General features: G+C 43.6%; 1 protein-coding gene across 1 annotated transcript; it reads left to right on the top strand.

Moving 5' to 3' along the window:
- Positions 1–16,522: 16,522 nt before the first annotated feature.
- Positions 16,523–64,878, top strand: LOC138352407 (carbohydrate sulfotransferase 11-like). The gene is made up of 4 exons (XM_069304893.1): positions 16,523–16,533; positions 17,276–17,494; positions 25,833–25,941; positions 64,543–64,878. Exons 1-4 carry the CDS (start codon positions 16,523–16,525, stop codon positions 64,798–64,800), a joined length of 597 nt encoding a protein of 198 aa, XP_069160994.1. The 3' UTR covers positions 64,801–64,878.
- Positions 64,879–72,089: the final 7,211 nt, after the last annotated feature.

The following is a 72,089-nucleotide window of genomic DNA, read 5'->3' as shown; positions in this document are numbered from 1 at the left end:
TGCCAGGGTGCTTAAAGAATGCAAAGAGGAGCTTTGCGATCCATTGTCTATCATATTTAATAAATCATTAGAGTCAGGCAGAGTGCTAGAGTCATGGGAGGTTGTTAATGTGGTTCCAATTTTTAGGAAAGGCGATAGATCACTTGCGTTAAACTATTTGCATATTAGCATGACGTCTATTGTGGGAAAGTTACTTGAATCGATAATTGCAAATACCATTCATCTTGAAAAACATAAATTAATAAATGATTCATAACATGGTTTTACAAATGGCCATTCATGTTTAATGAATGAATTAAATGAATTTGTTATAATTTTATTCCAGCATAGTTGAGGCAGTTGACAGTGGTAAGGTATGTGATGTTGTGTACCTTGACTTTAGCAAAGCTTTTGATACAGTGCCACATGAAAGACTGATTAAAAAGATAGAGACTCATGGTATTGTGGGTGCTATATTAAGTTAGATTAGGGCATGGCTATACCAAAGGAAACAGAGAGTTAGTCTAAATGGGGTTACGTCAGACTTGGAAAATGTTGTAAGTGGAGTGCCTCAAGGCTCTGTCCTCGGACCTCTGTTATTCATAATACATATGTTCCAAACCATAATGGAAACAGAGCCAACTATGGGATGGGTAAACCCAAGTATCGCGTTTCCAAAAGGGTCGCCCATGTTGGAAAAGACGAACGCCGAAAGAATATTGTTGAAAACATCTTGATAACTTATTAAACCAAAATTATTTATTAGTCAGAAGAAAGACAGAAACGCGATCTACATGTAAAACCTCTACCAGACAAATATTTTAAGTAAAACCTAAGATATTTGTAGTTGTATAAAAGTGGCAGTTTTCATCGCTCGTCGAGCTCGAAAACTGCAGCATTCATCTCAGAACCATGCCTATTTTACGCAGATTCCTTAATAAACGTAAGAGTTTTATATGTCACAAGAAAGATAGATATATAAGCTTCGTTCTAAACACCTTACTATTGGCATATTTAAATTTAAAGCGAAGATACGTGTACTTTTATAATAGCCGAGCTCCGACCCCGGACAGATCGATCGACCGAACAACTCTCTCTCAGAACAATGCTTATTTCACGTGAATTCGTTATTAAACATATATGTTTTATATGTCTCAAACAAGATAGAAATATGAGCTTCATTTTAAATACATTACAATAGACATATTTATAGCTCAAGTGAAGATACATATGTTTTTATAGTGGCGTTTAGTAGCTTGTCGGTCATGGAGTGTAAACTTGCCGATATATTGTATAATTAACAAAGATACGCTAATAAAGCCTAAAATCTTATATACCTCCAGAAAGACCGAGATATGAACATTACTATGATTGCACCTAATGAAATATATCATGTTGGAGGACAAAGATATATCAATTTTAAATAAAGTTTCGACTCTTGCTCGGGCGAGAGAGATGGGGCGACTCTCGCCCCATCTATTGGAGATTCTGTCCACTAAAGACCCAAAGCTACTCAAACCCTCCTAGCATTATTTAAGTAATGAAGTAATATGGTATATTTACTCACTATAATGTGGGTGCTGAATGCAGAATATGAGAAAACATATATTTACTCCAAACTAATATAATTTCATTATGAAATAAGTAAATAAGTGGCATCAAAGGAAGTCGACGGTCCAAGCGTCAATGTTGTGGAGCGACTTATCCAAGATATATCGTTGTTTGGAAAGTGTTTGTTGGCATATCCAGTTGTCGCACTTCTCTGCACAAATTATCACAAATTTAAATTATAATGTTAACAAGTAGAATACGTATTTTAATAAAATCTAACTTAACTAGCCAGAAAACATTTAACATTTATTAAAAAATATGTTTGGAAGTTAAGTCGACTTCATAGGACAATAGTTTTCTTTTATTATTATTATTTTCTACCACAAACGTGGCCACACATTTACAATGCTAACCAGCATATATACATTTTCTTCTGTCCTCCATGGACAGGGTTAGAGATGTGTTAAACATATAGTTCAAGGGTTTATTGAACAATCAACCACAGAAGGTGATTCGGTGCTTTTAAAATGCTAAGCTAACCTACATACGTAAATACATAGATACACAGATTTACGTATGCCCTACATAAAGTGTTCAATCTGTCTGTTACATAGTGTCATTAATGTGCATTTACAAAGGTGAATTTCTGATCTTCCATATGTACTTTACATACATACATTTACATACACACACACATATATATATGTACATATACATATATACACACACAGTTTTGTATACATCAAGTATACACACACAATAGTTTTGTTATATATACTCGTTATTCGTTGACATGCGTTCGCTACTTAAACTACCATTTAATTTTTTTTTAAATTTTGCCCCGAGGGGCGAGTTTATTGGGCAGCGCCACTCATCTTGTGAGTGGACACACCGCCATAGCAGCATGTACAACACTCCCCAATAGGAAGAAAACCCGCTGGGTTATTCATCCTGTCACTTGTACCCAGACACAGCTGGGACTTGCTTAACTGTCTCAAGTGAACAGCTCCTCAAACAAGAAGATTAACATCTATCAACCCTTAAAAGCTTACGTTATCTTGCGGGTGCGAAATGGGGAAATCTTTTAAGATCAGTATCAATATTTGACAAATAGTGTTTTCCTAACTCAAACAATGTGGGGTTTATTATTCTACACATATTCCTAATGTCTCTCAGGTGTTCACATTCACGTAGATAGTGGTCAAGGCTGTGTCCATCACTCTCACCACAGATTCTGCAACTTCGCTGATCAACTGTTGTTTCCATTCCAAATCTCCATGGATATTTGTATCCAAGACGGATTCTCGCTATTACTGATTCTCTCCCTCGTCCTCCTCCTCTTCGGCCATAATGACTGGGATTGCCAGCAGCAACCATGTTGTACCATCGTACAGATTCACTGGTTTGTGCTTCTATCCTCCTTTCCTCAGTTACCTTGTCACGGTGATGTTGCCTGATAATACCTCTAATTTGTAGTTGAGTCTTGGGTATGAAGTATTCAATATGGTCTCCTTCAGCGCCTTCAGCAGCCAGCACATCTGCTCGTTCATTCCCACATATTCCAACATGGGAGGGGATCCACAGAAACTTGATGACTCTTCCCTGATTGGAAAGTACTCTCACAGCTCTCTTAATTTCAGCAACTATTGCAAGGTTTTCTGCCTGATTTTTACTTTGGCTTTGCAGTGCTGCTTTTGAATCGGTGCAAATCACTGCACCATTAGTGTTCCGTTCAAGAAACCTTAACGCCATAACAATGGCAGTTAGCTCTGCTTGCGTTGAAGAGGCATAGTTCTCAATACGCGCTTTTTCTTCATTTCTGCATTGGAAAGTATTATCCTTGATTACCGTGTATGCTGCACCAGCCCTGCCATTGACAGGATTAGATGACCCGTCAGTGTAAAATTGATCTAGTTCATCTCCGGCTCCTTTATAAATTTCCTCGAGATACTTGTGCCTCATTTCTTGTGGTATCATGTTGGATTTTTTCATTGCCATTTCATTGATGATGATCTTGCATGAGTCATCCTCCCAGGGAGGTAACCTCTCTACAGGCAGGAGCTCACGGGCTTGCTCAAGCAGGTGAAGCTCTTCAAGGTAGCAGACCTGTGATGCTATTTTTTGCTTTTCCTGTTTCCCCCTGAAAGTAGCACAGAGCTCAGTTTTTTCTTAGCAATATCATTGTAATGGGGATCTCTGGCTATCCTAATTGCAAGCTTAGCATTCAGCTCCTGAATTCTGCTTTTAACACTGGGAAGGGACAACTCCTCTCGTAGATTAGACGTTTTGGCACTTCTTGGAACTCCAAGAATGATTGTCATGGCTTCATTTTGAATGCTTTCTAGCCTTTTCATATCGCTTTGGGAGTAGGTACACAGAACTGGTGCAGCATAGTCTATGACGGAGCGCACATAGGCTGTGTACATCATTTCAAGCACGGCAATAGAGGCTCCAGGTCATAGCTTTCAGTGCCCTGAGTCGACTTTTGCATGTTCCTATGAGTTGATTGAGCTCCTCTTTCTTTCCCTTGTTAGAGCCGACAGTGACGCCAAGGTACCGATAGTGGTCAACCCATTCAAGTGTTACACCATTAATTTGCAGTTCTTCATTTGCTCTCCGCTTGTGATGGGAGTATGCCTTCGTCTTGTTTGTGGAGAGAGTGAAATCGAGCTCAATACATTTCCTTCCAAGGAGTTCAATGGACTGTTAAATTTTTCCCAAGGTGGGAGCTTGTATTAGGACATCATCTGCATATCCCACTTGTTGTGTTCCTTCCGGAAAATCAGTATTTGCAATGGCGTTCATAAGTACATTGAATAGTGTAGGGCTTAAGACTCCGCCTTGGGGGGTCCCGAGTTCCATATTCATTGTTCTGGAGACTGCTCCATTGAAGCAAACCTTGGCTTTCCTTCCTGTGAGGTAGTCTTCAACCCATTTCATGAGTCTCCCCTTGACACCCATGCATGCAAGCTCGTCCAGGATCGCAATCCCCTGTGCTTTATCGAAGGCTCCTTTGATGTCAACAAATACAGAGTACCTAGCCGTGTCATTAGCCAAGTAATTAACTATACAATTTGCTGTGCTCCGTCATTTAACAAATCCATTGACCCCCTCCCCTAACCTGCCTATTTTGTGCAACAGTCGGTTTAGGATGATCCTTTCAAGCATCTTGCAAGTACATGACACGAGACTGATAGGTCTGTAATTACCAGGGTCATTAGTCTTCGGTATGGGAACAATTATTGCGTGTTTCCATTGTGTGGGCAACACTCCACTTAGGAACGACTTGTTAAACAGGTGGAGTAGTGGATTCCCAGACACTTCACACAGTGCATTGAGTACGTCGTAGGTGACGCCATCTTCACCAGGTGCTGTACTTTTACCCTTTTTCATAGCGCCCCTTACTTCTTGGGCTGTGATTGGTTCCTTATATTCGTCATCACTAGACAGTGCTCTTGTTATCCTAATTCTTCTGTCATCATGTCGCAGGAGCTGTTCCCTGCTGATTTCTGCAGGGAGAGAGGAGGAGGATGCTGCATCACTCCACTTGTGAATTAGTTCCTCAGCCTTACCCTGGGGGCCTTGGTGAGCCACAGGCCGGGCTCTGCTGCCCTTAGCTATCTGAATTTTTGCCCACACTTGTCTTGCAGGTGTTTCCCGTCCAATAGAGCTAGTGAAGTCAAGCCATTGTCTTTCCCGCTCTATAATCTTCTCTTCGCTGGCTACTTGACACACAGTTTTAAACAACTCCTGGTTACTTTCAGTGGGATGTCTCCGGTACTCTCTACTCATGTCTCGCACACTTGCGTTAAGCATCTTTATGTAATCATTCTCATACCATTTTATTTTCTTCCTCTGAGGGTTACTTCGCCCAGGCGTACGGCGCGGAACTCTTAGACAGCTCTCAATTTGGTGATTAAGGTCATCAACAAATGTGTCAATGTCTTCTGGGATTTGGTATTCCGTGAACCAGTCACTCATCCTGTTTATGAAGTGCGGCCTCATATCTGGTCCGAGTGATAACCTTCTTCTTTTATTTGTCTCTTTCCTTCTCTTGCTCATGTCGACGGTGGTAATCAGTGCCCAGTGGTCACTACATAAACTGTGCACAATGTGTGTACTGGCATCCGTGTCCTGTGCATTCAGCAGGAGAGCATAGTCTAGTCTTCCTCCTCTGAGGTGAGTTGGCTGTTCATCACCCAGGACTCTAAGGTTTTCACTTCCCCTGACAAAGAGTGACAGTTTCCGTCCATTGACATTGAGCTGATGACAGTTGGCACCAAAGTGTGGGTGTCTGGCATTAAGGTCACCAACCAGCAGGGCAGGTTCTTCATTAACAAACTCAGGCAGTGTGTCAAGGTCAAGTTTACTCTGTGGCACATATAGGTTGATTATATATATGGGCATTATTGTTTAAGTAAAGGGTTACTCCCAGTGATTCAAACTCATCCCCCATGTGCAGGTCATCAATAATCTGTGCGGGAATGTTGTTATTTACAAAAGTGATGACACCCCGTTTTCTTTCCCCAGAGGGCAGGGAGAACTTGCGATAACCGCTGAACCTTGGGTTGAAGTCATCACCTACCATTGTCTCCTGTAGCACTATGACGTCAGTTTGGTGTTCACGGACGTACTGTATGATGTCATTAATTCTGTTGCGAACTCCATTACAGTTCCATTGCAGTATAGTGAGATGTTGTTCATTGTGATTATCCATTTTGAGGTTGTTTGTCATCAGCTGGTTACCTGGTTGATACCTGGTTGATAGGGTTCTGGGAGTTCTTCTACTCCCCAAGCCCGGCCCGAGGCCAGGCTCGACTTGTGAGAGTTTGGTCCACCAGGCTGTTGCTTGGAGCGGCCCGCAGGCCCACATACCCACCACAGCCCGGTTGGTCCGGCACTCCTTGGAGGAATAAATCTAGTTTTCCTCTTGAGCTGCACGTGTGTAATTATTATGTTCACATGTGTCATCGTGTATTCCATGGTGTGTGGTGTTACTGTGTGTACTGGCGTTACTGTGTGCACTGGTGTCACTGTGTGCACTGGCGTTACTGTGTGTACTGGTGTTACTGTGTTCACTGGTGTTACTGCGTGTACTGGCGTTACTGTGTACACTGGTGTTACTGTGTGTACTGGCGTTACTGTGTGCACTGGTGTTACTGTGTGCACTGGTGTTACTGTGTGCACTGGTGTTACTGTGTTCACTGGTGTTACTGTGTGCACTGGTGTCACTGTGTGCACTGGTGTCACTGTGTGCACTGGTGTCACTGTGTGCACTGGTGTCACTGTGTGCACTGGTGTCACTGTGTGCACTGGTGTCACTGTGTGCACTGGTGTCACTGTGTGCACTGGTGTCACTGTGTGCACTGGTGTTACTGCGTGCACTGGTGTGTTGGTGTCCTGGTTGTGTCTGCTGACGTACCTCGGCAGTATGTGTTGCATCATCTTGCACCAGGCTCTGGCTTGCAGGACCTCCACTTGATGGACTCTGCTGTTGCAGGATTTTGAGGATTTTTTCCTGAGTCGTCTTAATCTGGCAGAGGGCTTTCTCAAGTTCCGTCTGCTTTTGCAGTATTTGGTGGACGACTGGATGAGATTTTATCATGCAGTCTAATATTGCTGTAACACAAACCTGAGTGACGACCTCCTCGGGGTCAGGAGTGCCTGGAGGGGGAGGCAGATGGGAGACAGTGGAGGGGTCTGATTCATTGGTATGGATTGGGAGGGTAGGTGGTGGTGGTGGTGTGACACCATTGGTAGAGATTGGGGTATGGGTGGGTGGGTTCCCTGGAGGGGAGAGAGGTGGGAAGGCATCAGGGATGGGGGAGCGGCGGTTGCTGGCTATACCGCCCCCACCCCACGCCTGATTCCCCACCCCACCCTGGGTTCCCCTGTTCACTGAGTGATCACTACCCCAGACTGTTGTCGGTCTACTGTGAGCTGGACCCTGGTCTGGTCCCTGAACTGGACCCTGGCTTGCTGTGGCACTGTTAACGGTGCCATTCCCGCCCCTGTTCACTGGTCCACCTGCGGGTTGATTCGGTGGTTTCGAGCCCAGCCATGCAGGTCTCGCCCTGCAATACCTGTTCCAAGCATGGTGGGGTTGCTTGCAGTTGGCACATTTAGGTATTACCCCGCCACCCCCACCCGGTGCAAGCTTGGCCAGACACTGCTGGTGTCGTGAGAGCCACTGCAACACCCACACCTAATTGGGCGATCACATTGCCACGTTCTGTGATCCCACCGTTGACAGTTGCCACACAAGGACGGGCTGCCAATATACCTCTCCACTTTGCACTCCCTCATGCCTGGTATTTTAATGACTGGGGGCAGGTCTCCCTTCCACATAGCAATTGCTTGATTTTTGGGCAGTCCCCCTGGTCCAGTGTTGCGCTCGACCCAAACAATCTCGTCATAGTCCTTGAGATATGCCATGTCAACATGAATACTGTAGTTCTTAATTATAATTTTAGTTTGTCTTGTCTGTGGGTTTGCTTCCAACAATTTAACATTCTTACCTCTATACTCGAGACTGGTCTCTGTGAAGTACCTCAGGGCTCTGTGCCCCTGCACCCGTGCACTGACATTGCCACCTACACACCTGCTCTCTATACAATACTTTCCTCTGTGGGCGCGGGCGGCCTCAATAATCCATCTGAACTTCTCTGGTGCTGTCATTTCCCCTGTAGGAAAGATTAGGATGTGCCACTCACTGTCTTCGTCTTGTCGTCGTTGTTGTTGTTGTTGAGGTTGCTGTTGCTTCTCACCCTGTCGCTGTAACCCATGGTCACTTCTTGTCTCGAAGTCTTACTCCTTGTGTCAACAGCCATCTATTTGCTGCGGCTCACTTCATGTGTTGTTGGGTGGTATGTCTTCAACACTGCACTCTGCCCTACACACACACACATGTACATATAGACACCTACAAGGCACAAGATTTACACTCACACGTAGTGTAGGGGCACTATATGGGGTGTCCTGGCAGTCTCTCGTGTAAACACACTAGTCGCGCACACAAACCACGACCTTGGGTAGGGAGGGCACAAGGGCTATTTTTCACGCGCGTGGTGCCCCAGGCTTCAGGTACTTTGTAAAATCTCCCATGTCTCTTCGCTCATCTCACCGAACCCTACAGGCTCTGTGATATATTGGTTAATTAATTGAGATTCACAAATAAAGCTTATAATTGTATATGTCATCAAAAAGGCAGAGTTTAGTTTAGCTCATTTATTATGCACCCCATACCCATCCTATGGGCGATAGTGGAGTTTTACAGAAGCACATAATGGGCTCAGGGACTGAGCCCCCACAATTCATATAGCCAAGCAAGTTATAATCTTGATGAGCAAGTTACAAAAGTCAATGCACATCGTCACATCAACAATGGGCTCGAGACCGACCACAAGTACAGTTTATAATTTAAGCAACTGACATATATGGAGGGCTAGTGTCACAATTGATATGTTTATCCTACACATAACCCCCTCTCCCCCATCCAATGGGCAGCGGTGGATAGGTTACAATCAAGTCGTTTTTTGCGTTTTATTCAGAGATTAGGTCGTATTGGGTGAGGAAAGATATTCATATTTTAAAGAAGGCTTCTTGGCTGATGCTCTCCATTGATGGAAAATATACAACCTTTTGAAAATCAATGTTAGTTTGATCTAGATATTGTAATTAACGAAAGTATTTATGTCATCAGAAAGGTAGAAATATAGGCTACATATAAAATCCTTTGTCATAAATATAACTGAAGTGAAAACGAAGATATATGCATTTTGATAGTTACTTGATGGCTAGCTCTGAGAGTGTGAAGCCCTGCACTCCAGCCAATAAACTGTATAATTAGTTTCCATATATTTTAATTAATCTTAAAAATCTATATGTCAGAAGAAAGGAAGATGTAGCCGTTAATGGGACAACATTTAAAAATATGCCTCTTATGTTAAATAAATAATACCACCCTATCGCCGGTGTCCGGACACATGAAAACTACCTAGGTATCAGTATCCAGCCTGGCGGGGATTACAGGCTACACAATACTGATAAATTATGTAATGCACTACTTGTGGTCGATCTCGAACCCATTTATGATGTGATTACTTATAGTGAATTTTGTAACTAGCTCATCAAGATTGTAACTTGCTTAGCTAAATGAATTGTGGGGTTCGGTCCATTCATATTCTTTCTTTATTATGCACCCCATACCCATCCCGTGGGCGGTGGTGTAAAGGATTACAGAGGCACAAAATCGGTTCAAGAACTGAACCCTCTAGTTCGTTTAGCTAAGCAAATAACAATCTTTTGACGCTAGTTACAAAATTATTAATGTTATATATACATGTATACATACATATGCATACATGTACATACGTATACATATATACATACAAATACATATTTAATCACCCACACAAATACACACATCAGTAATCTTTTGTGTCACAAGTGATTCAACAAGAGGCTCGCAACAGTCTCTATACAAGGCACTTTACATCGATGAGGAGTCGCAAAGTTACTAGTCTTGCTGCACACCCACCCAACTGGGCGGCAGCTTTACAGTCATATGCTCCACACCCACCCAACTGGGCGGCAGCTTTACAGTCATGTGCTCCACACCCACCCAACTGGGCGGCAGCTTTACAGTCATGTGCTCCACACCCACCCAACTGGGCGGCAGCTTTACAGTCATGTGCTCCACACCCACCCAACTGGGCGGCAGCTTTGCAGTCGTGTGCTCCACTCCCACTCAACTGGGCGGCAGCTTTGCAGTCATGTGCTCAACACCCACTCAACTGGGCGGCAGCTTTACAGTCATGTGCATGCGTTACCTACAGTAAGCAAATTTTGGATACTTCGCTAAGATTTCGGGCAGCACATCATTATGAATGAAGTACTTACACATTTCTTGGACACTATTGATAGTGTTATCTCTAAATTCCGCGATTTTGTTCACATTCCATTATATAATGACGCAAAGTATGCGAATAGTTCTGCTGACAGAGTTTACATTTAGTCAAATCTACATCAGCAGATGTTACAAACTGCCAGAGGTACTTGTAGCCGAGCCTAAGCCTAGCAGTGGTAACATCTAGAAGTCTGCTAACCTTATTGGATAACACATAGACGTGCGGAACTTCCTGCATAATAGAATGATGATAGAGGGAGTAACGGGTGTGAATTTTACTTTGCTTCAAGTCTCCGAAATTTAGTTGATGTTCCTGGGATATTGCTGCCCTCAGGCTGCTCAAAGGCAGTCCAAGTTGGTAATCAATTCCCTCTTTACGAGCAAAAGTCTTGGCCAACTCATCAGTTCTATCATGCATTCGGAGACCAATATGGGAAGGAATCCACAGGAGACAGACTCTGACTCCATCAATGATTATTTTATTATATCTGTGTCTAGCTTCAGAGATAAGCACGTCAGTCCCTCAGCCCATTATGTGCCTCTGTAACCCTTTCCACTACCGCCCACAAGATAGGTATGGGATGCATAATAAATGAGCTAAACTAACTAACAGAGATGAGTTGATAAACATTAATGTTTTATATTTTATTAAAAATACAGATATAAACTTATAGAACCAAGATATATTTATGATATAAATATATATCATAAAATAAAGGATCTCTAAAGGAAAATCCTATATTTATATATATCATATAAATATAAATACATCATAAAAATTTTTGAGAGAGTGCTAAGAAGTAAGATCACAAAATACATGGAATCACAGCATCTCCATAACCCCGGACAACATGGTTTCAGAACAGGGCGCTCTTGCCTGTCGCAGTTGCTGGACCACTATGATATGGCATTAGATGCTATGGAAGACAAACAAAACGCTGATGTAATTTACACAGATTTCGCAAAAGCTTTTGATAAATGTGACCATGGTGTTATTGCACATAAAATGCGTTCAAAAGGAATTACCGGAAAAATAGGCAGATGGATCTACAATTTTCTGACCAACAGAACCCAATGTGTAATAGTCAACAAAATCAAATCCAGCCCATCAACCGTGAAGAGCTCAGTTCCCCAGGGTACTGTGCTTGCTCCAGTACTTTTTCTCATCCTCATATCGGACATAGACAAGAACACAACCTATAGCACTGTATCATCCTTTGCAGATGACACTAGGATCTTCATGAGTGTAGGCAACATAGAGGACACGGCGAACCTCCAGTCAGATGTAGATCAGGTCTTTCTATGGGCTACAGAAAATAATATGGTGTATAACGTAGATAAGTTCCAGCTCATGCGCTATGGAAAAAATGCAAATATAAAAACGGAAACCACGTACAAAGCTCAGGTAAATCATATCATAGAACGAAAAGGCAATGTAAAGGATCTGGGTGTACTCATGTCGGAAGACCTTACCTTTAAAGAATACAATAAAGTAGCCGTCACAACTGGAAGAAAAATGACAGGTTGGATAACAAGAACTTTTCACACTAGAGATGCTATACCGATGATGATACTTTTCAAAACGCTTGTGCTCTCTAGAGTGGAGTACTGCTGCACAATGACAGCCCCTTTCAAAGCTGGAGAAATTGCTGACCTGGAGAGCGTGCAGAGATCCTTTACTGCTAGAATCCACTCAGTAAAACATCTAAACTATTGGGACCGACTAAAGAGCCTAAAACTGTACTCCCTTGAGCGCAGGCGGGAGAGGTACATAATAATTTACACGTGGAAAATATTAGAGGGGCTGGTCCCAAACCTGCACAGAGAAATAACATCACATGAGACCAGAAGACATGGCAGGATGTGCAGAATACCCCCGTTGAAAAGCAGAGGTGCAACAGGTACACTGAGAGAAAACTTTATCAACATCAGAGGCCCGAGACTGTTCAACACACTTCCACTACACATAAGGGGCATAACTGGCCGACCCCTCACAGTGTTCAAGAGAGAACTGGATAAGCACCTCCAAAGGATATCTGATCAACCAGGCTGTGACTCATACGTCAGGCTGCGAGCAGCCTGGTTGATCAGTCCGGCAACCAGGAGGCCTGGTCGACGACCGGGCCGCGGGGACGCTAAGCCCCGGAAGCACCTCAAGGTATGATTTAACGATTTCCTATAAAGTTGCAATATTACCGTAATTGCACTCTATCATCATATGACGCAGGATCGATGTCTAGGTGAATTATGGCTGACACAGATTATATATGTCAGCCACAAGCAAGTAATTTTCAAAAGAAGGTGCCAAACCGGGGAATGTCATCTACAAGTACAGCTCTTAACTTAAGTATAAGCCATATATATTATATAGCATGAGAAATTCAGAAACATAAAATATACTTTAAAATTTTTGTCATATATTGTATATATATATTATGTATATATTTTGAACCACATACTCATCCTGTGAGTCTTAGTTTACTGTGCCCCCCATATTCATCACGTCACTCAAGGGGTCCGTGTAATTACCCAAAGCTAATTACCCCCGAGGACCAGGCCTCCTCCGGTTTGTAGTTTGGTCCACCAGGCTGTTTGACGCAGCTGTCATTTACACATATTACATTTATATGTGGATAACTAATTAATCATTGACTTTAACATTAGTAGCCCAACGTCTATAATATTGATGTGTTGATTTATGAGAGCAGTCAAAACTAACTAACCTAATTTGCTATTTTTTTATTTATTTATTTTATTTATATATACAAGAGTTCTTACATTCTTGTAAAGTCACTACCACGCATAGCGTTTCGGGCATGCCCTTAATCCTAATTTTGACCCTGGAATACGACCCTCCAAACCGTGTACTCATTCACTGCTGTGTGAACAGAGCTAGGCTACTGTTAAGGATTGGCACCTGGTCAATTCTCCCCGGTAGATACAAACGAGTGCTTTACCACTATGCCACGGGGACTGCTTTTTCAACCCAATCTGGCAGCAGGACTCGAGAGAGAGAGAGACCATCCAGATGTGCTGCTTCTAAACAGCACATACATAATCACTAAAAAACTTCTCTAAATATCTTTCCGGCAGAACAATTCAAATAAAAATCGTTCAACAACTTGAATTTTTTTATTAAGCTCTTGGTGGTAAAGCGTTTGAACCTTAGAATTGTCTCAGTCATTCTCTGTTTTATTGTTATTAAACATATATTAAACTCAAGCCAAACAAATCACCGGACGAAGTATTTGCCAGTTGTGCTTAAGAATGTTAGTAATATAACACCTGGTGTTATTCTTCTCCTATATCTTTTTCTGGTTAGTCCCCTATTTACATTATGCAGTTCAGGTTTCGTCGCCATACTATATTTTTAGTTTAGTTAATTTATCACATAATGGGTTCAGGGACTGAACACACAATTTATTTATCTAAGCAAGTTACAATCTTGAGGAGCTAGTCACAAAATTCATAACACATCGTCACATCAACAACATGGGTTCGAGATCGACCACAAGTACAGTTTCTAAATTAAGCAAATGCCATATGTGGAGAGCTAGTGTCACAATTGATATGTTTGTCGTGCACATTTCCACAGTGGTTTGCTTGGGTTCTTCTAATTATCTTAGATATCATCGAAGAGAACTTCCTAGGTATGATAGGTAGGTATGAACTTCCTCAAATGATATGGTGGAAGTGCTGATAGTCAAAATAGAGATCCTAAATGTAGTTGTTGTCCTTGTATATAAGTCACCGGAGGCAAACCCTCAGCAGTTTAAAGACCAACTAATGAAAATAGAACACTGCTTGGAAAACCTCACAAATCCAGCTCCGAACATCATCCTGCTTGGGGACTTCAACCTACGGCACCTGAAATGGAAGCACCTGGCTTCACTTGTATTACATACAGTAATATCAGAAAGAATACCAGGAAGTAGCCTAAATGAACAGGCACATGTAAATGACCTGCTTCGGATGTGCGATAGGTTTGCCTTAAACCAGCAAATAGTAGAACCAATTAGGAAGGAGAACACGCTGGATCTCATTTTCACTAATAATGATGAGTTGATCGGGAACATAATGATTACAAATACCTGTTACTCAGATCACAACTTAATTGAAGTTATCAAATTAACTTCTCCTCCTTCTCCTTAACAAACCGGAGTTCTTACATTCTTGTAAAGTCACTACCACGCATAGCGTTTCGGGCATGTCCTTAATCCTAATTTGGACTTCAATTGTTTTAACACCAGTTTTGTTAAGTTCCGATAAAATATATAGGTTTTTAATATTATCGACCATTTACTTTTCATTCCCGTGAGTGGTTGTCGTAGGGGCCCCAGCATACTGGTTTGCCCAGGGGCCCATAATGCTGTTAAAGTGCCTTATACATCAATGACAGAGATGAGAATATTATAAACCACAGCACGTTAAACCTTCGCTGGAAACGTTCAAGTGAATTTATATCCATTCGAATTTATATCCATTTGGTCGTACGACGACCAAAACTGAACTGCATAATCTTAATGGGGCCTAACCAGAGTAAGATATAGCTGAAGAACCACACCAGGTGTCTTGTTACTAACGCTTCGATTAATAAATCCCAGTGTCCTATTGACCTTATTACGAACATTCATGCATTGATTCTTTGGTTTGAAATTCTTACTAATCATAACTCCCAGATCCCTTTCACAATCCGACTTCGCAATCTCAACACCATCTAGTTTGAATCATATAATTCTATCAACACTACCCAGCCTCAAAACTTTACATTTATCAGCTTTAAATGGCATCTGGCAATTTTTTTTAAATTTCAAAACCCTTTTTAGATCGCCATGAAGTGATAGTGAGTCTTTTTCCGTGTTTATTTCCCTCCAGATTTATGTATCATCGGCAAATTTGCAAATCTTGCTGCTCGAACCTGAATCTAAATCATTAACATCGCGATACTTGGGTTAACCCATCCTATAGTTGGGTCTGTTTCCAACTGGGGTTCGAATAAGATCACCACATATATGAACTGGGGTTACTCTCGCTTTTTTTTTTTTTTTAGAATATCCGGGAAGGGTTTGGAGCTCAAGTGATTTGTTGAAGAAAAATGCAATGGCCGGAGCTAGAAATCTGGTTACTGTTTGTAAATTAGAGTTGGTATTTCAGCAAAGGCACTTTACTTTGCTTTAAGTTGGTGTGAACCTCTTACTCACCAAACAGGTGATAGTGAACCCAATACCCACCCTACAGTTGGCAGTCGACCCCATACCCATACTTACATCCATCCATATATATGCATCCTGTTTGCACAAGTGTACTCCATAGACATTCCAACATTACATCGTTTTCTGTTGATGATCCGACAATTCATTATTTTGAGATTTTCAAAGCATACACTATTGTATATTATGTTGATTGACGATGCACCATTATTTTATGTAATAATTAATAGTGCTTATTATAATTTACTGATAACTACCAAGATTTCTCAAAACAAAACAACGAGCCTTCAGTAGGATGTAGCTGATCCGTGATATTCGAATTGCATGGATAATAGTACGTAAATTTCCCCAAAAAAGTGGGACCGAAAAAAGGCAATCTATATAAATAAAAATGGAAATGTTCGTTTGTTCAAAATCGCTAATCTCCGAAAGTTCTTAATCGATTGCTTTGAAATTTTCACACAACGTTCCATTCGCATCCGAGCAGGTTTTTATATATATACTATATAGATGTCACGTGTGTGACGGTAAAAAAAAAACATGCTTTTTCTGAAAAATTGTGTTTTTCATGTGATGGAAATCTTCGAAACATCTTTACCGATTGCTTTGAAATTTTGACACAACGTTTCATTCGCATACACACATGCTTTTATATACTGACTATATAAATGCCACACCTGTGATGGGTAAAATCATGCTTTTTTTGAAGCCACCTATATATATATATATATATATATATATATATATATATATATATATATATATATATATATATATATATATATATATATATATATATATATATAGGTGGCTGACGAAGGACAGTGTGTTCCAAACCAGAACATTTGGCCTTCCTCTCCCGCAGCAGTGTAAGATGAAGCTTAAGTGAGGCTACCTCACTAATGTGAGCTCGTCTGGTAACAAACATGGCGATGACAACGTTGACCCGCCAGCCTACACGCTCCAGGTGGTGGATGGTCAGGTTAATGCAAGTGAAAACACTCCCTGACAAAGGCGCCACACTTCCCATGGTGCGCAAGAGTTTAGTGAAGTCTGGGAGCGAGACTTGAGGAGCTCATAGGTATAATCCACAGACGTAATGGGATTTGTGACCACACTCACAAACGACCGGCTGTGGAAGGGCTGAAAGCTTATTTGCATTTCCTTTCATCCGTTCGTATACTTCAGTCAGGTTACCACTTACTCTTCGTCCTTTAGAGAATTCAAATTTGTTTTTTGTTTTGTTATTGTAATGATTAAGTTCGCTAAAATCTTGAAAAGTAATTGCAAGTTTATATAGAGAGATCCCACGTTTGGGATGATTGGAAAGCACCTATACTTATGAATAAGCCGGAAAAGTTTTACAACCTTGAAAATTCCATTAGTAAGGAGGTTGCTCACCTCTACTATTATTTTATATGTCATAAAACTATTGAAAATTTCTTAACTCGCTACGTACTATTTCATTAGCTGACTCCTGATGTTGCTGCGCCTTTGGGAGTGGTAGCAAAGCATATGTGACGTTTACGTTGTGAAAACAAATACTGTGGAATTAGTATTGGGTTATCATTATTTAAAAGTTTATTATGAAGAACATATTATACAATAATACCTTATGTGTTCCCAGAGAGGAGGTCCATGGCAGCCAACACCTGTGGACGCTGGAGCACCCCAGGTTTGAGGACACGAAGTGGGAAATGTTGGCCTCTTACAGGAAGCTGATCTTCGTCCGGCACCCCCTCGAGAGAGTGGTCTCTGCTTACAGGGACAAGCTGGAGGACTACTCAGGCCAGGAGATGCATAACTTCCACGCTTACATGAAACAACAAATTGAGGACAAGTTTGGGTGGGTTAATGAGAATTATGCGTTTACTAACGTACTTTCAAAATGTTTTTTCTCGGTAACCAGAAACGCTTTAAAGGTGATTAATATTGTAATAATAGCCTAGCGTAAGAACTTTCCGATTAGCATCACTAAATTAAGTCACAGTGATTAATATATTCAAAACTATTAAACACATCGTGGTCATTTTCATATATGTTTAAGTTGAAGATAGTACGAATGGAAAAAATATACACTTACGAATAAGAGATAGTCAGTCGTTGGGATCTAGCAGATTGTTGTCGACATTTATCTGATTTTTCTCATAAATTTCACAATCTGGAGCTTCACACTGGACGTGGAAAAGCTTGTGGAGCTAATGCGTGTGTAGCGTTGGTATGTGTGGCAGGAGGGCACATAAGTCCTTGAGCGTGACCTGTTTAAGCTTCTGGGGAGTTGTATACTCATTCTCGGTCATGATGACCCAACCACACATCAGAAAATGGTAAATGACGATGTTTCGGTCCGTCCTGGACCATTATCAAGTCTTGTATATCAAGAAGGTTTTTTGGGTATTGCAATATCTTCCCAATTTCATATAGTTTACCTATTTCTTAATACAAAAAAAAATCAAGGCTTCAAAACCTCCAGAGTTCTGAAAAACAATCTAATAACACTGCTCGCTTAACTTTAATATAACAATCTGAGTAAAAGTGAACATATGAGCCCACAATAGTTATAACTTTAGTTATTAACATTTCCTCTTAAATTAGACTGCTACTATATGGAGCAGGATATGTAATAATTTATATAAAGTAAAGAACACTACAAATAAAAATTAACAGTTTAGCTGTTTAGCTAAACTGTTAGCTAAATCTTGAGCGGTTTAGATGATGTAGATTGTGTAAATCCACTCCTTGAGCGGTTTAAACTTTTGTACAACGAGGAAGGTCCTATCAGGAGTTCTGCTCTCACAACAACCCGTTCTCATTCAAATAACGTCGCTTTTCGCTCGTATGCGCGCTATGGCCACAAATGGACGTAATTTGACATAAAATCTGATCACGGAAGGGATGTACTGTCCCGTTTTCTGTTTGGGTCCTCTGGCTTAATCTCTTAGGTTATGAAAGGCAGCTTTCAATTACCCGTTTTCATGACGTTTTGAAACCTTTGGAGAACTTCCTGCCCTCCTAACCAACCAGAGGACATTTAACTTGCTGTTTTGGAAAAAAAATAAAAATTATTTTCAATTTTTTCATTTTCAAATTATGCTCATTCTCGGCCACACGGGCAAATGGCCAAATTCAGACGTAATTTGTAAGAGGACAGATTGTTGTGACCTGCCGGGAACATCTAAATTTAAAATCCTATAATAAATATTAAAATAATATAAAGTGCAGCAAACACTGAAAAATAATTAAATTCCTGGGTAGCCTAACCTGTATTTCAATAATAATTGTTTTTAATATATAAACTAGTTAATTAATTTTGTTGCAAAATATATTACTGAATTTATCTAAGTGTAGGAAAGTACCATTAAAGTTATTAACGTATCTAGTTTAATTATTATTACAAATCTGCAATTGACACGAACCACCTCATGGGCACTGAGCACACGTTACGGACGAATTCCTGAAACTGAAACGATTAATGGCACATAGATAACATTTCCGAAAGGATCCAAACAAAAAATCTAATGTACCACAAACCGTCCTTTAAACCTTGGGGCAGGAATCTGGGTCCCCAAAGTCTTTAGTTAATTTGTTAAGACTTTCTTTAGTTGTCTTGGCGGGCTGGGCACTATATCCTTATCTTGTTACCTGTTGGGAAGACCAGTGTCTGAGTGGAGAGTTGTTTGTTGTGAAGACCATTGTCTGAGTGGGGAATTGTTTGTTGTGAAGACCAGTGGCTGAGTGGGGAGTTGTTTGTTGTGAAGACCAGTAGCTGAGTGGGGAGTTGTTTGTTGTGAAGACCAGTGGCTGAGTGGGGAGTTGTTTGTTGGTAAGACCAGTGGCTGAGTGGGGAGTTGTTTGTTTTGAAGACCAGTGGCTGAGTGGGGAATTGTTTGTTGTGAAGACCAGTGGCTGAGTGGGGAGTTGTTTGTTGTGAAGACCAGTGGCTGAGTGGGGAGTTGTTTGTTGTGAAGACCAGTAGCTGAGTGGGGAGTTGTTTGTTGGTAAGACCAGTGGCTGAGTGGGGAGTTGTTTGTTGTGAAGACCAGTGGCTGAGTGGGGAGTTGTTTGTTGGTAAGACCAGTGGCTGAGTGGGGAGTTGTTTGTTGTGAAGACCAGTGGCTGAGTGGGGAGTTGTTTGTTGTGAAGACCAGTGGCAGAGTGGGAGTTGTTTGTTGGTAAGACCAGTGGCTGAGTGGGGAGTTGTTTGTTGTGAAGACCAGTGGCAGAGTGGGAGTTGTTTGTTGGTAAGACCAGTGGCTGAGTGGGGAGTTGTTTGTTGTGAAGACTAGTGGTAGAGTGGGGAGTTTGTTGTGAAGACCAGTGGCAGAGTGGGGAGTTGTTTGTTGTAGTAATGGCGTCAGTTGACGCCAGCAGCTGATTAGAAGAAATAATTAATAACTCTCTCGGAGGGAGACTACAGAGAGGGAGAAGTAAATATCTCAGCTGATCTCTGAAACAAGAGGATGATAACTATTTGAGAGGTAGGGACGTTAAGAAGAGTAAGTCAAGAGCTGTGGACGAGCAGCACGAATATAAGGGAGGTCAGATTTGTGATCGAGGCAGTGAAGCTGAGGTCCGGCTTCAGAAAAGGGGACATGAGCTCAAGGCCACAAATATACAATGTGACTATACTGTAAGCTAAAGTAACTAGGCTATGCAAGTCGTATTTGAAATGTGAGGATTCATGACAAAGTTGGTAATAAAGAAACTCCCTTCTGCATCATGGCTAATCTATAAACAGGTATTTCATTGGCGAGGTGAAGATACATATTCTTGGAGATAACTTATGAACTATCCCACTCCCCTAGAGCATAACCGAGGTCAGGAGCTTTTGACTGTTTAAAAGTATTTTGGGAGATACATATGGGATCAGTAGTCCTGATCACTCGCCTCCTCGTTTATCACGAAGAGGCGAGTGAGCGTGCTCACGGAGCATCCCTGACATTCCAAGATAGTCTGAATATAGACATGGAACCAATGGAGTAGCCTCCACCAGAACATCACCATGATGAAGCAGAGGGCCAAGGTGGGCAGTTGGTTCCTGAGACTGAGCCTCAGTAACACGTGTGTCAGAATGTTTAGGGTGAGAGGTACGAGTAGATCTAATGGACTAAACTTGGTTTATATGTAGTAGAAGATCATCAATAACTGCATGGTTTTCAGGTAAAATTAAGGTAAAAATATTTGGTCGAAGTAAGTGGCCCAATCTTATCAACTATGGGAGTAAATGAGGTTCGAGAGCATAACCGTTCATAAACGGCCTCCTCACAGAGGCTAATGTTGTATTTTGGAGCTTTCGCAGAAACATATCCAGATAAATTAATGGACTATTAAATTGACTGGAAATTAATGGTACCAGAATATAATCTATATAGCTGTGATAAGGTTATTAGGTCATATGGGGGAGTAGGTTAGTACATGAGAGGAACTTGTTAGCTCGGAACTCCTTAACTCAACAAATGAGGAGGTGAGTAAAATTATAGCAAATAAACTTAGTTATTATTCTAATATACAAGCCACAGATGCAACAGCTGAGGAATTCACATAACAGATAAACAAAATAGGAAATAGTCTCGATAATTTGGCAAACCTAAAACCAGATATTATCGTCCTACGAAACTTCAGCCTGTCCAGTTTAAGATGGAGGATATCAAACAATATTATTATATCAGGAAATATATCTGGAAATAACCAACCACAGGTCAGGAACTACTTAGATTCAGTGACAAATTTTCGCTCAACCAACAGATAACAGAACCGTCAAGGACCGAAAATATTCTAGATCTGGTCTTCACAAACAATGAAGACATTACAATCTCAGATACCAGATTTAAATTCAATAAATGAATTTTAATATGGGAAAACTAAACATGGAACTTACAAATATTGAACGATGAACTGTTCTAAGTAATAAAAACCCCTCACATGGAAACGAATAACTGACTGCAGAAGCTTATTAAATCGGTATGACACATGTTCCTTTGTGTAAAGCCAGATAGAGAGCCAGCTTAGAAAGAGAACGCAGACAGGAATACAGAAAAAGGAAAACAATAATTGAAATGATTAAGCAGACAAATCTATTCAGACAAAGAAAGAATAATTTAAACAGGGAGTTTGAAGAAATAGAACTGGGACTGAAGCAATCATATCAGATGAATAAATGTAATTAGAACAGAAAGCCATGCAAGATATAAATAAAAATAAAAATATTTCTTCTCGTGTGTGAAAACATGATTAGGATGTTTAGCATCCTAATAAACCGCATGAAAGTGAAAGATCTGGAAAGCTTCTTTATGTGTGATGTCCAAACCCTTGAAAATATAACCGATATCAACACGAACTCTGCAGATTTTGTAAGAGAAATCGACAGCATGCCCATGAACTTAGCCCCAGGTCCAGATTTCTTGAACTCAATATTTCAAAATTTATATAGAAACGCAAAGTACCAGTAGCACAAACACTTAGTGTAGTGTAGAGGAAGAGCTTGGAATCAGGGAAAATACTAAAAGTGCTTAAATCAGCAGATATAGCTCCCCTCCCACACAAGAGAGGGAGCAAAACATTGGCTAAGAATTATAGATCAGTAGCACTAAGTTTTTGAGAGTCATCAGGAGTCTGCTCTCCAGTTTTATGGAGATTAATGACCTCCACAACCCAAGCCAATATGGATTTAAAATCGGAAAGGTCATGCCTTTCGCAGTTACTCTTCACTCTGAAAATATCACTCATTAGAAGAAAAACAGAATGCAGATGTGATATACATGGACTTTGCAAAGGCATTTGATAAATGTGACCACGGAGTGATGGCCTGAGGTGAACAGGAATAGCAGATAAAGTAGGACAAAGATATTAAATTTTCTGTCAAGTTAAACGCAAGAGAAACAGTCAATAAATTAAAATCGCGTCTAAGCACCGTGAAAAGTTTTGTATCTCAGGGCACAGTCCTTGCACCACTGCTTTTCCATATTCTGATATGAGCTATAGACAAAAATACAAGTCTCAACTTCGTATCATCTTTTTGCAGATGACACAAAAGTCTGCATGAAATTTTTTTCTGAAGACATTAAAAACTATTAATAAAGTTTTCGTTTGGGCAGCACAAAATAACATGATTATTTAGGGTGATAAATTCCTGATACGCATGTATGGTATAATGGATCTGCCGGTTGCTTCAAGTACCAGCCTGTTAGACCAAGCTCTCACAAGTCAAGCCTGGTCTCGAACCGGGCTTAGGGGGAGTAAGCTTCCCCAGAACCCCATCAAGGAACAATCCAGGTATCACAATCGTGGCAACGGGGGGTGGAGGGGGGGGGATGGGGCGGAGGAAATTGGGCTGACCAGTTAGGTTAAGAAAGGACGGTGCTGCCAGAGAGCTTCCTGATAAGGAAAGAGGGAACAGTGGCCCGAGTCTTGGGCATGGTCGCCTGCCACACGTGTCTTACAGGCTGAGGAAAGAGATTGTAAAGAAATTAAATATATTTTGCTTCTCTTCCTTGTGCCGCCATACACCGCAGAGCCCAACACGGGGAGCCGTAAGAACCCAAGGCAGAGCCACGGTCACAGGGTAAGAATATATACAGGTAACCAATGGTGAGTCTGAATGTCAACCCTGAGTTCATCAGTAATCCGACCCACTAATGCCTTCGTGACCCACGGCCAGTGAGGCCCGCTTGCCACACTAGTAAACTGGGTCAGTCTCCCCTCCACTGAACCTCCAGTTGTTATATTCTCTCTCTACCAAAGAAGCGTTTTGCCCTCCAGGAGCGGCAGCCACTTGGTAGAGTTTACCTCTAGATGTTAGTAAATAGGAATATACTCGTCGCTATGTATGATGTGTACTCACCTATTTGTGTTTGCGGGGGTTGAGCTCTGGCTCTTTGGTCCCGCCTCTCAACCGTCAATCAATAGGTGTACAGATTCCTGAGCCTATTTGGCTCTATCATATCTACACTAGAAACTGTGTATGGAGTCAGCCTCCACCACATCACTTCCTAATGCATTCCATTTGTCAACCACTCTGACACTAACAAAGTTCTTTCTAATATATCGTGTCTTGTGTGTGTGTGTGTGTGTGTGTGTGAGAGAAAAGGGTATATAATTTTCATTAAGAAAAAAAAGCACATTGCGGAGCCCATGAATATTACCACCATTTAACAATTTCGAGCTTGGCAACCATTCTGACTTTGAGTAGGGTATATCCCCATACAAGTCCTTAAACTCAGTGGACACTATATATAATTCATTATGTATGTATGTATAGTATGTAATATCAACAACTTGCAGGCTGTGTGTGTATGCATGGAAGACACACACTCGTCGTCTCTATGCATGGAAGACACACTCGTCTCCTCTCTGCATGGCAGACACACACTCGTCGTCTCTACGCATGGAAGACACACACTCGTCGTCTCTATGCATGGAAGACACACACTCGTCGTCTCTATGCATGGAAGACACACACTCGTCGTCTCTATGCATGGACGACACACACTCGTCTCCTCTCTGCATGGAAGACACACACTCGTCTCCTCTCAGCATGGAAGACACACACTCGTCTCCTCTCAGCATGGAAGACACACATTCGTCTCTTCTCTGCGTGGAAGACACACACTCGTCTCCTCTCTGCATGGAAGACACACACTCGTTGCTGTTATGGCCCTACTGGGACGCAACCGGGTTCTTTACTGATGGTAATAGTTGTTTGGGTATCCGGCCCCAAGTTTGTAGAGGCTTTCAAGGGGTGTGTTCCGTAACGCAAGTAAAATCAACAAGGAAGGTACACTAAATATAAAAGATTAGTACTTTCCTCTATATATATAATTTCCACCACCATATATGAATAAAAGGTCACACACGGGAATTATTACTACACAAAATATATACAGCTTCGTCTTCCTCCGAAGACACTGGATACTCGGCGATGCTCACTCTGGGTAGCCCTGGTTTCTTCTTCCGTGGCCCACGATGAATCCACGATGACTACGACGAATCTACCCTGGCCACAGGCCAGCCCAACCACCATCCCACTGGGTGCCTCTTCGTGATGGCCTACAACCACGGTCCAGCTTGTAGCTGGCAGGTACTAGTCAGCTTCGCTGTCAGGCCACTCCACGACTAATACTAGGGTTGCGAGCCCTAGCCAGGAGCCTCGTGTGACTCGCTGGTCACCCTCCTCGGTCGTCACCTCAGTGGGTGGTCTCTTCCACCAGCCAGCCCCGGATACGGCGAATCCCGTTACTGCCACTCCTCAGGCAGGCAATCATACACTCAGCAGAGTTCGTCCAGGGGTGGCTCACAGCTTCCATAAAGCAGACTGGTGAAGAGACCTTGGCTGCCTTGGGTAGACTGATTCCACGTACCTCCCAACCGTCCTAGGTTGACTCTGAAAGTGGACACGTCATCAGTACTGGAGACTACATAGGGCCACTAGGAAACTTCACTTACTAGCTTAGACAGAAACGTCCACCTATTTGCTCCATAGATGGCGTTCATTGTCTAAGCGCCACCTTACCAGAGGTCAGCAGCGGCTACGTCACGAGCTGACTAGGACAGGCATCCAGCGCCTGTTGCCGGCATATCCTGTCACCACTAGATGGCGTTGTCTGTGTTGTGGGGTTTTCGGGAGCCATCTCACAGATGGCGTTGTCGTCACTGCTCCATGCTCCGACGATGGACTCTTGTCCGTAACAGTTGCTATGTATGAAAGACACATACTCGTCTCTAGGAATGAAAGACACATTCTCGTCGCTATGTATGGAAGACACATACTCGTCTCTATGTATGTAAGACACATACTCGTCGCTATGTATGGAAGACATACTCGTCGCTATGTATGGAAGACACATAATTGCCACAGCCACAGACAGTGTTGGTTCTGTTTCTTCACCACCAGGCGCACCAAGGACCTCACCAACACAGCCCTCTAGCCACTCAACTGAATCACCAATGAATTAATCTGTGAAGTACTCATCCCTAACTTTATATAATAAAACATTTTGGTATGCTCTGGAAAATGGGTTTTTAAGATCTTCGCCTCCAAGAACAACGTTAGAATAGTCATCTACCTACTGTACATAATCAGTACCGTTAGGTGGTAAGCTATGAATAAACTGAAGGATATTATTATTCAACAAGCAGCATGTATGTGTGTTTTAGACAGTTACTTACGGGAGCGTTTTTGTCCCTAGCGTCAAGTTGGCAGACTCTGTGAGCTTCACGAACTTCGTGAGATTCATAGTGGCACAGGGCGACGACGAAATGGTCCTGGGGGACGCCCACTGGATCTCTTACCACCAGGTGAGTCCCAGCTCCTCCACTGGCACTACCACCACCAGGTGAGTCCCAGCTCCTCCACTGGCACTACCACCACCACCAGGTGAGTCCCAGCTCCTCCACTGGCACTACCACCACCACCAGGTGAGTCCCAGCTCCTCCACTGGCACTACCACCACCAGGTGAGTCCCAGCTCCTCCACTGGCACTACCACCACCAGGTGAGTCCCAGCTCCTCCACTGGCACTACCACCACCAGGTGAGTCCCAGCTGCTCCACTGGCACTACCACCACCACCAGGTGAGTCCCAGCTCCTCCACTGGTACTACCACCACCAGGTGAGTCCCAGCTCCTCCACTGGCACTACCACCACCAGGTGAGTCCCAGCTCCTCCACTGGCACTACCACCACCAGGTGAGTCCCAGCTGCTCCACTGGCACTACCACCACCACCAGGTGAGTCCCAGCTCCTCCACTGGCACTACCACCACCACCAGGTGAGTCCCATCTCCTCCACTGGCACTACCACCACCAGGTGAGTCCCAGCTCCTCCACTGGCACTACCACCACCACCAGGTGAGTCCCAGCTCCTCCACTGGCACTACCACCACCAGGTGAGTCATGGGGTGAATGTTATGACCCAGAGTATACACATAATTTTAATATACATTACGTCCTAAGTTTAGTAATAAATGGTATATATATGGTCATTAATATATATAATATTGTTTCAATAATGTTATGCTAGGTATATGTTCCTCTAACTAGTGGCAAATTATATGTTAAGCTGTTGTCCAAACCACACACTAGAAAGTGAAGGGACGACGACGTTTCTTCTGTGAACTTAAAACTTCCTTTAAGAGCAAACTAAGACAGCTTTCTAGTCTTTGTCCTCCAGACTTCGATCTCATTAAACGTTTCCGTGTCATCTGCCCTTCTCTTCCTTATTTTTATCGTCTACCTAAGACTCATATACCTGGTGTTCTTCTTCGTCCTATCATTTCTTCATGGGACTCTGTCGGCTATCCTCTTGCCTCCTGGCTCGCTAAAACCCTGACGCCTTACCTTGGCACTTTTTCTCCTGCCCACTTCATAGAAAGACTGCGCCTGCAGCCCTCCTGTAAGATGCTTAGTCTTGATGTCGACTCTCTATTCACTAATGTTCCGCTCGATGACGTTCTTTCTTTCTTGAGACAGAAGGCGACTGAGGGTCTTCTTCCTCTTCCGCTTCCCACTGACGTTTTCCTGAAACTCATTAGACTCTGTGTTGACTCTAACTCTTTCTCCTTCAAAGGTAAATATTACACTCAAACTTTCGGTGTTGCTATGGGTTCCCCTCTCTCTCGTGTTCTTGCCAATTTCTACATGGAATACTTCGAAACTGTTCTTCCTTCTATTGATACTCGTCCCTCTCTCTGGCTTCGCTAGGTGGATGACATCTTTGCTTTATGGCCTCATGGCCCAGGTTTTTTCCAGCCTTTCCTCGCCTCTCTTAACAATCTGGCACCTTCCATTCATTTCAAAGTTGAATGGGAATCTAATTCCCTCCTTCCTTTTCTTGACGTTCATGTTCACAGCTCTGTGTCCGGATTCTCTTTCTCTATCTACCGCAAACCCATGCATATTGGAATGTACATTCACTTCTTTTCCTACCATCCTCCTTCTGTTAAGTGTCCTCGTCTCTCTCTTCTTCAGCGCTCTACGCATCAGTAACCATCAGTTTCTAGATTCTGAAATTGCCTTTATCTACAAATCATTTTCTCGCCTTGGTTACCCTTTGCAGTTTTTCAACTGTGCCTATTCTCAAGCTAAACGAAATTTCTTTCATCCTAAACTTGCTTCCAACACTAGTAGCACTGTACTATGCCTTCCCTTCATATCTGAACTCAAATCGTTTAATAATACCTTTCGTCCTCTTGACATAAAGCTCACCTTTCGACAAACTAACACACTTCGTAGCAATCTAGTTCACACTGCTCCTCCTACTTCTAATGCTGTTGGTGTCTACCCTATTTCTTGTTCGTCTTGTCCTCTCCATTACTTTGGTGATACTGGCCGAACACTGAATGACAGAATTAAGGAACACAAAAGAAGTGTTAAGTCTGCTGACACAAACAATGGTCTCTTCTGTCATGTTACGGATTCTAATCATCCTATTGATTGGTCTTACTCCAAAATAATCTTTCCTGCCTCTACTCTATATAGACGCCGTCTTGTTGAATCGGCTCTGATACACAACATGAACAACATGAACTTGAGTCCTGGCTTTGTTGCTGTTAACTCTTCCCTTTCACAGTATATACTCAAATGTTCTAAACTTTCTAACAAACGTGACTTAACATAAGCATACCCTTCCATTTATCTTTCTTTATTTCTTTCTTTCTTTTTTCTTTCACTTGTTTTCTCTTCCTTTCTTATTCCTATAACAATCCCCTTTATTACACCTTACTTTCGTACCTTTTGCCTTGCTTTTTCTTCCTCTAAGATTTCCTTCTCCTCACCTCTCTCTCTCTTGCCTATTTATTGCCCTCATCACAATCGACTTGAGAATGGTCCAGGACGGACGGAAACGTCGTCGTCCCTCCACTTTCTAGTGTGTGGTTTGGTCAACATATTTAAGCCACGTTATTGTGACTCCTCGTCTGCATATACGTTAGGCTATTATGTAACCAGCCCGGGATAACAATTTCCACGAAATTCCAATGCTCTCTTATCAAAAGGGACCCTCTTACTGCTCCCCTTCTAACTCTCTCGCCTTCCTTATTACAGTTCAGCCCTGGGGAAGCACTGCATTTGTTACGATACCTGATTGTTTCATTTCAGTGAATGCTATTACATCTATGTTGTCCTCTTTCCCAAGCTCACTTACTTTGGTTGTAATCCCATCTGTGTTTGAGAGCATTTCTATGAAGCTGACTCTCTTCGGTCCAGACTCAGTTACCCTCGTTGTCCCTGGGATAGAGTGGGAGGGAGGATGTGCGATTGGATGGAAAGGAGTGTCTGGAATGGTGGCTTGGGAAGTCTGTAGTTGGGGTGCTGGGAGGGTCTGGGATGAAGAGCTGGAATGATCTGGGATGGGAGGGAGGGAATAGGATTTGGAGAAGAAATGGCAGTGGATGGGGAATAAGGAAGCCTGAGATGGGAGCATGGGGTGGGGAAAAAGGTAGGACATCGGGTGGGGCAACAGGAATGGGGAACTGGGAGGACACATCTGAGGAACAGGGAAGGCGGGATTGATAAGGGAACAGGGAGGGCATGGACCGCAGAGGGCCACTAAGAGCAGGGAAGGCATAGGTGGTGGTTGTGGGAGGAATGTTGTGGGGTGAGACTGTAGGTGGCTTCTGTTACACTCCTCTCTGGGGATGCCGGCCTGCTGTTGCAGGGTTCCCCAAGCCCTCTTAAAGTTATTGAGGATACAAAGCCAAGGCCTGTGGTTAACCCATTCTCTTCCATATCATTGTGTGCGAGTCAGAGTATGTGTGCGTACTTTCCTAATTGTGCCTGTGGGGGTTTAAGCTTTGGCCCCGGTGTAATATCTTGGCCGAGTACCCCGCTACTATCACTGAAATAACCGTGCAATCTCCGCTCCTTCTATGGTAATAACTGATGCTATACCGATCATGTAAGATGTTAACACTCGGGCCGTCATACGAGGACGTAAACCAGTAAACAGAGAGAGAGAGAGAGAGGGAGAGAGAGAGGGAGAGAGGGAGAGAGAGGGAGAGAGGGAGAGAGAGGGAGAGAGGGAGAGAGAGGGAGAGAGGGAGAGAGAGAGGGAGAGAGGGGGAGAGAGAGAGAGAGAGAGAGAGAGAGAGAGAGAGAGAGAGAGAGAGAGAGAGAGAGAGAGAGAGAGAGAGAGAGAGAGAGAGAGAGAGAGAGAGAGAGAGAGAGAGAGAGAGAGAGAGAGAGAGAGAGAGAGAGAGAGAGAGAGAGAGAGAGAGAGAGAGAGAGAGAGAGAGAGAGAGAGAGAGAGAGGGGGGGGGGGAGGAGAGAGAGAGGGAGAGAGCGAGAGAGAGAGAGGGAGGGAGGGAGGGAGAGAGAGAGGGAGAGAGGGAGAGAGAGAAGGAGAGAGCGAGAGAGAGAGAGGGAGGGAGGGAGGGAGGGAGAGGGAGAGAGAGAGATGAGGGGGGGGGGGGAACAGTGAGGCAGAGCGAGAACGAGAGCGAGGGAGGGAGAACGAGAGCTAGTGAGGCAAAAGGGAGAGGGAGAAACTAGTGATGGAGGGGGAGACAGAAAGATAGAGATATTCGTAGTCACAGCCTTCGTATGAGTTACCGAGTAACGCTGCCACCACCCTGAATTACCGGACAGGGGACCGGAGTGAGAGTCGTAGGCAAACCAGATGGTATAAACCTACCAGGACAGGTGTAGGGGACAATTGAACGGTACAAGGATCCTGGCCGAACACTCGAATAATCCTGACCACTTGGGAACTATAGAGTACGCAAGAATAAGGCGGGACACACCCAATACTAACACCTCCACAATGGACGGACGGGGGGGGGGGGGGGGGAGGAGTACTGAATATTTAAGGACACTAGATCACTAGGGCAAAAGGGACGGTAGGCCCAGTATCATTAAGACAAGGAACCATTAATACACGTTTAATAACACTTAACAATATATGACTTTATTTGGAATGATTAAATAAGACACTCCCTGGCTATATTCCCTACCAGAGGCCAAGTGTATTGAATGAGGTGCTTTAGTTCAAGAGAGCCGAACTTACTCGTGTGGTGCTCCACAGTTTTCCTGGAGATGATGTTCCCTCCCTGAGTTCACTCACACCGTCCTACTGGGCTGCGCCCACTCTACTGTGTCTCTTCCATGATCTCCTGCTCCCCAGCTGAACATGAGGGTTTGCATTTGATATTTAGGGGTTAATCCCTGAAGATTATCATGACGGCATCAACTCTGACCTCTTCGTGACTCGGTGACCGTTGACCTGTTCTCCTGGTTAACTGGTACCGAGGTGTAACTTTTTCCATTGTCTGCCGCTGCCTGACTGGCGCCGCGCCTGTGGGTTGTTCATCCTCCACGTGGCTTGTTCATGCTGTTATGATGTTCATGTTGTACTACTATGTACGGCTCTTTTGTTACACCGGCTCCCAACTGTCAATCAACTTGTGAACAGATTACTGCCTAATGCATTCCATCTGTTATCACCTCTGAGCAAGTAGTGTACTCACCTAATTGTACTCACCTAATTGTGCTTGCGGGGGTTAGGCTTTGGCTCTTTGGTCCTGCCTCTCAACCGTCAATCAACAGGTGTACAGGTTCCTGAGCATATTGGGCTCTATCATATCTACACTTGAAACTGTGTATGGAGTCAGCCTCCACCACATTACTTCCTAATGCATTCCATTTGTCAACCACTCTGACACTAAAAAAGTTCTTTCTAATATCTCTGTGGCTCATTTGGGCACTCAGTTTCCACCTGTGTCCCCTAGTGCGTGTGCCCCTTGTGTTAAATAGCCTGTGTTTATCAACCCTGTCGATTCCCTTGAGAATCTTGAATGTGGTGATCATGTCCCCCCTAAGTCTTCTGTCTTCCAACGAAGTGAGGTTTAATTCCCGTAGTCTCTCCTCGTAGCTCATACCTCTCAGCTCGGGTACTAGTCTGGTGGCAAACCTTTGAACCTTTTCCAGTTTAGTCTTATGCTTGACTAGATATGGACTCCATGCTGGAGCCGCATACTCCAGGATTGGTCTGACATATATGGTATATAATGTTCTGAAAGATTCCTTACACAAGTTTCTAAAGGCCGTTCTTATGTTAGCCAACCTGGCATATGCTGCTGATGTTATCCTCTTGATATGAGCTTCAGGGGACAGGTCTGGCGTGATATCAACCCCCAGGTCTCTCTCTCTCTCTGACTCTTGAAGTATTTCATCTCCCAAATGATACCTTGTATCTGGTCTCCTGCTTCCTACCCCTATCTTCATTACATTACATTTGCTTGGGTTAAACTCTAACAACCATTTGTTCGACCATTCCTGCAGCTTGTCCAGGCCTTCTTGAAGCCTCAAGCGGTCCTCCTCTGTCTTAATCCTTCTCATAATTTTGGCGTCGTCAGCAAACATTGAGAGGAATGAGTCTATACCCTCTTGGAGATCATTTACGTATATCAGAAACAGGATAGGTCCAAGCACAGAGCCCTGTGGGACTCCACTGGTGACTTCACGCCATTCTGAGGTCTCACCCCTCACTGTAACTCTCTGCTTCCTATTGCTTAGGTATTCTCTTATTCACTGGAGCGCCCTTCCAGTTACTCCTGCCAGTTTCTCCAGCTTATGCATCAACCTTTTATGGGGTACTGTGTCAAAGGCTTTCCGACAGTCCAAAAAAATGCAGTCCGCCCATCCTTCTCTTTCTTGCTTAATCTTTGTCACCTGATCGTAGAATTCTATCAAGCCTGTAAGGCAAGATTTACCCTCCCTGAACCCATGTTGATAGGTTGTCACGAAGTCTCTTCTCTCCAGATGTGTTACTAGGTTTTTTCTCACAATCTTCTCCATCACCTTGCATGGTATACAAGTTAAGGACACTGGCCTGTAGTTCAGTGCCTCTTGTCTGTCACCCTTTTTGTATATGTGTGTGTGTGTGTGTGTGTGTGTGTGTGTGTGTGTGTGTGTGTGTGTGTGTGTGTGTGTGTGTGTGTGTGTGTGTGTGTGTGTGTGTGTGTGTGTGTGTGTACTCACCTAGTTGTACTCACCTAGTTGTGTTTGCGGGGGTTGAACTCTGGCTCTTTGGTCCCGCCTCTCAACCGTCAATCAACAGGTGTACAGATTCCTGAGCCTATCGGGCTCTATCATATCTACACTTGAAACTGTGTATGGAGTCAGCCTCCACCACATCACTGCCTAATGCATTCCATTTGTCAACCACTCTGACACTAAAAAAGTTCTTTCTAATATCTCTGTGGCTCATTTGGGCACTCAGTTTCCACCTGTGTCCCCTTGTGCGTGTTCCCCTTGTGTTAAATAGACTGTCTTTATCTACCCTATCAATTCCCTTCAGAATCTTGAATGTGGTGATCATGTCCCCCCTAACTCTTCTGTCTTCCAGCGAAGTGAGGTTTAATTCCCGTAGTCTCTCCTCGTAGCTCATACCTCTCAGCTTGGGTACTAGTCTGGTGGCAAATCTTTGAACCTTTTCCAGTTTAGTCTTATCCTTGACTAGATATGGACTCCATGCTGGGGCTGCATACTCCAGGATTGGCCTGACATATGTGGTATACAAAGTTCTGAATGATTCTTTACACAAATTTCTGAATGCCGTTCGTATGTTGGCCAGCCTGGCATATGCCGCTGATGTTATCCTCTTGATATGTGCTGAAGGAGACAGTGTGTGTGTGTGTGTGTGTGTGTGTGCGTTTACTAGTTGTGTTTACTAGTTGTGTTTTTACGGGGGTTGAGCTTTGCTCTTTCGGCCCGCCTCTCAACTGTCAATCAACTTGTTTACTAACTACTTTTTTTTTCTTTTTTTTTCTTTTTTCCACACCACACACACACACACACCCCAGGAAGCACCCCGTGACAGCTGACTAACTCCCAGGTACCTATTTACTGCTAGGTAACAGGGGCATTTAGGGTGAAAGAAACTTTGCCCATTTGTTTCTGCCTCGTGCGGGAATCGAACCCGCGCCACAGAATTACGAATCCTGCGCGCTATCCACCAGGCTACGAGGCCCCCTGTGTGTGTGTGTGTGTGTGTGTGTGTGTGTGTGTGTGTGTGTGTGTGTGTGTGTGTGTGTGTGTGTGTGTGTGTGTGTGTGTGTGTGTGTGTGTGTGTGTGTGTGTGTGTGTGTGTGTGTGTGTGTGTGAATTCAACTAGTTGTGCTTGAGGGGGTTGAGCTTTGGCTGTTTGATTCCGCCTGTCAACCGTCATTATATTGGTGTAAGGATTCCTGAGCTTCTCGATGTCTATCATATCTACATTTGAAACTGTTGTCCTCAGGCTAGAGGAGAAGCAGGCAGGATTATCAGTCTCCGTGGTGTAGTGGTAAGACACTCGCCTGACGTTCCGCGAGCGCTATGTCATGGGTTCGTATCCAGGCCGGGGAGGATTTACTGGGCGCAATTCCTTAACTGTAGCCTCTGTTTAACGCAACAGTAAAATGTGTACTTGGATGAAAAAACGATTCTTCGCGGCAGGAGATCGTATTCCAGGGACCTGCCCGAAACGCTAAGCGTACTAGTGGCTGTACAAGAATGTAACAACTCTTGTATATATCTCAAAAAAAAAAAAATGTATCCGTCCTCCTGTTTGACAAAGGCCTAGGCCTAAGGTCTAGTCTTCAGTGCGCCAAGTAGGTCAGCTACAGCGGCACTAAGTGTGCACTGCCCCTCCTACCAGCTGTGGTAGGCCGTGGATGTGTGGATTGGCCAGAAATTAAGGCAGTAATTGTTAATGTGGCAATATCGAGGCACGCTGATGGGGGTTTTGTGAGGTAGGTGGGCCGCCTCACGGTACCTGGTGCCCCAGGCATCACTCCTGTGAAAATAGTCTTTGTGCCCTCCCTACCTAAGGTCGTGGTTTGTGTGCGCGACTAGTGTGTTTACACGAGAGACTGCCAGGACACCCCATATAGTGCCCTTACACTACGTGTGAGTGTAAACCTTGTGCCATGTAGGTGTCTATATGTACATGTGTGTGTGTGTGTAGGGCAGAGTGCAGTGTTGAAGACATACCACCCAACAACACATGAAGTGAGCCGCAGCAAATAGATGGTTGTTGACACGAGAAGACTTTGAGACAATAAGTGAGCATGGCTGGTGTGCCCGAGAACCATTACGGCCCCCCCGGCGGGGGCTCCCGTCCTCGCCGGGGGCCCCTGGGTGCTGATCCCCACCCGGGGCCCTCCGGTGGGGATCCCCACCCGGGGCCCTCCGGTGGGGATCCCCACCCGGGGCCCTCCAGTGAGGATCCCCACCCGGGGCCCTCCGGTGAGGATCCCCACCCGGGGCCCTCCGGTGGGGATCCCCACCCGGGACCCTTCAACAGTAATGGTACAGGTGATACAACAAGGGATGATGATGATACCTACCAACTAGTCCAAGGCAGAAACGGCAAGAAACGGGACAGGTTACAGCGACAGGGTGAGCAGCAACAGCAACCTCAACAACAACAACAACAACGACGACAAGACGAAGACAGTGAGTGGCACATCCTAATCTTTCCTGCAATGGGATTGACTGCAGCAGAAAAGTACAGATGCATTATTGAGGCCGCCCGCACCCACAGAGCAGAGTATCGTATAGAGAGCAGGTGTGTAGGTGGCAATGTTAGTGCACGGGTGCAGGGTTACAGTGCCCTGAAGTACTTCACAGAGACCAGTCTCGAGTATCAAGGTAAGAATGTTAAATTGTTGGAAGCAAACCCACAGACAAGACAAACTAAAATTATAATTAAGAACTATAGTATTCATGTTGACGTGGCATATCTCAAGGACTATGACGAGATTGTTTGGGTCGAGCGCAACACTGGACCAGGGGGTCTGGCCAAAAATCAAGCAATTGCTATGTGGAAGGGAGGCCTGCCCTAAGTCATTAAAATATCAGGCATGAGGGCGTGCAAAGTGGAGAGGTATATTGGCAGCCCGTCCTTGTGTGGCAACTGTCAACGGTGGGATCACAGAACGTGGCAATGTGATCGCCCAATTAGGTGTGGGTGTTGCAGTGGCTCTCACGACACCAGCAGTGCCTAGCTAAGCTTGCATCGGGTGGGAGTGGCGGGGTAATACCTAGATGTGTCAACTGCAAGCAGGCCCACCATGCTTGGAACAGGTATTGCAGCAAGAGGCCTGACTGGCAGGGCTTGAGAAGGACGCCGACGCAGACAGCAGGTGGACCAGTGAACAGGGGCGGAAATGGCTCCGTGAACAGTACCACAGCAAGCCAGGGTCCAGCCTCCAGTCGGCAGACACCAGCCTGGGGTAGTGGTGGAGTGACCCACCACCACCCCGCACAGGCCCAACCAGACCCCATTTCTCTCACAAACCCACTTACCTCTACCCCACTCACTAACCCCAACCCTACCCCACCCAACAACCCCATTCCTGCCTCATCACCTATACCCCCTAACGCCTCCCAGTCAACCAGCCCTTCCGCCTCTCAGGCGACCCTTCCTCCCCCCCACCCTACCGCTCCCCCTCCCCACTCACCAGCCAACACCTCACTGGGTCCAGATAAAACAATGCTGCCCGATATGGAAGCAATGATTACCCACGTGATAAAAAATCACCCACTCATGCAAGAACTAATAAGCAAGCAAAATAAACCCTATGTACAATCCAGAAGACCCAGGGGGACAGGTTGCAACTTGGTGCATGAGGATGCAATACGAGCCACGGCACATAACAGCAGACTCGGTGCTATCGCTGCCCCAGTGAACACAACACCACCAGTGAACACAACACCACCAGTGAACACAACACCACCAGTGAACACAACACCACCAGTGAACACAACACCACCAGTGAACATAACACCACCAGTGAACACAACACCACCAGTGAACACAACACCACCAGTGAACATAACACCACCAGTGAACACAACACCACCAGTGAACACAACACCACCAGTGAACACAACACCACCAGTGAACACAACACCACCAGTGAACACAACACCACCAGTGAACACAACACCACCAGTGAACACACCACCACCAGTGAACACAACACCACCAGTGAACACAACACCAGTGAACGCAACACCACCAGTGAAGAGAACACCACCAGTGAACACAACACCGCCAGTGAACACAACACCACCAGTGAACACAACACCACCAGTGAACACAACACCACCAGTGAACACAACACCACCAGTGAACACAACACCACCAGTGAACACAACACCACCAGTGAACATAACACCACCAGTGAACACAACACCACCAGTGGACACAACACCACCAGTGAACATAACACCACCAGTGAACACAACACCACCAGTGAACACAACACCACCAGTGAACACAACACCACCAGTGAACACAACACCACCAGTGAACACAACACCAGTGAACACAACACCACCAGTGAACACAATACCACCAGTGAACACAACACCACCAGTGAACACAACACCGCCAGTGAACACAACACCACCAGTGAACACAATACCACCAGTGAACACAACACCACCAGTGAACACAATACCACCAGTGAACACAACACCACCAGTGGACACAACACCACCAGTGAACATAACACCACCAGTGAACACAACACCACCAGTGAACACAACACCACCAGTGAACACAACACCACCAGTGAACACAACACCACCAGTGAACACAACACCACCAGTGGACACAACACCACCAGTGAACATAACACCACCAGTGAACACAACACCACCAGTGAACACAACACCACCAGTGAACACAACACCACCAGTGAACACAACACCACCAGTGAACACAACACCAGTGAACACAACACCACCAGTGAACACAATACCACCAGTGAACACAACACCACCAGTGAACACAACACCGCCAGTGAACACAACACCACCAGTGAACACAATACCACCAGTGAACACAACACCACCAGTGAACACAATACCACCAGTGAACACAACACCACCAGTGAACACAACACCACCACCAGTGAACACAACACCACCAGTGAACACAACACCACCACCAGTGAACACAACACCACCAGTGAACACAACACCACCACCAGTGAACACAACACCACCAGTGAACACAACACCACCAGTGAACACAATACCACCAGTGAACACAACACCACCAGTGAACACAACACCACCACCAGTGAACACAACACCACCAACAGTGAACACAACACCACCAGTGAACACAACACCACCACCAGTGAACACAACACCACCAGTGAACACAACACCACCACCAGTGAACACAACACCACCAACAGTGAACACAACACCACCAGTGAACACAACACCACCACCAGTGAACACAACACCACCAGTGAACACAACACCACCAGTGAACACAACACCACCACCAGTGAACACAACACCACCAGTGAACACAACACCATCACCAGTGAACACAACACCACCAGTGAACACAACACCACCACCAGTGAACACAACACCACCAGTGAACACAACACCACCAGTGAACACAATACCACCAGTGAACACAACACCACCAGTGAACACAACACCACCACCAGTGAACACAACACCAACAGTGAACACAACACCACCAGTGAACACAACACCACCACCAGTGAACACAACACCACCAACAGCACCACCAGTGAACACAACGACACTAGTGCACACAACACCATTGACCACTGGCACCCATACAAACAGTACCACCAGCACATGACGGTGGTGCAACACCACATACAACACCACCAGTGAACACACACTCACCAGCAACACCACTGCACGCAGTACATCTGATGACCAACACCTCCACAATGGATAACCACGCTGAAGAAAGTCTCACTATCCTACAATGGAACTGTAATGGAGTTCGCAATAGAATTAATGACATCATACAATACGCTCGTGAACACCAAACTGATGTCATAGTGCTACAGGAGACGATGGTGGGTGATGACTTCAACCCAAGGTTCAGCGGTTATCGCAAGTTCTCCCTGCCCTCTGGGGAAAGAAAACGGGGTCTCATCACTTTTGTAAATAACAACATTCCCTCACAGATTATTGATGACCTGCACATGGGGGATGAGTTTGAATCACTGGGAGTAACCCTTTACTTAAACAATAATGCCCTACATATAATCAACCTATATGTGCCACAGAGTAAACTTGACCTTGACACACTGCCTGAGTTTGTTAATGAAGAACCTACCTTGCTGGTTGGTGCCTGAATGCCAGACACCCACACTTTGGTGCCAACTGTCATCAGCCCAATGTCAATGGACGGAAACTGTCACTCTTTGTCAGGGGAAGTGACAACCTTAGAGTCCTGGGTGATGAACAGCCAACTCACCTCAGAGGAGGAAGACTAGACTATGCTCTCCTGCTGAATGCACAGGACACGGATGCCAGTACACACATTGTGCACAGTTTATGTAGTGACCACTGGGCACTGATTACCACCGTCGACATGAACAAGAGAAGGAAAGAGACAAATAAAAGAAGAAGGTTATCACTCGGACCAGATATGAGGCCGCACTTCATAAACAGGATGAGTGACTGGTTCACAGAATACCAAATCCCAGAAGACATTGACACATTTGTTGATGACCTTAATCACCAAATTGAGAGCTGTCTAAGAGTTCCGCGCCGTACGCCTGGGCGAAGTAACCCTCAGAGGAAGAAAATAAAATGGTATGAGAATGATTACATAAAGATGCTTAACGCAAGTGTGCGAGACATGAGTAGAGAGTACCGGAGACATCCCACTGAAAGTAACCAAGAGTTGTTTAAAACTGTGTGTCAAGTAGCCAGCGAAGAGAAGATTATAGAGCGGGAAAGACAATGGCTTGAGTTCACTAGCTCTATTGGACGGGAAACACCTGCAAGACAAGTGTGGGCAAAAATTCAGATAGCTAAGGGTGGCAGAGCCCGGCCTGTGGCTCACAAAGACCCCCAGGGTAAGGCTGAGGAACTAATTCACAAGTGGAGTGATGCAGCATCCTCCTCCTCCCTCCCTGCAGAAATCAGCAGGGAACAGCTCCTACGACATGATGACAGAAGAATTAGGATAACAAGAGCACTGTCTAGTGATGACGAATATGGGGAACCAATCACAGCCCAAGAAGTAAGGGGCGCTATGAAAAAGGGTAAAAGTACAGCACCTGGTGAAGATGGCGTCACCTACGACATACTCAATGCACTGTGTGAAGTGTCTGGGAATCCACTACTCTACCTGTTTAACAAGTCATTCCTAAGTGGAGTGTTGCCCACACAATGGAAACACGCAATAATTGTTCCCATACCGAAGCCTAATGACCCTGGTAATTACAGACCTATCAGTCTCGCGTCATGCCCTTGCAAGATGCTTGAAAGAATCATCCTAAACCGACTGTTCCATAAAATAGGCAGGTTAGGGGAGGGGGTCAATGGATTTGTTAAAGGACGGAGCACAGCAAATTGTATAGTTAATTACTTGGCTAATGACACGGCTAGGTACTCTGTATTTGTTGACATCAAAGGAGCCTTTGACAAAGCACAGGGGATTGCGATCCTGGACGAGCTTGCATGCATGGGTGTCAAGGGGAGACTCATGAAATGAGTTGAAGACTACCTCACAGGAAGGAAAGCCAAGGTTTACTTCAATGGAGCAGTCTCCAGAACAATGAATATGGAACTCGGGATCCCCCAAGGCGGAGTCTTAAGCCCTACACTATTCAATGTACTTATGAACGCCATTGCAAATATTGATTTTCCGGAAGGAACACAACAAGTGGGATATGCAGATGATGTCCTAATACAAGCTCCCACCTTGGGAAAAATTGAACAGTCCATTGAACTCCTTGGAAGGAAATGTACTGAGCTCGGTTTCACTCTCTCCACAAACAAGACGAAGGCATACTCCCATCGCAAGCGGAGAGCAAATGAAGAACTGCAAATTAATGGTGTAACACTTGAATGGGTTGACCACTATCGGTACCTTGGCGTCACTGTCGGCTCTAACAAGGGAAAGAAAGAGGAGCTCAATCAACTTATAGGAACATGCAAAAGTCGACTCAGGGCACTGAAAGCTATGACCTGGAATGGACATGCAGCCTCTATTGCCGTGCTTAAAATGATGTACACACCCTATGTGCGCTCCGTCATAGACTATGCTGCACCAGTTCTGTGCACCTACTCCCAAAGCGATATAAAAAGGCTTGAAAGCATTCAAAATGAAGTCATGACAATCATTCTTGGAGTTCCAAGGACTGCCAAAACGTCTAATCTACGAGAGGAGTTGTCCCTTCCCAGTGTTAAAAACAGAATTCAGGCGGTGAATGCTAAGCTTGCAATTAGGATAGCCAGAGATCCCCATTACAATGATATTGCTAAGAAAAAACTGAGCTCTGTGCTACTTTCAGGGGGATACAGGAGAAGCAAAAAATGGCATCACAGATCAGTCTGCTGCCTCGAAGAGCTTCACCTGCTTGAGCAAGCCCGTGAGCTCCTGCCTGTAGAGAGGTTACCTCCCCGGGAGGATGACTCATGCAAGATCATCATCAATGAAATGGCAACGAAAAAATCCAACATGATACCACAAGAAATGAGGCACAAGTATCTCGAGGAAATTTATAAAGAAGCCGGAGATGAACTAGATCAAATCTACACTGACGGGTCATCTAATCCTGTCAATGGCAGGGCTGGTGCAGCATACACGGTAATCAAGGATAATACTTTCCAACGCAGAAATGAAGAAAAAGCACGTATTGAGAACTATGCCTCTTCAACGCAAGCAGAGCTAACTGCCATTGTTATGGCGTTAAGGTTTCTTGAACGGAACACTAATGGTGCAGTGATTTGCACCGATTCAAAAGCAGCACTGCAAAGCCTAAGTAAAAATCAGGCAGAAAATCTTGCAATAGTCGCTGAAATTAAGAGAGATGTGAGAGTACTTACCAATCAGGGAAGAGTCATCAAGTTTCTGTGAATCCCCTCCCATGTTGGAATATGTGGGAATGAACGAGAAGATGTGCTGGCTGCTGAAGGCGCTGAAGGAGACCATATTGAATACTTCATACCCAAGACTCTTACAAATTAGAGGTATCATCAGGCAACATCACCGTGACAAGGTAACTGAGGAAATGAGGATAGAAGCACAAACCAGTGAATCTATACGATGGTACAACATGGCTGCAGCTGGCAATCCCAATCGTTATGGCCGAAGAGGAGGAGGACGAGGGAGAGAATCAGTAATAGCGAGAATCCGTCTTGGATACAAATATCCATGGAGATATGGAATGGAAACAACAGTTGATCAGCGAAGTTGCAGAATCTGTGGTGAGAGTGATGGACACCGCCTTGACCACTATCTACGTGAATGTGAACACCTGAGAGACATTAGGAATAACTGTAGAATAATAAACCCCACATTGTTTGAGATAGGAAAACACTATTTGTCAAATATTGATACTGTTCTTAAAAGATTTCCCCATTTTGCACCCGCAAGATAACGTAAGCTTTTAAGGGTTGATAGATGTTAATCTTCTTGTTTGAGGAGCTGTTCACTTGAGACAGTTAAGCAAGTCCCAGCTGTGTCTGGGTACAAGTGACAGGGTGAACAACCCAGCGGGCTTTCTTCCTATTGGGGAGTGCTGTACATGCTGCTATGGCGGTGTGTCCACTCACAAGATGAGTGGCGCTGCCCAATAAACTCGCCCCTCGGGGCAAAATTTAAAAAAATTAATTTGAATCTGTGTACGGAGTCAGCCTCTACCACATCACTCCCTAGTGCATTCCATTTGCTAACTACTTTGACACTGAAAAAGTTCTTTCTAATATCTCTGTGACTCATTTGAGTACTCAGTTTCCACCCATGTCCCCTTGTGCGTGTACCAATCGTGTTAAATAATCCATCCTTGTCTTCCCCCTGTCAATTCCCCTGAGAATTTTGAATGTGATGATCATGTCTCCCCGAGCTCTTCTGTCTTCCAGGGACTTGAGGTGCAGTTCACACAGCCTTTCCTTATAACCCATGCCTCTTAGTTCTGGGACAATCCTTGTGGCATACCTCTGAAATTTTTCCAGCTTCGTCTTGTGCTTGACAAGGTATGGGCTCTATGCTGAGGCCGCACATACTCTAGGATAGGCCCCTACATACAAGGTATACAAGGTTCTGAAGGATTCCTTACACAGGTTTCTGTAAGCAGTTCTGATGTTAGCCAGCCTCGCATACGCCGCCAATGTTATTGTTTTGATGTGGGCTTTAGGAGACAGGTTTGGCGTGATATCAACTCCTAGATCTTTCTCTCTGTCCGTTTATGAAGGACTTCATCTCTCTTTCGGTATCCACTGTCTGGCCTCCTATTTCCTCCGCCTAGTTTCCTTACCTTACATTTACTTGGGTTGAACTTCAGTAGCCATTTTCATAGCCAGACTGCATTTCCTTGAACTGTCAGAAAGCCTTTGACAAAATACCTCATAGAAAGCTGTTACATCAGTTGGAGCAACAGGCAGGAGTAAGAAGTAAGGTGCTCCAATGGATACGGGAGTATCTTAGCAACAGGAAACTGCGAGTAACTGTGAGGGGGGGGGGGACATCAGATGTGATGTGTGTGTGTGTGTGTATGTATTCACCTAGTTGTGCTTGCGGGGGTTGAGCTTTGTCTCTTTGGTCCCGAATCTCAACCGTCAATCAACTGGTGTAAAGATTCCTGAGCCTACTGGGCTCTATCATACTTATATTTGTAACTGTGTATGGAGTCAGCCTCCACCACATCACTTCCTAGTGCATTCCATTTATTAACTACTCTGACACTGAAAAAATTCTTTTTAACGTCTCTGTGGCTTATCTGGGTACTAAGTTTCCACCCTTGTCCCCTTGTTCGTGTTCCACCCGTGCTGAAGAGTTTGTCTTTGTCCATCCTGTCAATTCCCCTGAGAATTTTGTAGGTGGTTATCATGTCTTCCCTTACTCTTCTGTTTTCCAGGGACGTGATGTTCAGCTCCTTTAGCCTTTCCTTGTAGCTCATTCTTCTCAGTCCTGGGACGAGCCTGGTGGCATATCGCTGAATCTTCTCTAACTTTGTCTTGTGTTTAACTAGGTTTGGACTCCAGGCTGGAGCTGTATACTCCAGGATTGGTCTGACATAGGTGGTATACAGGGTCATGAACGATTCCTTACACAAGTTTCTAAAGGCAGTTCTTATGTTGGCCAACCTAGCATATGCCGCTGATGATATCCTTTTGATGTGTGCCTCTCGGGACAGGTTCGGTGTGATATCAACCCCCACATCTTTCTCTCTATTTGACTTTTGCAGGATTTCACCTCCCAGATGGTACCTTGTGTTTTACCTTCTGCTCCCTTCGCCTAATTTCATTACTTTACACTTTCCTGAGTTGAACTTTAGCAATCATTTTCTAGACCATTCCTCCAGTTTGATCAGGTTATCCTGTAGTCTCTTTCTATCTTCATCTGTCTTGATTCTTCTCATAATTTTTGCATCATCAGCAAACATTGAGAGGAATGAGTCTATACCCTCCGGAAGATCATTTACACATTAGAAACAGGATGGGTCCAAGCACTGATCCCTGTGGGACTCCGCTGGTGACATCTCGTCATTCTGATGTCTTCCCCCTCACATTTACTCGCTGTTTCCTGTTACTTAAATACTCCCTTATCCACTGGAGTACATATCCTTTTACTCCTGCCTGTTGCTCCAACTTTTTTAACAGCCTTTTATGGGGTATTGTGTCAAAGGCTTTCTGACAGTCCAGGAAAATGCAGTCTGCCCAACCTTCTCTTTCCTGCCTAATTTTTGTTGCCTGGTCATAGAATTCTATTAAACCTGTGAGGCACGATTTACTTTCTCTGAACGCATGCTGGTAGTGTGTTACAAAGCTATTTCCCTCCAGATGCTCTTCGAGCATTTTCCTCACGATCTTCTCCATAACCTTGCATGTTATACAAGTTAGGGAAACTGGTCTGCAGTTCAGTGTCTCTTGCCTGTCACCCTTCTTGTATATTGGGGCTACGTTAGCTGTCTTCCAACTTTCTGGTAGGTCTCCTGTTTCCAGTGACCTGTTATACATCATAGAGAGTGGCACACTTAGTTCTTCTGCATCTTCCTTTAGTATCCATGGTGAGATTCTGTCAGGCACAACAGCCTTTGTCACATTCAGCTCCAACAGATACCTTTTGACCTCATCATTGGTGAGGTCAAATTCCTCCAAGGGTGCTTGGTTTGCCTCCTCCTCATTTAGTGCAGGGGCTTTTCCTTGTTCTATTGTGAAGGCCTCCTGGAATCTCTTGTTGAGTTCTTCACTCACCTCCTTGTCATACTCTGTTTATCTGTTCTCCCCCTTTTCTCAGTTTCATCACTTGTTCCTTCACTGCTGTTTTCCTCCTGATGTGTCTGTGGAGAAGCTTTGGTTGGGTCTTAGCTTTACTCGCAATGTAATTTTTATACTGTCTCTGCTTCCCTCCTCACTCTGAGGTACTCATTTCTGGCACATTGGTATCTCTCCTTGCTCGCCGGTGTTCTGTTATTTCTGTAGATTCTCCTTGTTCTTTTACACAGTTGCTTCGCTAGCTTACATTCCATGAATTTTTCTGTTTTTTTTTTCATTTTTCCCCTTTTGGACCGGAATAAACCTGTCTACAGCTTCCTGGCACTTCTGGGTGGAATAATTCATCATATTCTGTACAGTCTTGTCTCTAAGTTCTATTTCCCATGGTATTTCCCTTAGGAAGTTCCTTATCTCGTCATATTTTCCTCTTCGGTAATTTAGTCTTTTCCCTTTCAATCCTTGGATAGGTTATCCCTACCTCCACAGGTACTCAAATGTTAATACACTGTGATTACTCATTCCTATGGGGCTTCAACTTTGACATCCCTTATTTCTGACTCATTCAGGGTGAATATCAGGTCTTGATGGTTCATCATTACCTCTCACTCTTGTGGATGCCCTAACGTGCTGGCTCAGAAAGTTCCTTGTTACCATTTCCAAGAGTTTAGCTCTCTATGTATCTACACCACTGTGTGGGTCCCCATTCTCCCAGTCTATCTTTCTATGGTGGCAAATTGCCGATGATTAAGAGTGTTGAGGCAATCCTGCAGGCAACTGAATCTTCTATCTCAATTATATTATTGGTTGCCATGTTGTTCCTATCAAACTCCTGTCTGGGTCTTCTGTCATTTAGGGGAGGGTTGTAAATGACTGCCACTATTATCTTAGGTCCACCCATTGTTATAGTTCCTGTTATGTAATCTCTGAACCCGTCACAGCCCGGAATTTCTATCTCATCAAAACTCCAGTCCTTCCTTATCAGCAGGGCCACTCCTCCACCTCCTCTTCCTTCCCTCTCTTTCCTTAATATATAGTAGTACTTTGGAAACACAGCGTCTGTTATGACTCCAGACAATTTTGTTTCAGTGAGTCCTATTACATCTGGGTTTTCTTCTTGCGCCTTTTCCGCCAGTTCACTTGCATTATTAGTAATCCCATCGATGTTTGAGTACATTACCTTGAAGCTCACTTTCCTATATCTATATTCACCCTCATTCCCCACAAGTGTAGGAAGTTGTTCCATGGTCATTGCTACTTGGGTAGGCTCATCCTTCTGTGCCTTCTGTGAAGTAGTTGCCCGGGGTTCAGGGGGAGGTGGAGTTGGAGCTGGAGGGCTTAGATCTTCCTCAGGCCTTCTTGGGGCAGGAAGAAGTCCTGGGGTTGAGGGGGCAGGGAATGCTTGAGGTTGGGGGGCAGGGATTGCTCGGGGAGAGGGCATGCCTTCCTGTGGTGTAGTTAACAGGGGTTTGGGGGGAGGTGGAGTGGGGGAGGGAGGGCTTAGGTCACCCCTGGGGGCTGCTTGGGGCAGGAAGAAGACCAGGGGAGGGGAAGGTAGGGGGATACTCGGGGTAAGGGGGGAGGGAGGCTTTGGGTGATATGGTGGGCATTGTGCAGGGGCAGGGAAGGATTTGTTCTGGGGGTAAGGGGTCCTAATGGGTGGTGGGCGGGGTTTTGCAGTCCCAGTGTGTTGTTGTTGTTGTTGTGTGCGTGTGTGTGTGTTTATCCACCTATTTGTACTTGCGGGGGTTGAGCTCTGGCTCTTTGGTCCCGCCTCTCAACCGTTAATCAATTGATTTACAGATTCCTGAGCCTACTGGGCTCTGTCATATATACATTTGAAACTGTGTATGGAGTCAGCCTCCACCATATCACTTCCTAGTGCATTCCATTTACTAACTACTCTGACACTGAAAAAGTTCTTTCTAATGTCTCTGTGGGGATTGTGTGTAATTACCTAAGTGTAGTTACAGGATGAAAGCTACGCTCGTGGTGTCCCGTCTTCCCAGCACTCTTTGTCATATAATATGTGTGTGTGTGTGTGTACTCACTTATTTGTGCTTGCGGGAGTTGAGCTTTGGCTCTTTGGTCCCGCCTCTCAACTGTCAATCAACTGGTGTACAGGTTCCTGAGCCTACTGGGCTCTATCATATCTACATTTGAAACTGTGTATGGAGTCAACCTCCACCACATCACTGCCTAATGCATTCCATCCGTTAACTACTTTGACACTGAACAAGTTCCTTCTTACGTCCCTGTGGCTCATTTGGGTACTCAGCTTCCACCTGTGTCCCCTTGTTCGCGTCCCGCCAGTGTTGAATAGTTTATCCTTGTTTACCCGGTCGATTCCCCTGAGGATTTTGTAGGTTATGATCATGTCCCCCTTTACTCTTCTGTCTTCCAGTGTCGTAAGGTGCATTTCCCGCAGCCTTTACTCATAACTCATGCCTCTTAGTTCTGGGACTAGTCTAGTGGCATACCTTTGGACTTTTTCCAGCTTCGTCTTGTGCTTGACAAGGTACGGGCTCCATGCTGGGGCCGCATACTCCAGGATTGGTCTTACAGATGTGGTGTACAAGTTTCTGAATGATTCCTTACAAAGGTTCCTGAACGCTGTTCTGATGTTAGCCAGCCTCGCATATGCCGCAGACGTTATTCTTTTTATGGGGGCTTCAGGAGACAGGTTTGGTGTGATATCAACTCCTAGATCTTTCTCTCTGTCTGTTTCATTAAGTACTTCATCTCCTATTCTGTATCCTGTGTCTGGCCTCCTGTTTCCACTGCCTAGTTTCATTGCTTTGCATTTACTCGGGTTGAACTTCAACAGCCATTTGTTGGACCATTCACTCAGTCTGTCTAAGTCATCTTGTAGCCTCCTACTATCATCCTCTGTTTCAATCCTCCTCATAATTTTTGCATCATTGGCAAACATTAAGAGGAACGAATCTATACCCTCTGGGAGATCATTTACATATACCAGAAACAGTATATGTCCAAGGACTGACCCCTGCGGGACTCCACTTGTAACGTCTCGCCAATCTGAGACCTCACCCCTCACACAGACTCGTTGTCTCCTGTTGCTTAGGTACTCCTTTATCCAATGGAGTACCTTCCCTTTCACTCCAGCCTGCATCTCCAGCTTTTTCTCTAGCCTCTTGTGTGGTACTGTATCAAAGGCTTTCTGACAATCCAAAAATATGCAGTCTGTCCACCCTTCTCTTTCTTGCCTTATTTTTGTTGCCTGGTCGTAGAATTCAAGTAACTCTGTGAAGCAGGACCTGCCATCCCTGAATCCATGTTGATGCTGTGTTATAAAGTTTCTTCGCTCCAGATGCTCCACTTGCTTTCTTCGCACAGTCTTCTTCATCAGCTTGCATGGTATGCAGGTTAGGGACACTGGCCTGTAGTTTAGTGCCTCTTGTCTATCCCCTTTCCTGTATATCGGGACTACGTTAGCTGCTATCCAAATATCTGGCAGTTCCCCTGCTGCTAGTGATTTGTTATACACTATGGAGAGTGGTAGGCACAGTTCTTTTGCTCCTTCCTTTAGTATCCAAGGGGAGATTCCATCTGGGCCTATAGCCTTTGTCACATCCAACTCTAGTAAACACTTCCTTACTTCCCTGCTGGTAATCTCAAACTCTTCCAGTGGTTCCTGGTTAGCTATTCCCTCTCTTATCTCTGGAATTTCTCCTTGCTCTAAGGTGAAGACCTCCTGGAATTTCTTATTCAATTCCTCACACACTTCCTTGTCATTTGTGGTGAATCCTTCTGCCCCTATCCTTAATTTCATAACCTGTTCCTTTACTGTTGTTTTTCTCCTGATGTGGCTATGCAACAATTTAGACTGAGTCTTTGCCTTGCTTGCGATGTCATTTCGTGTTGTCTTTCTGCTTGTCTTCTCATCCTGACATATTCATTCCTGGCATTCTGGTATCTTTCTCTGCTCTCTAGTGTCCTGTTATTCCTATAGTTTCTCCATGCCCTTTTACTTTGCTGCTTAGCTAGCCTACATCTCTGATTAAACCATGAGTTTCTCATCTTCATTTCTCTGTTTTCCTTTTGGACTGGGACAAACTTGTTTGCTGCGTCCTTGCACTTCTGCCTGATGTAATCCATCATATCTTGGGCCGTCTTTTCCCTGAGCTCTGTTTCCCATGCTATATCTGTTAGGAATTTTCTTATCCCCTCATAGTTTCCCTTTCGGTATGCTAACCTTTTGGTTTCGGTAACCCTCCTCGAGTTCAATAATCCTTCTTCAATCAGGTACTCAAACACCAGTACACTTTGGTCGCTCATTCCTACTGGGTCCTCAAAACCGATTTCTCTTATGTCGGAGTCGTTCAGAGTGAAGACTAGGTCGAGTCTCGCTGGTTCGTCATTGCCTCTCATCCTTGTGGGTTCTCTGACATGCTGGTTTAAAAAGTTTCTAGTCACCACCTCCAATAGTTTGGCTCTCCACGTATCCTCGCCTCCATGCAGTTTCTTATTCTCCCAGTCAATCCTTCCGTGATTGAAGTCGCCCATGATGAGCAGGTGGGATCTATTTCTACAGACAGCAGAGGCTGCCCTCTCAATTATAGTGTTAACTGCCATGTTGTTGTTTTCATACTCTTGACTGGGTCTTCTGTCATTTGGTGGAGGGTTGTATATTACTGCTACTACTATTCTTGGTCCTCCCATTGTCATGGTGCCTGCTATGTAGTCTCTGAACTCCTCACAGCCCGGGATGGCCATCTCCTTAAAACTCCATTCCGTTCTCATGAGTAGGGCCACTCCGCCTTCTCCCCTCTCTTTCCTTATTACTGTGTACTCCTTGGGAAACATGGCATTTGTTATGATTCCAGAGAGTTTTGTTTCAGTGAGTCTGATTACATCTGGGTTCACTTCTTATGCTCTTTCCCTTAGTTCACTTGTCTTGCTTGTGCTCCCATCTATGTTCAAGTACATCACCCTGAAACTGACTCTCTTTTGCTTCTCCTCTGGAGGGGACCTGTGGGATCTGAGGTTAGTGGGAACTGGAGGGGATCTGGTATGGGGAGACTTGTGGAGGAGGGAGGGCTTGGGGGGGGGGGGTGAGTGAGAGGGGGAGGGTAGGGGGGTGAGAGGGGGGAGGGTAGGGGGGAGAGTGAGAGGGGAAGGGTTGGGGGGAAGAGTGAGAGGAGGGAGGGTTCGGGGGGTGAGAGCGGGAGGGTTGGGGAAGCATGTGGGGAGAAGAGAGGGCTTTGGGGTCGGGGGAGAAGGGAGGTCCCGGGGATAGGGGTGAGTGGGAGGAGGGGGTGGGTGGAGGGAGGTTGCCCTAGGTGGGTACTTAGTGGGGGCACCCTCCCCCCAATGACATGTGTGTGTGTACTCACCTAGTTGTACTCATCTAGTTGTGCTTGCGGGGGTTGAGCTTTAGCTCTTTGGTCCCGCCTCTCAACCGTCAATCAACTGGTGTACAGATTCTTGTGCCTATTGGGCTCTGTCATATCTACATTTAAAACTGTGTATGGAGTCAACCTCAACCACATCACTACGTAATGCATTCCACCTGTTAACAACTCTGACACTGAAAAAATTCTTTCTAACTTCTCTGTGGCTCATCTGGCTGCTAAGTTTCCACCTGTGTCCCCTTGTTCGCGTCCCACCAGTGTTGAATAGTTTATCCTTGTCTATCCGGTCGATTCCTCTGAGGATTTTGCAGGTTGTGATCATGTCTCCCCTTACTCTTCTGTCTTTTAGTGTCGTAAGGTGCATTTCCCGCAGCCTTTCCTCGTAACTCATGCCTCTTAGTTCTGGGACTAGTCTAGTGGCATACCTCTGAACTTTTTTCAGCTTCGTCTTGTGCTTGACAAGGTACGGGCTCCATGCTGGGGCCGCATACTCCAGGATTGGTCTTACATATGTAGTATACAAGATTCAGAATGATTTCTTACACAGGTTCCTGAAAGCTGTTCTGATGTTAGCCAGCCTCGCATATGCCGCAGATGTTATTCTTTTTATGTGGGCTTCAGTTGCTTTTTCCGAGGGCCCCAACTTGGCATTCTGTTTTTAGTTACAATGGTGAGGGGCCCCAAATTGACATACCGGTTATTCGTTACCTCTGCGACGTCTGGTCCCATGGAGGGTCTAGTCCGTGTTTTTTTCCCGCAAATCTTATTCTATTTTTTATTCTCCAGTATCTCGCAGTCTACTAATATTTACAATCATTTATCATCTGCTTGTCCAATCATATATAATTATCCAAAAGGGGTATTAAAAGGCCCCCTCCTGGCCGCTGTCATTTCGCTCAAGGGGGATTAAAATGCCCCAACTTGGCATACCTGTTGCTCGTTACTCCGGTCAGTGATTGCTTGCCTTATAGTCCATGAAAATTTCGCTCAAGGGAATTACAAGGCCCCAACTTGGCATACCAGTTTTTCGTTACCCTGGAGAGTGATTGTTCGTCGTCTTGTTGCCTTTAAATTTGGCAAAACGGGACTGAAAAACCGGTCTATTTCCCAGGTGTTTCCCATTACCCCAGCAACCAGCACAAGTGAGTACATATGGGTACATGTGGGTACATATACCCACATTAAGCCCGTTTTCTTTAATGACCTATTTCCCTTTTTCTAAGATTATTTTCTAGCTAAGATTGCATATTGAACATAAGAAATGAAATTCCAGAAGACCTTTTACAGGATCTCCTATTTACTTACAGCACATGTCAAACATAGGAACACTACTCAACCCCCTGTTGGAGTCTCCAACTACATGCAGATATGTGTTATTATATAATTTAAAAAAAAAAAAAAACAGGCTGCACCATCTCTCAAACATTAACATTTATTCCTACCACGCTGCTAATCCCATATATCTCTCATTAATGCTCAAAAACACCTCACTTTAACACATACCCATCTATGCCCAATCAAAATACTCATTCAGTGTACATTTATATGAACTAGATATAAATAAAAACTACTTCGTGTGTGTAAAATAGGCCTTCTGCAGTCACCTTCATTCTCATGTTCTCATAAACTTAATAATAGGAACGTCATCATCCCCAATGAGTTCTGATCCACCAATGGGGTACGATGCTTTAGCCGCCCTTGACGTCACATAGCAGTTCCAGGGAGGGGTTCCAACCTCTCATTAACACATTGAGTAAAATCTCTTAACAGCTTAACTTTTCACAGTAAGTGTTCTCACAGGCTATGTAATGATGCCTTATATCCACTCATATCTTACCGAATCAACCTAACCTAACCTATAATAAACAAACAAAAAACAATTATTTCTACAGTAATAAGATCCGTTGTTTTAGCGGGGCATGACGTCACAAAGCAGTTCCAGTGAGGGATAAATATTGCCTCTCATTATGACAGATGTGTGAGAGGTTCACGGTAACCTAACCTTGCAACTTTGTTGGACGTCACAAGCTGCGTAATGAGGCCTTAACATCCTACTTATTTTGCAGTATATTTAATGTTATTATTCAAAAATGGCTGGACTATCCATCCCCCAACCTCACCTAACCTCATCACAGGTTTAAGAATCCATCCCCCAACCTCACCTAACCTCATCACAGGTTTAAGAATATACATTTCATACGTTTTTTATAATTTTATCAGCAAAAACGTTTGCATTCTAATAATATAACAAAATATATATAACGTGAGAAGCGCGATAAAATCGATGTCAATCTCTGTAATTGTCCTGCTGCTTCACTTCAGGGAGGGATCTACTGCAGCCTTCTGCACTTCCTCAACCATCTCTTAATCTAGGTAATTCCTAGACAGCAGCAGCAATTATTAAACACTGTAGATGAATTGTACACTATATTCCACAGGTGGTTAGCATACATCTAACAACTCAGTATTCTAATACGTGTATTCATATGCTTGTCATCTACAACTGTAATCATTCATTATGCAGTGTTAAGTTCAAAACTAAAATAGCTGCCCAAATGTCGTACCACAATTTAAGCACAATCGTACGTCTGGCAGCATAGCAGGTGAACTGAACATACGAATAAAGGTAACTGCAGAAGACCTATTAGCTCATCCGAGGCGACTCCTATATAAATATCCACCAAATCTCATTCATATATATGTCCAACCTTCGCTTGAAACAATCAAGGTACCCTACATCCAATATTAATTTACAATAATAGTTCAAAATAAATAACTCACATTCTATTTTCTTACACAACAGCAATTATGAAACGCTGTACAAATCCACAAGGGCCGTGACGAGGATTCAAACCTGCGTCCAGGAGCATCCCAGACACTGCCTTACTCGACTGAGCTACGACAGGGTAAAAGAGTTGAAACCGAAGTTCTACTGAACTTACTGGATCCCGTAGCCTCTCCGAGACACAAACCAGGGTTTTACACAACTCCCCCCTGCACCCGAGCTATGTCAATAGGCCGTTTTCCCTCTTCGCCCTTACTTCATTTGATGCATCACGTTCATTACATCATTTGATGCATCACGTTAGTGTGATCTCTGTATGTAATGAAACGCTGTACCTAGATATAGTACTATAATCCACAAGTAGTTACCATACCTCTGACAGCTTAGTGGATTAGCACCTGTGTTCATAGGGCAGTAAACTCTCCTCACATCCAGCAAATAGCTGCCCAAATGTCGCACCGTAATTCATCCATCAAACAACTCAGCTGGATCCTAGCCACTATATTCATAGGTTAATAATTCCCAAATCTCAAAAATCCTAATCTTGCTATGCAAATCAGCTAACTTGTTTCTGAACCAACTGTCACAAATACATACATACCATGCTTACATATACTCAACATCCCATACATGCTTAGAGAATAAACTGTTTTGCCACCATAGCCCTACAATTAATCAGATGTAATTTATACCATATTAATCCCTAAAATGTATTAAGAACAATATTTCAGTAACCCCTAGAGTTCATTCACCCCAAGTAATCTTATATTTTGTACTGTTAATTCATATTAATGCATTCCAATCAGAAACGTAACCACATGATTCAAGCAAGTCCAAAATATTATTAAATACCCTATTATATTCAAACACATCGAATATTTTAATTACATGAATGAATACCCACCTTCATATTATTCATATGAATAAACCAGGGTGAATAACTCCCATTGAAATAAATATTACTAATTATTAATACAAAGCTAAGGTTTTGATAAGGTGCACTAAAATATATTAATATAACATCATTAATACAAAATGCAACACTTGTACTTACACTAAAAATACACAAAATCAAAAACACACAGTAAAAAACACGTACACATTTACACTCAATATAGCATTTACACAAAAGCATTTCCCCTCAAATATTCCATTTACACAGAAAATAAACAATAATAAACAATAATAATTTGGTGTGTAAATATATCATTTACACACCAAATGTGATATTTATGTACAAAATATATTATTTACACACAAAAATATAACATTTACACATAAAATATGCCATTCACACACATAATATGTCATTTATAGACAAAATATGTCATTTACATACAAAATATGTCAGTTGCACACAAAAATATACCATTTACACAAATATAGCACGTTCACTCAAAGTATAACATATGCACAGAGTATGGTCAGTAGGAGTGAGGAACTGATTCAGAGGTATAAAACAGCCATAGAATTAGTTAGGAGCAAGGGAGGAATCCCGATCATATGTGGCATTCTTCCAAGAAAGGGAGTTGAAAAATGAATGGTTGTCGAGGGAACTTGGTGTCAATTGCCGGCTGGAAAGATATTGTAAATCAAATGCAATATCTTTTATAGATAACTGGGAACACTTCTATGGAAGAAATGAAATGTATGCTCGTGATGGGGTGCATCTATCAAGGGCTGGGGTTGTTGTTGTTGCGAACTCGTTGGAACCAGTGGTTGGAGGCGTTTGTTTGGGTTTAAACTGTTAGTAGATAGTGGTATGGAAATTGATATGGAGGAAGAAGGTAATAAAAGTATGTGTTTGTGGAAGAAAGGAATTGGCAAAATGATCAGGGAAAGAGAAGGGCCTCAAAATAACAATTCACTTAGGGTATATTACACTAACAGTAGAAGTCTAAGAAATAAAATAAACGAATTAAATGCTCTTGTCTGCACAGAAAAAAATAGATATTATTGCACTTACAGAAACGTGGATGAATGTAGAAAATAGGGAACTATTAGCTGAATATCAAATAAATGGATTTAAACTATTTCACACAGATATATTAGACGAGGAGGGGGAGTAGCCATATATGTTAGGGACAATTTGAAATGTAGTCTCAAAGAGGGAATTAAAACTGAGCCACACACAGAAACTATTTGGCTAGAATTAAACAAAAAAAAAATATTATAATAGGAGTTATATATAGGCCACGAAATTTAGACAGAATGGAAGCAAAGCATCTATGGGATGAAATATCTAGAGCATCTAGATCTAACAGTATTTATGTCATAGGTGACTTTAATTTAGTGGAATAAACTGGGTGAACAAAACAGGGAATAATGAAGTAGAAGATTTTCTAGAATTAATTGACGATTGCTTTCTTACGCAACACATTAAGGAACCAACACGGGAAAACAATATTTTAGATTTAGTGTTAACTAACAGGGAAACACAAATTAAGGGCATCGAAATAAGGAGTGAGCTAGGGAACAGTGATCATAAAGAAATCAGATTTAGCATAGAATGGAATAGATCTGTAGTAGAAAATTCTGTTAAAGTGCCTGATTTTCGAAAAGCTTATTTCAATAGCCTAAGAAATTTTTTGGGTCAAATAGATTGGAAAGTCTTCGGCATAGCGGGTGGGCCCGTTGCCCCCCCCCCATCTATGCCTATCGCTGGGCTAGACGAGAACCCAGCGATAGGTGACGTAAAAGGGGTTTTCGATGTGGATTCAAAATATAACCTATTTAAAAATATTCTAAGCAAAGCCCAGGAATGTAGTATACCATATAAATTGAATAGATCGAATACTAATGATCCAATGTGGATAACAAAGGATCTGAAGAACCTTATAGGTAAAAAGAGAGCGTGGTACAAAAGGATTAAAAATGGGGAAGTCAGTTTAGAACAGGAATTCGTACAACTGGTTAGAAATACTAAAAAAAGAAATAAGGAAAGCAAAAAGAAACTATGATGTTCGTAAAGCAGAGTAAGTAAAGACAAATCCTAAAGGGTTTTTCCAGTTATACCAGTTATACATTGTTATAACTTAACGATGTGCCTTCAGCCGAACAAGTCTATGTGGGTGGGGACAAGGACAGGTTGACTAGTTTAGAAGTTACCAGGGAGGATGTAATTAAACAAATAACAAAACTCAAACCAAACAAATCCCCAGGGCCGGATGAAGTTTTTGCCAGGGTGCTTAAAGAATGCAAGGAGGAGCTCTGCGAACCACTGTCTACCATGTTTAATAAATCAATAGAGTCAGGCAGAGTGCCAGAGTCATGGAAGGTTGCTAATGTTATACCAATTTTTAAGAAAAGAGATAGATCACTTGCGTCAAACTATCGGCCAATTACCCTAACGTCTATTGTTGGAAAGTTACTTGAATCAATAATTGCAAATAAAATTCGTCTTCATCTTGAAAAACATAAATTAATAAATGACTTGTAACATGGTTTCACAAATACCGTTCATGTTTAACAAATTTGTTATCTTTTTATTCCAGCACTAGCTGTACCCGGCCACGCGTTGCTGTGGCTCAGCAACCTTCCTTTGTCTCCCAGTCCTCCCCACCATTCCCCATGCTCCGTCCCCCTCATCTTCCCAACCATTCCTCACTCATCCGTCCCCTCTTCCTCCCAACAATTCCTCCCCTTCCCCGTCTCTTTGTCCTCCCCAAGATTCCCCACTCCAGCGTCCGTTCGTCCTTCTAACCATTCCCCAATCTATCGTCCCCTCCTCCTCCTCCCCACGATCTCCCACTCCCCTATACCCTTATCCTCCAGACCATTCCCTCTTTCCCCTTCCCCTCGTCCTTTCCACCAACCCCCACTCCTCTGTCCCCTTGTCCTCCCCACCATTCTCCATTCCCTTATCCCCTCGTCCCCACCATCCCCAACTGCCCCGTCCCCTCGTCCTCCCTACTATTACCCCTACCCTCTCCTCTCGTCATCCCCAAAATCCCCCACTCCCGTCCCCTCTTCCTCCTCAACATTCCCCACTCCCTCGTTCGATGCGTTCCAAACGATCTGATATTCCAATCAGAAAATTGGGAACATCAAATGATCTGATGTTCCCATCACTGAAATAAAAGAAAAACGGTTAAAAAGACGAAATGAAAAATAACGAAAAGACACAAACATAAACTATATTCAAGAAATGAACGGTATAGTAAACAAAACAGCTGAATTCCAATGCAATATCGCATAAAAAAGTAAATCAAAATGAAAATCAATCGAAATCTATGAAAATTCAATTTGTCAACGCAATCAGAAACATTGAAATGGAATCGTAACAAATTTAGTATAGTGTGTGTTGCTCTTACTTGCAACAGATGGCGCTGTTTCTTAGAAAAAATGAATGATTTTACCTGTCACAGGTGTGGCATGTATATTTATACTTACAAAATGAACGGTATGGTAAACAACACAGCTCAATTTCAAAGCAATGTCACACAAAATAATTAAATCAAAATGAAAAAAATCGAAATTTATGAAAATTACATTTATCAGTGCAATCGGAAACATTGAAATGGAAACATATTTAGCATAGCATGAGTTGCTATTATATGCTACAGATGGCACGGTTTTTCAAAAAAAGCATGATTTTACCCATCACAGGTGTGGCATTTATATAGTCAGTATATAAAAACATGTGTGTATGCGAATGAAACGTTGTGTCAAAATTTCAAAGCAATCGATGAATAAATTTCAGAGATTACAACGTGTGTTGCTCTTACGTCCAACAGAGGGCGCTGTTTTTTAAAAAAAAACATGTTTTTCCCGTCACAGGTGAGGCATGCATATAGTAGGTATATAAAAAACACGCGCCTATTCGAATGCAACATTGTGTCAAAATTTCAAAGCAATCGGTAAAGAGGTTTCGAAGATTTCCCTCACATGAAAAACACACAAAAAACGTTTTTTTTCGAAAAAAGCCTGCTTTTTCCCGTCATAGACGTGACATCTATATAATATGTATATATAAACCTACTCGGATGCGAATGGAACGTTGTGTGAAAAGTTGCAAGCAATCGGTGAAGAACTTTCGGAGATTAACGATTTTGACCAAACGAACATTTTCATTTTTATTTATATTGACTAGCTGTACCCGGCCACGTATTGATGTGGCTCAGCAATGCACATGCGTTGCTGAGCCACAGCAACCTTCCCTGTCCCCCAGTCCTCCCCACCATTCCTCCCTCACCCGTATTTTTGGCCTCTCAACCATTCCCCACTCCACCATCCCCTCTTCCTTCCCACCATGCCCCACTCCCCTGTCACTTTGTTCTCCCCACCATTCTCCAATCCCCCATCCCCTCGTCCTTTCCCACCATTACCCCCTCCTTTGTCCCCTCGTCCTCCCCACCATCTCTCACTTCTGTCCCCTCGTCATCCCCACCATTCCCCACTCCCTCGTCCGATGCCTTCCCAAATGGTCTGATGTTCCCATAAAAAAATTGGGAACATCAAGTGATCTGATGTTCCCATCACTGATATATAAGAAAAACAGTTTAAAAAATAAATGAAAATATGAAAAAATAAAAAAATAAACTATACACATGAAATGAACAATATGGTAAAAAACACAGCTCAATCCCAACGCAATTCACACAAAATAATTAAATCAAATTGAAAATAAATCAAAATCAATGAAAATTCGATTTATCACTGCAATCAGAAACACTGAAATGGAATTGTAACATATTAAGTATAGCATGTTTTTAGCATGTGCATGTATATAGCATGTATAGCATGTGTGTTGCTCTTACATGAAACAGATGGCGCTGTTTTTCAAGAAAAGCATAGTTTTACCTGTCACAGGTGTGGCATCTATACTTATACTTACGAAATGAATGGTATGGTAAACAGCACAGCTCAATTCCAACACAATGTCACACAAAATAATTCAATAAAAAATAAAATATATCGAAATCTATGAAAATAAAATTTATCAATGGATGTTTTTACCTGCCCCAAGGATGGCATCTATATAGTAGGTATATGAAAAGATGCGCCTATTCTAATGCAACGTTGTATTAAAATTTCAAAGCAATCGGTGAAGAACTTTTGGAGATTACAGCGTGTGTTGCTCTTTCGTCCAACAGATGGCGCTGTTTAAAAAAAAAACATGTTTTTTTCCTGTCACAGGTGAGGCATGTATGTAGTAGATATATAAAAAGACGCGCCTATTCGAATGCAACGTTGTGTCAAAATTTCAATGCAATCGGTAAAGAGGTTTCAAAGATTTTCCACACATGGAAAAACACAGTGTTTCAGAAAAAGCATGATTTTCTACCGTCACAACCGTGAAATCTATATAGTATGTATATAAGAACCTGGCCGGATGCGAATGGAACGTTGTGTAAAAATTCAAAGCAATCGGTGAAGAACTTTCGGAGATTAGCCATTTTGAACAAACGAACATTTCCATTTTTATTTATATAGATAGATAGTTGAGGCAGTTGATAGTGGTAAGGATTGTGATGTTATGTACCTTGACTTTAGCAAAGCTTTTGATACAGTGCCACATGAAAGACTGATTAAAATGATAGAGGCTCATGGTATTGGGGGTGCTATATTTAGCTGGATTAGGGCATGGCTATACCAAAGAAACAGAGTTAGTATAAATGGGGTTAAGTCAGAGTGGGAAAATGTTGTAAGTGGAGTGCCTCAAAGCTCTGTCCTGGGACCTCTGTTGTTTATAATATATATAAATGATTTAGATTCAGGTTTGATTAGCAAGATTTGCAAATTTGCCAATGATACAAGAATTGGTAGGGAAATTAATACGGAAGAAGGCTCACTATCACTTCAAGTTGATCTAAATAAGATTTTGAAATGGTCAAAGGATTGGCAGATGCAGTTTAATGCTGATAAATGTAAAGTTTTGAGGCTAGGTAATGATGATAGAGTTACAAGATACGAGCTAGATGGTGTTGAGATTGTGAAGTCGGATTGCAAAAGGGATCTGGGAGTTATGATTAGTAAGAATTTAAAACCAAGGATCAATGCATGAATGTTCGCAATAAAGCAAATAGAACACTGGGATTTAATAATCGAAGCGTTAGTAACAAGACACCTGGTGTTGTTCTTCAGCTATATCTTGCTCTGGTTAGGCCCCATTTGGATTATGCAGTTCAGTTTTGGTCGCCGTACTATAGAATGGATATAAATTCACTTGAACGTGTCCTGCGTAGGATGACAAAGTTAATTCCCCAAAGTAAAAATCTTTCATATGAAGAATGATTAACAAAGCTTAAATTGCATTCATTGGAAAGGCGAAGAGCTAGGTGTGACATTATAAAGGTTTACAAGTGGATTACTGGATATAACAAAGTGGATATTAATAGGGTATTAAAAGTATCAACACAAGGCAGAACACAAAGCAATGGATATAAATTGGATAAGTTTAGATTTAGGAAAGACTTGGGTAAATACTGGTTCGGTAACAGGATTGTTGATTTGTGGAACCAATTACCGAGTAACATGGTGGAGGTGGGGTCCCTCGATTGTTTCAAGGGTAGGTTGGACATGTACATGAGTGGGATTGGGTGGTTATAAAAAGGAGGTGCCTAGTATGGGCCAATAGGCCTTCTGCAGTTACCTTTGTTCTTATGTTCTTATGTTCAACAATGGCATAAGCTTCCTTTTCTACTGACGAGTGCTTCTGTTCACTATTTGAAAGCGTTCGGGAGAAGAAAGCTACTGGTTGTTCATTCTGGGTTAGGGAAGCGGCAGTGGCTTGGTCTGAAGCATCAGTTTCCACAGCGAAAAGAGCTGTTGGGTCGATTTCTCGAACTACGGCCTCAGTAATGTCTCATTTCAATCCTTCAAATGCTTTTGCAGCGGCAGCAGATAAGGAGAAAATCATTGGCATGAGAGAGGGGGCGAATCTTCTTAGAAATCCAAAGCACCCAACGGGAGTAATGTGCAAGCATTCCCATCGTTCAGCGTAAAGAACCTATGTTGCTTAGTAATGGAAGTTTTAACAGTGGGTCGAGATGTTCCGGGTCAGGTCTAATTTCTCCCTTCTTGTATAAGGTATCCCAGTAGCTTTATAGACCGGAGGCGAAAACTACACTTTTCTAGATTCAGGGTTAGGTTATATCTTTATGCAACGTCCATAAAATGTTTCAGGTTTTTATCATGGTCTTCTTCAGAATCTCCACACAAACAGAGACATCATCTACGTAAGCAAAGGTACCCTCTACTCTTTCTTTCTCGAGGATGTCATCAATTACTCTTTGAAAACTGGCCACTCTATTAGTGACCCCAAGAGGGATACGATTAAATTAAAAAAGATTTCCACAAGCTTCGAAGGCTGTATAGGTTTTTTCTTCCTCTTTTAAACCCACTTGATGATAAGCACTTATCAAGTCTAGCGTGCTGTATACTTTAAATCTAGCAACATTATTCACAATCACATCTATTTATGGCAAGGGGTAGGCATCCAGCCACGTGAATCGGTTAATAGTTTGTGAATAATCTACAACCATTCTTTTCCTTTGATTTTCTTCTTTAGTTACTAATACCTGGGCTCTCCAAGGAGAATTACTGGGTTTAATTATCTCTTCATGCAACATCTGTGCGTTCTCAGATACAATAAACATCTTATCAGCCTTAGAAGAGCGTCTGGATTTTACAGCAATCGGCTTGCAGTCTGGTGCTAAATTACTGAAAAGGGTTGAAGCCGGTACTTTGACGGCAGCTAATCCACATATTCTAAGGGGAAGACGCCTCTCTAGCTGGGCATCGACTGCGAGGATGTCGAGTGCAACCACAAAAGAAGCACCTTAAACCACTAGTTGTTGCTGCAGAAAATGTTTCAACTTTTTCTTCTACACTTTCTTGTCCTCCTGAGCCCTCCAGGTGAAATGAGTGAGTCATGGCAGCGTGTGTAGCCACCTCGCTGAACAAAAGGGCAGACAGTTTCTGTGCCGTTTCTAGAATGTGAGCCTGGTCAAATGCTGACTGTAAGTCTAAAGTTTTATTTTCAAGTAAGCGTTGCCTTATTGTGGCAAATAACCTAGTCTATTAATGAATGCATCTCTCACATAGTTATCACAAGCCTCTGCAGTAGTCACGGCTTTGAACTGACAATCTTTAGCTAATAATTTCAATACCTGAAGAAACTGGTCAAGCTACTCGCCGGATTCTTTGGCGTCGTGTTGCAAGCACATATCTTGCGAATACTTCATTCTTGGGTTTCACAAATAGTCTGTTAGGGGTTTTTCAGCCGCAACATACGTAGTCCGGTCAACTATATAGTCGAACACATGTAGAGCAACGTAGTTTATCAAGAAACCCAGCTTGTCCACGGTGGAAGTAGTTTTTTGTACTGCTAGAGAGAAGTTTTTGAATGTCTTGAGCCAGTGACGCCATTCTTAAGCAGCGTTGGTGGAGTTTGAGTCAGTAGCAAACCGCTCAGGCCCTAGGAACCGCTCCATGTTCACTGGCTGCTTTATTTGATCAATAAATTGAAGTAAACGCTTTGTCAGACTTGTGGCTTTATTGATCAAATAATTACAATACTGTTACATCCTGCAATAATAACAAGCCATATAATATACATTACATATAGACAGATTAATTACGGTCTATTCACTATACCAACAAACAAACTGCATATGACTAAAGCTAAGACAAACAGCAATTTAGAGTATATATTCTAACGACCTATATACAAGCACGACACAGCTGATCTGCCGGTCACAAAACAATAAAAGTCAAGCGAGCATTCATCCGGTACAATAATGGCTCCACCTTGATACGATAGATACACTTTGACTACAACCCTTATTTCCCTATACGAAATTGATATGCGTGAAATTGATTATTTTATGGCATATTTCGATCAGCAATTCAAGGACCATCTCGTTGCAGAGACCAACGGATATGCTCAGGAGCTCATTGACTCTAGAATTTTACCTGCATTTTGATTGACACGTTGAAAAGACACGACTAATTAGGAAATGTATTTGTTTTTAGCATTGTGCATGATGAGGCATGCAGGTAAACACGTGATCCAGGATTATTGGAACAAAGACAGCCTTGTTCCAACCTCCTTGTTCAACAGGTAAATGTCACATGATAGGTTCCTGCGGCTTCTCAGGTGCCTGCACTTTGAGAACAATGCTAATGAAGAAAGATACGACAGACTGTGGAAAGTGGGGAAGGTATTTAGTGATTTGAGGGGAAAGTTCCGTGACTATTTTGTACCAGCACAGAATGTCGTGATAGTTGAATCGCTAGTCCACTTCAAACGACGACTGGCGTTCAAGCAGTATATTCCATCAAAGCGACACAGATTTGGACTAAAGTTCTTTGCTATGTAACTAAAGGTACTATATAACTGCAAAACTGGTATTGTCATAGTCATGATATTGTATTCAGGTACAGACGTTGACATACCAGGTCAGGATCCACATGGGTTCTTGGCAGTGTCGTGAAAACACTCATGGAAGCGTTGCTGAACAAGGGCATATCCTGTTCACGGACAACTACTATACCAGCCCCTGGCTGACCAGGTTCCTCCTTGACCACAACACCGGCGTATGTGGCACCGTGGAGAATCACAGGAGGGAAATGGTAGTGTTTGGCATAGGTATTGCAGTGAGTGATTGTCAGCTGCGAAAGTGTGATCAAATGTTATCAGTGCACTGGAGGGACAGACGCGAGGTGAATATGTTGACAACTGTTCACACCGGTGAACAGTTGTCAACTGTTAACCGGTGGATCCAGGACTATTATCAAGTCAATTCGATATGATAATGGTCCAGGACGGGCCGAAACGTCGTCGTCTCCTCATCTTCTGGTGTGTGGTTTGGTCATCATATCCAGCCGTATATCCACAAATCATCTTCTCAGAGAGGCATCTTTTGGACACCTCTCCAATGGGAGGTCCGAACTCATAAGGGGGTTCTAAATACTTTAGGCGCCTTGGCACATGCACGTCCCCAACAGGCAGGATAAGAAGTTGCAACGCCCCTAACCAGCCCTTGGAGAGGTGTATGTGAGCATATTGCCATAAAAGAAAGTCACCCATATTGGGGCTACAGTATGAAATTTGTGTAAAGTTATTGATTGACTGAAATATTGAGGTTTTTAACTTGCTTTTTTGTTTTTACTTTTTTGTCGGGCAGTTAATTTCCAGTTACTAATATTTGACTGGGCACAAAACAAAAGTGCATTGTTTATATTTTCAAATATATATATTCTATACATCTATAGTTTGATTGATTTTACTTTTGGGTGTGGTGAGTTAGATTTGTGTATTAGGTATTTGAGAAATGCTTGAGAGTGAGTAGTACATAAAAGGCAAGATAGTGGGGGGGGGGGGTTGTCGGGAAGGTTAAGGCAACGTCTTGTAATAAGTTAGTGGTTGTGAGAGAAAGGATTGAGGGTAAAGACATTGTCCATGCTGAAAATAGACAGGAGTAGTTTTCCTTAGTGTGAATTGTACAATACTGAACCCCATTACCCACCGTGCCATACACAAGAGTTTTAATTACCACCTTTCTCCTCCACAGCTCTGCAATCCTTGTAATATCGAGTACGACTTCATTGGTAAATTCGAGCATGTCCGTGAAGACACTGCGTTTGCCCTTCGGTGGTTGGGAGCCGGAGCCGAGATGGAGATGCTGCCTGAGGCAATGCACCCCACCGCTGCCACCAATCACACTCCACACTACCTGGCACTTCTCTCCACTAGCCAAAGAAAAGCCTTTCTTGCCAAGTACCTCCTGGACTTTATCAGCTTTGACTACTCCTTCCTCTCAACTACTTAACATCTCTCTAACTATGACTGATTTATAGTACATTCGTTGCCAGTTTGAAAATAGAACAGTCAGCACATTTTCTGAAAAAAAGGAAAATATTGATATATGATTGAAAAACTAATGCAAATAGTGGGGGAGCAGTTCATCATTAGCAATATTTTGTTTTTCTAATTTGTCATAAGTATTGCTTAAGTGTCCATAAAACTAACTTTGGGTCCTGTAGCACGTCTTTTACTCCTGATGCTTTTCTATGTTTAGTAGCAAATAGTAATCTGGGAAACAACTTTTGTAAGTTGAATGCTGGGTAGAATATTTGCTGACCTAGGTGGACCTCATTAAGATTTTTCGGTTATAGGCAATAAGAACCCGGCAAATAATAAGAATGGGGAAATCCGTGACGTCATCAAAACATTTATTTAACACAACACGTCCTTTCAACTAACAGTCTAGTGATTAAACTTGATAGAAAAGCGTTCTCTATGACTGGATCTAATATAATTATCAATAAAACTAAAGTCTACCTCCCTAAGTCAATAATGACGAAATTTAGATCTGGGCTGGATGTGTCCAGGGTTCATACGGGAGGCAGGCACGGACAATGTAAACAATACCCATTACATGCGTGGTCAGACAACAATACAGTGAGTAGCCTGTGTCTCTAGTCAACATGTACAGATCATACACTACTCGCGAACTTCGTGACATAGGAACTACAGAGTCTCCGATCAACCCACGATTTCACTACCTTGGGAAGTTTTGAATCTGGTAAAATTAATTGTATGTAGTAGTAGTAGGCATCCTTCAGTCTCGGGAGACTCTGGAGTTGCGTTCTGGTTGTCAATCCTGGTACAGCGTCTGGTGTGACTGATGAGGCCAATCCGAGAGTGGCAGTCCATCCCACACCTAGCACAAACGAAGTCCGATTCTGGTCTGTCTTCCTGGCTACCGGCTTTCCTTCTCTGTCTCTTTGCCTCCGATTCCTTGGCAAGGAACTCCTCGAACTTGGAGAGACCTCTTTGAACAGACTGCCTCCAGGCTGAACGGTCTGCAGCCAGTGTCTCCCATATAGCAAGATCGTCGTCCATGGCTTTCAGGTCCCTCTTGCATATGTCTTTGTACCGTAGCTGGGGCTTGCCTGTTGGACGCTTTCCCTCATCAGCTCTCTGTACAGGAGATCCTTGGGGATTCTGCCGTCGCCCATTCGCACAACGTGCCCGAGGCAGCGCATTCGTCTCTGTTTCAGCATTGTGTACATGCTGGTGATTCTTGCTTCCCCCAAGACAGTGTTGTTTGTCACCTTGTCCTGCCAGGTGATGTCCAAGATGTGTCAAAGGCAGCGCATGTGGTAGGCATTCAGGTGTCTTTCCTGACGGGCGCTGAGTGTCCAAGACTCACTGCCATAAAGGAGAGTGCTCAGGACACAGGCTCTGTAAACCTGAATCTTAGTATACTCAGTCAGCCTATTGTTGGCCCACACTCTCTTTGTCAGTCTGGACATGGTAGTAGATGCCTTACCGATGCGTTTGTTTAGCTCCGTATCAAGAGAGAGGGAGTCATAGATTGTGGAGCCCAGGTACACAAAGTCGTGAACGACTTCCAGTTTGGAATCGGAGATGCTGATGTCAGGTGGGGAGTCCACTCCTTGTCCTATGACTTGTGTTTTCTTCAGGCTGATGGTGAATCCGAAAGCCTGAGAGGCCTCGCTGAAGCGGGTCATGAGCCGTTGGAGGTCTTCGGCTGAGTGGGCAGTGACTGCTGCGTCGTCGGCAAAAGGAAGTCGCGCAGACACCTCAGCCGAACCTTCGTCTTGGCTCTCAGCCTGGCGAGGTTAAAGAGCTTTCCATCCGACCTGGTTCGGAGGTAAATGCCTTCCGTAACAGATCCGAAGGCGTGCCGCAGCATAACTGCGAAGAAAATCCCGAATAGGGTTGGAGCCAGTATGCAGCCCTGCTTTACTCCACTTCGGATGTCAAAGGCGTTTGACGTTAGTCCATCAAAGAGCACGGTGCCCCTCATGTTCTCATGGAAAGATCTGATGATGCTGAGGAGCCTGGATGGGCATCTGATCTTGGGGAGGATCTTGAACAGGCCATCCCTGCTGACGAGGTCGAAGGCCTTCGTCAGATCTATGAAGGCTACGAAGAGAGGCTGCTTCTGTTCCCTGCATTTCTCCTGCAGTTGTCTGAGGGAAAAGACCATGTCGATGGTGGACCTGTCAGCTCTGAATCTGCATTGTGATTCTGGATAGACTCTCTCTGCAAGTACTTGGAGCCTCTTCAATGCGACTCGAGCAAACAGCTTTCCGACAATACTGAGGAGGGAGATTCCACGGTAGTTGTTGCAGTCGCCCCTGTCACCTTTATTCTTATACAGTGTGACGATGTTGGCATCCCTCATGTCCTGTGGCACCTCTCCTTCTTTCCAGCAGAGGCAGAGAATTTCATGCAGCTCCATGAGCAGGCTACCTCTGCAGCACTTCAAGGTCTCAGCAGGAATGCCATCTTTGCCAGGAGCTTTACCAGAAGCAAGGGAGTCTAGGGCATCGCTGAGTTCTTCCAGGGTCGGTTCGCTGTCCAGCTCCATTAGCACAGGCAGACACTCAATGGCGCTCAGGGCGTCTTCGGTGACCACATTGTCCCTGGCGTATAGCTCAGAGTAGTGCTCGACCCAGCGCTTTAGCTGCAGTGTCTGGTCCTGAATCACCTCGCCAGTGGCAGAGTTCAGAGGAGCGGTCTTCCTCTGGATTGGGCCGAGGGCCTGCTTGATGCCGTCATACATTCCCCTTACATTGCCTGTATCTTCTGCAGTCTGTATCTGGGAGCAGAGCTGGAGCCAATAGTTGTTGGCACATCGCCTGGCGCTCTCCTGTACTTTGCAGCGGACTCTAGCCTTGGTCTTCTATCGTTCGGTGCAGGGTTATATATCACTGTTACTACTACTCTTGGTCCTCCCATCGTTATGATACCTGTTATGTAGTCTCTGAACCCCTGATAGCCCGGGATAACCATCTCCTTTAAACTCTATTCCTTTCTCATTAGTAGGGGTAACTCCAACTTCTCCCCTATCTTCCCTCTCTTTATTTCCTTATTACAGTGTATTCCTGGAGAAACACTGCATTCTGGATGATTTCTGAGAGTTTTGTTTCGGTAAGTCCAATTACATCCGGTTTCACTTCTTGCACTCTTTCCCTAAGTTCAATTGCCTTGCTTGTAATCCCCTCTATATTCGAGTACATCACCTTGAAGCTGACTCTCCTCTGTCCATTCTCAATTTCTGTTAATTCCCCTGGAATTAGGGTAATTAAGGGAACAGGTAGGGTGTTAGCTTTCAAAATCTAAGATGGTTGATGTACAGCCAATCCTGAAGCACCTTGTCTCTGACGTCATTCCCACAGTGCCGGCAGTGGCCGCTCTCAAGTGTAGGCGAGTAGTATCTCACAGACCTAGAGTTAGGAAGGACCTCTGTGCATCACACCTATCTTTATTACCTTACTCAATATAGTACCTGAAGTGAACTACAGTGCCTATTTCTCCGACAACCGAGCAAGCAAGTACAGCTAAGCACAATACTAGTAGAAGCAGTGGGATTTAAAAAAAAATTTAGAGTCAGAAACTCAAGGGCCACCCACGCGCTCATGCCAAAAGCTGCCACCAGCCACAGCAGTAGGGAAATTTACGAAACTCCTGTGGAACATTGCACAGGTCCCGCACAGTCTACGTCATAATGCACGGTCTACGTTGCAGCACCAGCGTGCGTTCTATGTCGAAATCATATGTAATGATGGTGTAGACTGTGTGGGGGTGCTGTGCAACATTGGACAGCAGGTACAATGAAAGACAGGTGTCGCACTGTCTATGTCGTAGGCCAGCCCGTCCTCCAAAAATGGGGTGCTAAATGTAAGGAGACAAATAAGTGCAATTATGTACTATTCATAGCAGTTAGAAATTGTACTTATTTTCACTTAGCATTAAATCGTAGTCATATATATTGTGAATATTTGAGTGTGCCTGAAAAACTGAATAGAAAACCACAACCTCACCTAACCATCTTAGTTTTTGAAGATAATAATTTTATTGCTTTTTAATTACAATTACTACTTAACCTATAACTATATTGATATTACAGTTTTATAAAATTAATAAAACAAAATTAAAATATATCAATAAATTGTAAAGAAACTCGGGATATTTTAAAATTTTGTATAAAATCTGTATTGTTTAATAAATCTGAAAAAAATCCATATATTTAAAACTTGTGTGTAGCAAATTGAAAACTTCATTCTAAAATTCTGAGTGTCTTAACAGAAAAGGAGCAGAATTAAATCGGGGGAGGGAGTTGGGTAAATGTAACAGCCCCTTAAGTGAATAAATGCACTGTTTATGACAGTAAGAAAATGTACTTATTACCCTTAGTATTAAATCGTACTGTCAATTCGGAGGATGAGTTGCGTAGGCATGTGTAATTATGCTAAAGATGCAAATGAAGTTGTGGATGTAAAGGGGTTATCTTCTTGAGAGGATTTCATGGCTTAGCGTCCCAGCAGCCTGGTCCTCGACAAGGCCTCCTTTTTGTTACATACCCCCAGGAAGCAGCCCGTAGCAGCTGTCTAACTCCCAGGTACCTATTTACTGCTACGAAACAGGAACATCAAGGTGAAAGAAACTTTTTGCACATTTGTACCTGCCTCCACTGGGGGATCGAACCCAGTACCTAAAAATCCTCTTGATGGCATTATCAAGTTCTTCAATAGCAGATTGAGGAAGTTGTTATGTAACCATAAATATCTTCTTAATCAATTTAGTACCTCATCACCTTCATTACCATATCTATGGACTTGTCAAGACTCATAAGCTTAATTATCCCATGATGTCTATCATCAGTTCTGTGGGATCCATTCCTTACAGGCTTTCTAAATGGCTTAACAATATCTTGTCCCCATTGTTTGTAGAGCTCATGTCTGTAGAGAGGTTACCTTCCTGGGTGGATGACCCCATGCAGGATCATTATCAATGAGATGGCAACGAAAAAGTCCATCATGATAGCTCAGGAAATGAGGCACAATTATCTCGAGGAAATCTATAAAGAAGCCGGAAATGAATTAGATCAAATCTACACTAATGAGTCATCTAACCCTGTCAATGGCAGGGCTGGTGCAACATACAGTGTAATTAAGAATAATGCCTTTCAACGCGGAAATGAAGGAAAAGCCCGTATTGAGAACTATGCCTCTTCAACACAAGCGGAGCTAATTGCCATTGTTATGGCTTTAAGATTCCTTGAACGAAACACTAACGATGCAGTGATCTGCACTGCTTCTAAAGCAGCGTTATAAAACCTTAGTAAAAACCGGGCAGAAAATCCTGCGATAGTCACTGAGATCAAGAGAGCTGTCAGGGTATTAACCAAACAGAGAAGATCGTCAAATTTCTGAGGATCCCCTACCATGTTGGAATCTGTGGAAATGAACGAGCAGGTGTGCTGGCTGCTGAAGGCGTTAAAGGAGACCACGTTGAATAATTCATACCCAAGACTCCTCCAAATTAGAGGTGTCATCAGGCAATATCACAGTGACAAGGTTACTGAGGAAAGGAGAATTGAAGAACAAATCAGTGAATCTGTACGCTGGTACAATGTGGTTGCAGCTGGCAGTCCCTATCATTATGGACGAAGAGGAGGTGGCCGCCGGAGAGAATCAGCTATAGTAAGAATCCGTCTTGGATACACGGAGATTCGGAATGGAAACAACAGTTGAGCAGAGGAGTTGCAGAATTTGTGGTGGGAGTGATTGACACCGCCTAGACCACTACCTGGGTGAGAGTGAACATTTAAGAGTCACTAGAAAAATGTGTGTAGAATAATAAACCTCACATTGTTTGAGTTAGGAAAACACTATTTGTCAGATATAGATACTGTTCTGAAAAGATTTCCCCATTTTGCACCCGCAAGATAACGTACGATTTTAAGGATTGACGAATGTTAATCTTCTTGTTTGATAAGCTGTTCACTTGAGACAGCTAATCAAGTCCCAGCTGTGTCTGGGTACAAGTGACAAGATGAACAACCCAGCGGGTTTTCTTTCTATTGGGGAGTATTGTGTACATGCTGCGCTGCTATGGCTGTGTGTCCACTCACAGGATGAGTGACGCTGCCCAATAAACTCGCCCCTCGGGGCAAAATTTAAAAAAGCACTATGTTTGCGGTGAATAGGTGGCTGAGAAACATCCGGGCGCAGGGTGGACGGGGTGGGGAGGCAGGATATACAGTGGGCGGTGAGACAGGCGGGTAGGGAAGGGTGGCCTGACCCCCCTCGTGACCGGGCAAGGCTCAGCTTGAGGGGGGGGTCTGGGTGACACTTAAACACTGGTATAATTTTCTTGTATATCACTGCACAATGGTGAATGAATCATATACTTGTAATCTGATACCGTGAGCTCGATTAACTCTAAATACGATTGCTATTTTTTTGTGTCTTTCTTTCCCCAAATATATTTCAATAAACATTCGGTGGCACACCTGTGACCCCTCCCTCCCTCGCCTGACCCACACAACAACACCCCCCTCCTCCTTACCTGGTGGTAGGACACGGGATATTTCTGATATGGATGCTACCTGACGTAGGCAACCTCACGTCCCTGGAAAACAGAAGAGTAAGGGGAGACATGATAACCACCTACAAAATTCTCAGGGGAATTGAGAGGGTGGACAAAGACACACTCTTCAGCACGAGTGGAACACGAACAAGGGGACACAGGTGGAAACTTAGTACCCAGATGAGCCACAGAGACGTTAGAAAGATTTTTTTCAGTGTCAGAGTAGTTACTAACTGAAACGCACTAGGAAGTGATGTGGTGGAGGCTGACTCCATACACAGTTGTCAAATATAGGTATGGTAGAGTCCAGTAGGCTCAGGAATCTGTACACCAGTTGATTGACGGTTGAGTTGAGAGGCGGTACCAAAGAGACAAAGCTCAACCCTTGCAAGCACAACTAGGTGAGTACAACTAGATGAGTACCTTCGCTTGTCCTGGGCAGAGGCCTGACCCAGTCGATGATGAGATTACTGAACGGCTCCGAAGGCACAGGGATAGGAATCAGTGGTGCCATAGGTATGGGAGCTTTCGGCATACCTGCCATCTGACACGTGGAGCAGGTATTCACAAAGGTCTTTGCGTCACGAGCCATACCTGGCCAGTAGTAGTCTTGCCACAAGGCATGATAAGTCTTGTTGAAGCCGTAGTGAGAGAGAGGGCCATGCGCCATGGACCGAAAACCCACTCTGTGGTACAGTGTATAAAATT

The sequence above is a fragment of the Procambarus clarkii genome, chromosome 53 (genome assembly GCF_040958095.1).
Source record: "Procambarus clarkii isolate CNS0578487 chromosome 53, FALCON_Pclarkii_2.0, whole genome shotgun sequence".
In the NCBI taxonomy this organism is placed as follows: domain Eukaryota; kingdom Metazoa; phylum Arthropoda; class Malacostraca; order Decapoda; family Cambaridae; genus Procambarus; species Procambarus clarkii.
Note: the sequence above shows the minus strand (reverse complement) of the source record. Positions and strands in the feature narration are given on the sequence as shown.

What these genes read in the sequence shown, in the direction of transcription:
- LOC138352407 (XM_069304893.1), top strand. An exon ending in CAAATTGAGGACAAGTTTGG is followed by an intron (nt 17,495 to 25,832) that starts GTGGGTTAATGA and finishes TTTTGTCCCTAG; the next exon opens with CGTCAAGTTGGCAGACTCTG. An exon ending in ACTGGATCTCTTACCACCAG is followed by an intron (nt 25,942 to 64,542) that starts GTGAGTCCCAGC and finishes TCTCCTCCACAG; the next exon opens with CTCTGCAATCCTTGTAATAT.